Raw genomic sequence first — 71,582 nt, forward strand, 5'->3', positions numbered from 1 at the left:
AGTTGTTCTTAATTGCTTTTAATGTAAGTCACTTTGAGTCACTCTTTGAGAAAAACAACTAACAAATATAATAAACCATAATAATATGAATAACAATAATAGAAGAACCGAGAAGTTGTCTGAGCTCACAGCTGTGCATGCATATTGTTTGTGTATTAGCTGGGTTAAGGCAACATATTCCCAAACTCTTCCCTAAATGAAGACTTGAGACTTTAAGGTAGGAATTGCTTAATGATGATGTATTTTCCTGAGTAGTATATTCTATATCTCACTTTACTACGCAGAACTGCACTGCCATCTACTGAAAAACAACAGCTCTAACCATCCACTCTTTTTGTTAAGCAAGAGGGTGTTCACAAACAAGGGCAACTTCCAATTATTGTGCCAAGTCTGAGTTGCACTAATAAATCAAACACCTGAGGGATCGTCACATGGATGGTGGAGAAAATTTGTTTTCCATTGCTCCAGGACCCAAATTAACAAGATCAAATTACAAGAAACGGAATTTAGTCTAAAAATCAGGAAGAACTTCTCAAGAGTGTGAGCTGTAGAACAAATTGACTCAGAAAGTGGTGGGATTTCTTTTGTTAGATGTTTTGAACCCGAAGCCAGATGCCTACCTATCAGGGGTGCTGAAACAGTGCATTCCCAACATTGGCAGGAAGTTAGACTTGATAACCCTTGATGTTCGTTTATGATTCTGTCTACTCAGAAGAAAATTCATGTGAGGGAGATGGAGAAGCTACAGAGATGAGTGTGCCAGAAGAGGCACTAGTGGGGTTATTTTTTTTTTACTCAGACTGCCACTGACTCCGTGAGGCACCAGCTGTGAATGAGACACCCAGAACCAAAAGAGAGGCATAAACTGTAGAGATAAGATTGCAACAGTAAGGCCTTTTGGGAGGTGAGGTTTGAGCAGAAGCCTCCAACCCAGAGAATATGATAGAACCTGTGCCTAGAGAAAGGTGCAGTAGGGATAAGAAAGCATCAGGAGGTTTTGTTTTTATTAACAAGGAGGCTGTTCAATGTGGGTCACACCCCGGTAAGTGGTAGAGTATTGCAGCCTTAAACTTACTCAAAATTTCACATGCATTATCTTGGTAATCCACATGACAGACTCTGTCACTCTTAGCAATTCTGTTACACGTATATCATTTCTTAAGTAAGCGGCCTAGCCAGAGCAACTTGAACCTCCAAAGCAGACTTCTATTATTAGATCTGATTGATGTAGATTTCACAATATTTTGCATACATAACAAAGAACAGGATGCTTCATGAATTTCCTAGGTAGCTGCAGGCTGCACCAAAGTTAGTCGCTACGCCCTTGATAGTATCAGGTTACTATTTTTCCATTTCCTGCGTTGCATGTTCTTCTAGCTAGCAACGTATGGGCTAAGATGACTTGATAAAAGCCCTGACGTAAAATCAAGGAAAATAACACCAGGGTGCATCTAGATAAAGTGCACAGGAAATTATGAGCTGTACACCTGCCCTGCGGTCCCCCATGCTGTTTCATTGCGTGCTGAGGTCCCCCAAAACACCCTTCCCCAATAACTCACACATCACACATGAATTTTGTTTAAGGTTTTTGGCATAATTTTGGCCACAACTTTATTAACATACAAATTGTGAGTGGTTGCTTAGGCATTGGTTAAGACTATCTGTCCCGTCCCCCCCGCCTTGGGGACAGCACTGACTCCCGGATTCCAGCAAAAGCCAGTGTGGAGGAACAAGATCAGGGATAGCTGGAGCTGCGGCACAGACCCTCAGCTTCTCCCCGCATGCTCCTAGGGGCTTACACGGCCCAAACCTGATTCCAGGGGTTTGGACGAAAGGATGATAAGCCCCTGAATTCCTTTAACGGAATTCCCATGCAGCAGCAGCATTGGAGGGGCAGGCACAGCCAATCCATACCCCTCCACCAACCAATTTAAACCAATGCCTAACCGCCAACCTTACAAGTTGTGACGATTTGCTACGCAGTAGGCAAAAACCAAAAGGCACACACTAATCAGCCAAATGGAAAAATTCCTACTAGGCCCCCGCACCAATGCGGACGACCCCATGATAGGCATACCAAGGTCAAAGCGCAAGCCCCAACAAGGGAGGGCGGGCGGGTGATCTGATGTCCACAGCAAAAGAGAAAGTAGCTTGCTGTGGACCCTGCTTAAATATCCTCTGATCCCACCCCTAAATTGCCAACATCAAATTTGCCCCAGCAACACCAACCACCAACCAACGCCAGGCCCCTTAATTCCAACCTGCCTGTTTACCACAGGGTGCTTTGGCCGGCCCCATCTGCAACACGTGCTCTTTAGTGAGAACACGCTGAAGTAGCACAAGACAGTTTGTTTGGGAGACAAAGGGCTTATCCACATAATGTGGATTTGAAGCTGCTTGTGCCTCAATGTGTCTGGCATTGTCTTTATGACATCTTTCCCATTGACCTGGCAGCCAGGAATTTGGCCATGCCAAGCCATCAACGGTGGTTTCTTTCTCTTGTGCACTAATAGGGAAGAGCGCTGGTGTGTTGAAATCAGTGGTTGAGAGTGGTGTGTACATGGTAAATCATTAACTATGGTTTACTGCATCAGGTGAATGATACCATTATTTCTAGCCCCTCTCAACATCTTGGCCTATGAGCAGCAGAGTTCAGTTTAAGCTTCTATTTTCCCTAATTTATCCTCCCTTAAGGTTTCCTTTCCCACTTATGGTTCTCTTTTCTGGGCCCATGATGTTTTGACCATACAGTCATACCTCAGGTTACAGATGCTTCAGGTTGCATTTTTGGGGGGTTACAGACCCACAGAAACAGGAAGTACCGGAATGGGTTACTTCCGGGTTTCGGTAGTTGCACTAAATCAAAGGCCTGGAAACGATGCCTTATGAGGAATGGCTAAGGGAGCTGGGCATGTTTAGCCTGGAGAAGAAGAGGTTAAGGGGTGATATGATAGCCATGTTCAAATATATAAAAGGATGTCACATAGAGGAGGGAGAAAGGTTGTTTTCTGCTGCTCCAGAGAAGCGGAAACGGAGCAATGGATCCAAACTACAAGAAAGAAGATTCCACCCAAACATTAGGAAGAACTTCCTGACAGTAAGAGCTGTTCGACAGTGGAATTTGCTGCCAAAGAGTGTGGTGGAGTCTCCTTCTTTGGAGGTCTTTAAGCAGAGGCTTGACAACCATATGTCAGGAGTGCTCTGATGGTGTTTCCTGCTTGGCAGGGGGTTGGACTCGATGGCCCTTGTGGTCTCTTCCAACTCTATGAGTCTATGATTCTAAATTGCACTTTGCGCATGAGCAGAAACGCTGAATCGCAACCTGCGCGTGCACAGACGCATTCGCTGCTGTGGGTTGCGAATGTGCATCCCACACGGATCACGTTCGCAACCCGAGCATCCACTGTACAACGAAGAGTAGTTTCTAACTTAAAACAGAAAGCAATAGAATGATCTAGAACAGCCTTCCTGTGCACAGAATACAATTTATTTTATAATAAATTAAACTTTCACCCAGACTTTTTAAAAAAACAATCATGCCAATGTGGAAATATGGCAAACTGAATTTGATGATGAAGGGGGTGGGGAGAGAAGCCAAACTTTACAGCTTCATTCATTTCAAACTCCCACTCCAAGTATCTTTTGCCAGGGAAGCGTAAAGCAGCTGCCTTAGATACTGGGGGGATGGGGAGTGGGACCAAGATATTGGAGAACAGAGTTGTGCATACCCCTGTCCTTAGGTGTGGGGTAAGACAGTGACCCAATGCCAGTGATGAAGCAAGATTCAGCTGAGAGTCCAGTCAGCTTCTGGTTTGGGATGAGGACACCACCTTGTTCTTTTCTTCAGGCACAAAAAAGCTGGTCCTTTTCATTCACACAGCCAGAGGCCGATGAGATTTGAAGTCCAACAACTTACAGAGGGCCACAGCGCCCCCCCCCCGCATTCCTGTATCTCTGCTCTATAGCACAGTTTCTGATTTCAGAACCATCATGGCTTTCTCCTGTGAACTACTGGAAATGGCAACCTTTTGTGAAAGTTGTGCATCTCTTTGGCTCTCAGAAGAGCCGCACTTGAGCATGTTCCAAATATCCATTCTTCCAGTTTCACTCACGAAGCAGTAGAGAATTGGGTCAGCTATACAGTTCAGACTCGTCAGTGCAGTTGTAATCCTGTAAGGTATAAACATCCTCTCGGCAGCGTCACAGCCACAGCCACAGTCACACTCACATGGCTCAACGATACTGCGAATGAACAGAACGACATGATATGGAGTGAAGCACAAAAAGAAAGTGACGACGATGCTCAGCAATAAGTGGTTGATTTTCCTCTTGTCCCTGTTTCGGGTTGCTTGATTGTTCTTCACGGCTCGGTATATTTTCTGGTAGCAGAAGACCATGATGGCCAGTGGGATTGCATACCCCACAACCACACGGTAAAAGTTCAGGTGGGCCTGCCAGTTTACTAGAGGGTATGTATCATAACAAAATGTATGGTTTGTGGATACAAAAGTTTCATTAAATATGTCTTCGTTCTTTAAAACCTGATAGTTTGACATGATTTCGAAGGCCCAGACAAAGATAGAGGCAAGCAAGGCAAATCTTCTTGTACGCAAATAATGGAACCTCAGTGGGTAGACTACAGCTAAGTATCTATCAATGGAAATGCAGGTGAGAAATGCTGAGCTGGTGTAATAATTCAAGTACTTAAGGAAAACAGAAAAAGTGCAAAGTTGCTGGGAAAGCTCCCAGTTATCCTCATTCTGAGCATAATAAATCCATAGAGGCAGGGTCAAAGTGTACAGCAGGTCAGCTAAAGCTAAACTTAAAAGATAGATGCCCAACTCATTTTTTTGCTTTATTTGGCTGTAGGATATATAAAGGGATGCAGAGTTGGCAGGAATACTGATAATAATCAAAATGCTGTAGAGAACAGGAAACAAATGTTGATCTAGTTCATAAGTTATAAGACAGGTTGTTGCATTGCATAATGATTTATTACAGGCCATTCTTTCCATTAAGACCAGTTCACTCCAGATGGAAGGGATATGATGCCAAAAATTACTAGTTGTCCCAATCCAATTTTGGGTCACAGAAGAGCAGATAATAGGTTCTTATGGTCCAGATTGTCAACCTTCACCAAAATGCAATTCACTGCGTTTTGTTTTTGTTTCTTTGCTGCAAAGGAGAGAAAGAAAAGATGGAATTAGATGGAATTAGTTACTCTGATCGAGGCAATTGTCAATGACGCTCAAAGCAAAAAACAGTAGTACTGTAAAAGGATGTAGATGATTAAAGGTACTGCTGTACATCTGTCATTTTGGGTGGCTTTAGGGTCTCTTTCCCTCTTTTAAAATTCTGAAAGGAAGGAAAACTGAGCAATGAAGGACCATCTAGAAGGAATAGCTACAAAGAAATATAAAAAGGTAGCCAATGTAGTTAAATTGCAGGATCACTTGCTGAAAGAAGAAAAATAAAAAGACCACAAACTGTAGTGAACTCTGATAAGGTAAGCAAAGGAAGAATGTGTGAAGCAAATTCCGAAAAGCAAACATTTATTTAAATGCACCATTAGCAAGAATCCACCCAATGAGACAGAAGGCCGGTGGCCACCAGCCTTCACCTTTTATTCTCGCTTTTTTTCCTTGCTACTGCCTCAACAACTTCAATCCTTAAAAAAGGTCAACAACTTTGGTTGGCCCTCATGCATGTTCACTTCATCAAATCTGGCCCTCTTTGAAAAAAGTTTGGTCACCCCTGGTCTAGACAAAGAAAAAAATGTGGGGGGATTAAAATACTTGAGGGAGGACAGAGAGGTCACAGTGAAGGTAGATAAATTCTTTGCATTGGTCTTTACTGTGGAATCATAGAATTGTAGAGTTGTAGAGTTGGAAGGGACCCAAGTCCAACCCCTGCAATGCAGGAATCTCAAGTGAAACATCCATGACAGATGGCCATCTAACCTCTGCTAAAAACCTCCAAGGAAGGAGAGTCCGTAACCTCCTGAGGGAGATTGTTTCCATGTCGAACAGCTCTTGCTGTCAGAAAGTTTTCCCTGATGTTTATTTGGAATCTCCTTTCTTGTAACTTGAAGCCGTTGGTTTAAGTCCTACCCTTCAGAGCAGGAGAAAACAAGCTTGTTTCCTCTACCATGTGGCGGCTCTTCAGATATTTGAAGATGAACATCATATCTCCTCTTTTCCAGGCTAAACATACCCAGCTCCTTCAACCATAAAGCTTGATTTCCAGACCCTTGATCATCTTGGTTGCCCTCCTTGGCACACATTCTAGCTTGTCAACATCCTTCCTAAATTGTGGTGCCCAGACTTGGACACAATATTCCAGGTGTGGTCTGACCAAGGCAGAATAGAGTGGGACTATTATTTCCCTTGATATGGACACGATGGTTCAGTGTAAGGCAAGTTTCTGTCTTCCTATATAACACAACGTTTGGTTCAGATGACATTCATTCAAGAGTTCACCAAAAATACACTAAAAAGAAGTCTGGAATATGAAACAACATGGCTTAGTATTGTGAGGAGAATCAGAACTTACAGGGTTAAACAGTTCTGTGTGACGTCTCACATTCTGAGGCGTGGTTTGGTTCACATACGGGAATCTTTCTTTGTGTGTGAGTTTTCCTTTCGTTTTTGGCTGAGAGACGAAAGGATGTCCGCTCTCTCGCCGGGCTGATTTATGATGTTTTTCTTCTCATTAAAGGCTGTTGGAGATTAGCAAGAAGCCTGCATTCAGTCTGATTTATTATCCACACACAGGGCAACACTTTCTACCGCTGCAGAACTCTGCTAAGGACTCTGCTAAGAGAGCTCAAGTTTTTCTATCGGCACAGGCGTCCATCGGCACAGGGGAAGTGTGCCGGGCGCCATCTTATCTCAGCAAGTATGAATGAGTGAGTGAGGGCACTCTACTCCTCTCTAAACATTCTGCAGCTGTGTTGCACTGAGGTAAAGCCATAGTTTGGCCCAGCATATTGTCCAAACCCAAGTTCATATGTGGTTTGCCCAGATAAGCTCATACCTTAGATCTGGGCAAACCACGAGCCACTGATTGTTTGGAATTGGGCTGGGGGAGAAATTTGCACTTGCTGGTGAACCAAGCTAATTCATGCTTCCGAAATAGGCACATGGGCAAAACACAACCATCCTTCAAAATTCACACTTCTCTGTATTTTACAGTGTAGTTTTCCAGCCAAGTAATGTTTACTAAATGAAATGCATTTCAGTAAGGTGTGCATAAACATGCATATATGCCTGAAAACAGCATACAGAAATGAATTATAGAACAGGAAACGCTTTGCAGAAATGTGTTTATTAGGCAAAATTGCAAGCAAAAATTTGTATTAGGAGAAATTCTTACTAAAATGCTGCTAAATTTTCATGAGGATAGAAATACACTAAATGCACTAAATTTAAGAGGGGGTGGTGGAATGAGGAACTGAGAGACACTTAAGTTGACAGATTTGCCCATCTCTAGACTGGAGAGTGCTAAACCACAATCTAAGGTTTGCACGACATGCTAAGCCAAAGAAGCCTGTGTGTGAGAAATGCAGGGCTGGAGCAATGGTGCACACTATACACTAGTAATGGGAGTGGATATATGTCATTTGATCAGCGTTGTAGACCCTAGCCGATAAGTGCTTCGACCTTCAAGAATCCACACTGCACACTTGCTAAAATAAATGTAGTAGCAGGAGGGTGGGTGGGGGAGGAAGGTCACTTTCCAAGCTAATCTGTATGGATTTGTGTTTGGGGAAAAATAACTGTAGGAAGAGAATTATGACTATTATATTTATTTATATCCTGCCTTTTCTGCAGCCTGAGACTCAAGGCGACTTACACAGATGAAACAGAACAAGCTAAAAACATAGAAAAGACTATCATTAAAATGTAGTTGAACACTAATAGAATTAAAATAATATACAAAGATCCATTAAAAACAAAGACAATAACAATAAAACCCCCACAGCACCAACCTTTTCCTTTAAAACAATCAGATCACAAAGGCCTTTTGAAATAGAAAAGGACAGAAGGACAGAAAGGAGGGAGCCGGTCTAACTTTTTTAGGAAGAGAGTTCCAAAGTCTGGGAGCAGCCAGCAAGAAGAATTTGTCTGGGTTCCTGCTGATACCTTTGCAACAATTGCACTCTCCAAGTGCAGAAATACTTTTGTTGGAAGCAGCTCTGAAATTGCTAGTCCTACTAAGAGTAGACCTATGGAAAGGCATGAACCTTAATTATTCAGGTCCATTAACTTCAGTGGGTCTGTTCTGAGCAGGACTAGCACAGGATAGAACCCTGGAGGTTTTTTTAGAGTTATAAACTGGTTCATAATAATTGCACTTGATAAGTTGTTTTCCAGGACACACACACACACACACACACACACACACACATTATTGTAGGCTTCTGAAGCAGGGGGTATTAGTTAACTGGCCATTAGAGAGAGCAACTCTAACAGTGGTGTAACGTGGGTTCTCAGTGCCCAGGACCGCGTGGAGGGGTGGGAGGGAAGCAGATCAAGTACTCGTGCACATTCAACTGCCTAACGGCGTCCGCATCACCCAGGAGATCACAGCCACAGAAATAAGAAAAGAAGAGTCATTCTGTTGTCTGGAAAGGTCACTTCCTGGTTCGCATGGAGAAGCCATTTTCAATGGAGCCCAGCAACGGAAACCCACAGCTGTATTGAGGTGGCACCAGGTGTTGAAATTTTTGTGCCCCTAACAATTTTGCACCTGGGGCAACCACCCCCGTGCTATGCCACTGGATTCTAAACAGGTGTACTTAGAAGAAAATCCCACTAAGTGTGTTTAAGACTTTGAACACTTTTAAAAATTGAGCTTAGAATAGGGGTACGTTTGCCGAAGTACACAAGGAGAGCCTCCTTGTTCAGGCCAATGGCCCATTGAGTTCAACATACTTTTCTCCCAGTGGCAAATCCGATGCTTATGGGAGCCCTGAAAGCAGGGCCTGAGTGCAACAAGACTTTACTCACTTGTGATTCCCATCAGCTGGTATTCGAAGGAGGACGAATATGCCCATCAATGATAGCCTTATCCTCCATGAATTTGTCAAATCCATAAACTCATATACTCAGAATTGTAGAGTTGGAAAGGACCATAAGGGTCATCTAGTCCAACCCCCTGCAATGCAGGAATTTTTTGCCCAACATAGGGCTTGAACCCATGACTCAAGATTAAGGGTCTCTTTTTATAACAATTTTTAATTGAATTTTCAAACAATTAACATATATACTTCAATAAATAACAATTTTGTCTTTGCTTGACTTCCCACCCCATTTCCCATGGTGTTTTAATTTATCCCCCTCTACTGCACATTGCATGAGATTAAGAGTCTCATGCTCTACTGACTGAGCTATCTTCTTTGAAAGCTGTCCGTGTTGATGGCCATCAGTCTATTGCAGAATACTTGGAACTCAGAGAACATTCAGCAACATTTCCTGTCTATAGAAGCGCTCTCTCTCTCTCTGCCAATACAGTGGTATTTGCATGCACTCAGAGATAAGGGGGATGATGGAGACCTGATGAACTCTTGTTGCACTTGTGTGTGAATGCATGCTTGCATGCACACACTAAGGACAAAGGAGTTTTCTGAAAGAGAGGACAGAGATTTACCAGGGACAGATTCCAGAAAGAGGGGAGAAAGAAAAAGAAAGAAAAGAAAGAAAGAAAGAAAGAAAAAGAAGAGTTTGTATTTGATATCCCGCTTTATCACTACCCTAGGGAGTCTCAAAGCGGCTAACATTCTCCTTTCCCTTCCTCCCCCCTGTGAGGTGAGTGGGGCTGAGAGACTTCAGAGAAGTGTGACTAGCCCAAGGTCACCCAGCACCTGCATGTGGAGGAGCAGAGATGCGAACCCGGTTCCCCAGATTACGAGTCCACCGCTCTTAACCACTATACCACACTGGCATTCGGACAATTGGATCACATGGCCACAACCTTTTACAAATCTGTTCTTTATTAATCACCCCCTTAGATGCTGGCTGCCCTCCACTGGCTTCCGAAACAGTTTAGTGGAGGGATCCAACAATTTATTTATTTATTATTTCATAAAAATTATATACTTCTTGACTGTAAAAAGGACCGTGGAGCAGGTGTTCACCCACCCACATCAACACAGGGCACAGGGAGGGGGGGTGGAGAAAAGAAAGCCAAGGGTGCGCCATTCACTGCTGGCCGCCGGCCAATCTATCCATACAATGCTCCAAAGCCTTGGCCAGAAAAACATTACTGATCTGTTTCTTTGTTTGTATATAGTTTTTAGAAGTTACAGGTCAATGTATTTTGAAACAGTTTATGTCATTGTCTGTCAAGAGGGAACCTCTTGTGTCACCCTTTGTTTGATGACATAGATGCCAAATCCCTGGGGTGCTGGGTGAACAAATACCCGCAAAATTCCCCATGAAAGTGCCGGGCACCCATAAATTTCAGTGCCAGGGCCATGCACGCTGTATGGCACCCACAGTCCCAGGCCCAAGCTGGCACTGCTGTTTGATGATCTCGAACTGATCTCGTGGTTTCAGCCTTTATACCTAGCCTGAAACCTGTATTTCTAATTAAAACCACTCAGCAGACCATATTTCGTACCAATATAAGAGAGTCTGTTAGTATTTTATAAGAATTAGGACTTACCTTACTTCAATTGTGACCCTGCTCTGCTGCTTTGTTTTTGTTACTTTAGACACTTCACCCTCAGAAGACAATGTGCTCTGATGAGAACCATTTCTCATGCAGAGACAGGAAATTGCTACAGTCTGCTTTGAGAGGTTAGGAAAAAGAGGAAACAACTTTGCAGTTGCTGGTGGTGATGGGAGGAAACCATGGTTTCTTTTCTGCCCACATGATCTGGAGCTTAAATCTTTTCACACTAATGCTATTTGTACAGGGAAAGGGGCCATAAGATTCACCAAGTCTTTACCTTACCAAAGAGGGAACACTAAAAGGATTACTATAGGGTTGGAGAGTCAGTCTGGATGATATTTGTGGGGGTCTCTTCAAGGTCTGTGATGTTCTCTGTGAGAGGTTAAAATCTGTAAGAGAAAATCTGCTGAACCAGCCAGAGCAGTCTCTCTCTTAGGTGCTCTCACCAACATCTCAAAGAGTGAGTTACGTTGCCATAGTGACAACTAAGTGATGGTCCTGTCCAGGAAGAGGACACATATTTCTTCACCTCTGTCATCTTAGGAAAACCATAACAGACCAAGGGGATATCTCTGTGTGAGAGAGTTTGGACTGATGTTGTAATCTGGAGAGATAGAGACATAAGTTTGTGCTTCCTTGGAAGCCTAATGGGGAAGTAAAGACATCACAGTTTCCACTGATCATCATTCCAAGGAAACCAAACCTTGGGAAAGCACAGGTACTCCTGGAGTCACTCCTTGAAGACTGGGATGTGTAATATAATAATAAGAATCATTTATTATTTGTACTCCGCCCATCTGGTGGAGTTTCCCCAGCCAAGCTAGGTGGCTTCCAACAAAGATTAAAAATACATTAAAATGTCACACATTAAAAACTTGCCTGAACAGGGCTGCCTTCAGATGTCTTCTAAATGTCAGGTAGTTGTTTATCTCTTTGACATCTGATGGGAGGGCGTTTCACAGGGCGGGCACCACTACTGAGAAGGCCTGGTTCCCTGTAGCTTTGCTTCTCGCAGTGAGGGAACCGCCAAAAGGCCCTCGGCACTGGACCTCCGTGTCCGGGCAGAACGATGGGGGCGGGGTGGAGACGCTCCTTCAGATATACTGGGCCAAGGCCATTTAGGGCTTTAAAGGTCAACACCAACAGTTAGAATTGTGCTTGGAAACGTACTGGGAGCCAATGTAGGTCTTTCAAGACCAGTGTTATGTGGTATTGGCAGCCGTCCCCAGTCACCAGTCTAGCTGCCACATTCTGGATTAGTTGTAGTTTCCAGGTCACCTTCAAAGGTAGCCCCACATAGAGCACATTGCAGTAGTCCAAGTGGGAGATACGTAACTAGAGCATGCACCACTCAGGCGAGACAGTCTGCGGGCGGGTACGCTCTCAGCGTACCATATGGAGCTGGTAGACAGCTGCCCTGGATACAGAATTGACCTGTGCCTCTATGGACAGCTGTGAGTCCAAAATGACACCTCAACAATATTCTAGGTTTCACTTACTTAGGGGGGAAACATTGCACAGCTTAGGCTCTGCAATGAGGTTTATCATAGATTTATATACATATATGAAGCCCCTTTATTGCCACTGATTTTCACTTGACAATAAGTTTACTCTCAATTTTTTAACAAATCTGTTTCTCAGAAGAGATTATTTCATAGCTGGCTGACAAATGAACATATCCTCCTTGACCACAATCCAAGACAGACTTGGGTGTGTTTAATACCATTAGAATCAATAGGTGGCATTCACCTACATTTTTTGTGCCAGTGCAAAGGAATTTCCCTCCTCTCCTCTGCCCCACACCATCTCCAAATGTGCTCTGGAGGGCAAATTTAGGGGGTGCATAGGAAGAAAGAGAGAGGGAGATAGTTTCTTTGCACAAGGAAAAACCTTTGAGTTGACAATCTAATTAAGATAATTGCATCTTCTGCCTCTTTAACAGCGTCTTGGTTTGTGGATTTGGGCAGAAGTGTCTCATTTCTGCTTAACAGAAGCTTAACAAAATTCCTCCCAAAATTTCATGTTGCATGAAAGCAGAAGCTGCTATTTACCACATTTTCCATTACATCTGGCTTTGGAAATGAGAAATGAAACTCTGAATCAAAAAGGTCTTTCAGTGGCACATGATATTGCAGGGGAGGGTTTCTGTTCCATTTGCTGCACCCCTCCCAATTTTTCCTTTATTGGAGGTTTTAAAGCAGAGGTTGGATGGTCATGTGATACGAATGCTTTAGTTGAGATTCCTGCATTGCAGCGGGTTGTACTAGATTACCCTTGGAGTTCCACCCAACTCATTCCATGATTCTGCTACTTAGGCTTGCCTGACTCATCCTTGATTTGCAAGATACAAGGCATAAACAATTTGCTGTAGTAGATTAGAAGCAATTATCTACCCAGTTTTGACACATTGTCAATGTATGACTTCAGGTCAACTCATCGATCCATTTGCCTTGGTAAAAGCGGAAGCTTGATTTGTACATTAGTCAACACCTTTGTCTGTCTAATCAATGAATCTGTCTAATGAGGATAAGGAAAAGCATTGAAAAGCGAGCACAGCCTCTGGGCAAAAGTATTGATACTGGGATGGAGACCAAAAAGGATTACCAATCTTACAAAGACAGGCTTGGAGACAGAACCTAAGAGGGGCAAAAGAACAGAACAAAGTGCAGGGCAGGGAGAAGGCCAAAGCTCTCAATTTTGGTTTCTCTCTATTTCTCATTTTTCTCCTCTTAAGCTTAGCTCTCCACAACCGATTCAGGGTCTTTCTCTCTCTCCTAATTTACACATTTTCTATGTGGGTTGGCCTAATTCACATGTTTTCGCAAAGCATATTTTCTCTGATGTTTATATTTTTCTTAATTGAATGCATTTTTCTATGTTACTTTCATAGGGAGATAGGAAGCTGCCGTATACAGACTCAGACCCATTGATCCATCTAGCTCACTATTGTCTACACTGACTGCCAACTGATCTCCAGGGTTACTTGAATGGATCTCTTCCAGCCCTACCTGGAGAAGCCAGGGATTGAACCTGGGATTTTCTACATGAAAGGCAGATGCTCTGCCACTGAGCTATGGCCCTTCCCAAGAGCTATTCCACTGCCCTTGCCAATTTTCAGAAATATATGCATTTTTATGCACTCTTTACATTTGCTTATTCATTTTTGTGCATATTACTTGGCTGGAAAACTGCACTGCAAAATTCAGAGAAGTGTGAATCTTGAAGGATGGCTGGGTTTCAGTTTGCACATTTTGGAAAGTACAAATTAGGTAGATTCACATTAAAATGCAAATTGAATCAAATTTCCGATCTTCTGGCGAACACCATGTTGGCTATCCCAGACTTGTGCAAAATTCACAGAGTAATGCATACCGATAAATTGATCACCCTGCGATGATTCAAACACAATAGTTCCCAGTCTCACTTTCCCAAGAGATACTCAACTTTTGATTGGAATATATGTTGCAAGCCACGTATGATTCATGACTCCATGATTCATGACTGTGTGCAATCCTAAGTATTTATACTATATATTTAGCATCACAATGACACTTAGCTGACTCTACACATCTGTAATTAAAAATAATGAGCTTAGGCTTCAACATTCAACAGCTGGAATGTACATCAATTAGCAGAAGCATTGCATAAAAACAAAACAAAAACAAACCATCAAGCCTTGATCTGTTATGTTTTAATTGATTTTTGCCTGAATACAAAACAATGAATGAATCAACAAACACTGTAGTGGTGAACTCAGAGCAGAGTCAATACATTTATACCATAACAAATAAATAATGTGAATATAGTACATTAAGATTACCCACGCCATGGAGAAACCTGGTTGGCTTATGGAGTACGTATTTGTGTACTCACATAGCTAATGAACAGAAACCAGGTTGCATCAGATTAACCAAATCTTGATGTTTAAGCTCACAATGAATATGGTTCTACTTTTCTGTGCTGGCTCCATGTTTTGGGGATCTCTAGTGCAAGATGCTTGGTGGGTGTGTTGAATTTTTCAATTCTCAAATTCTGAACATGTGGGGTACTAAAAGGTTGTAACATGACTTGAGAATTCAAAATATATTTGGGTTAAATTCATATGATTTGGTTTGCATGGTAAATAAAATGTGTGTAACATTGCAAAGAAATCATTAAAAATGATTGCCACGTACTTGCAGTTATATTACAGTATATATATTTATTTCATCTATATAGTATACTTATTTTATATTTCCTGACACTTTCTGAAGGTAAAACTAAAATTCTTTGGTTTTCCCAGTTTATAGACCAGTGGGAGGGGTTGAGACCTTTAGAACAGTAGTATACACTTGTTCACACTAATATTTTTTGAGAGGGGGGTTCCCATCATCTCCCTAAAAGAGAAAACAGGCTTACTTCCAAGTAAATGTGCACAGGAACAAGCTATAATCCTATGCACACTTCCTTAGAGAGCAAGCTCCACTGAACTCAAGCCTTCTTTTAACGTTACCAGGACTAGGGCTAGGGAGACCTGACCTGAAATCACACAGGCCACGAAGCTCAAGTCCTTTCTCAGGCTAGTTAGCTTAATCCCACCCCACAGAATTGTTGGGAGAAGACTGGAGGGCAGTGGTGGTAGGTGTGTGTGCGCGTGCCGAAAAGAAAAGAACCCAGAGCTGCTTATTTGCATTTCAGTCATTCATTTTATTGCCATTTATACGGATGTAGTTTCAAACGGGATGAAGGGCGTCACGTGTTGAGATTCCGGCATTGCAGGGAGTAGGGCCCCTTGCAACTCCACAATTTTAGAATTCACTGCCCCAACTCCCCATCTCGTCCTCACAACAACCCTGCGAGGTAGGTGGAAGCTGACAGCTTCTTTGAGGAAGGGCGAAGACTACACGAGGGTAAGCAAAGGTAAATCTCCGTGGGCTGCTAGGCAGCCAAAAAAGAGCCTACAGCGCTCAAGCCTCCTCCTTGCAGCAACCCCCCCCCCCAAAAAAAAACTTCAGAAGCCACCCAGCATCGACGAGACAGTCCCCGTCACGTGACTGCAATGACGCGGCGGGAACGTCATCGGAGGTGACCGGGGGCAGCCGCGGCGGCGGCCGAGCATGGGATTCCGCGGTACGCGCGAAAAACCTCCCTTCTCTTTTCGCAGAATCACAACAACGGCGACGCAGCTGAAGTCAGGTGACCTCGCGCCACGTGACCGTGCTCGGGTGTGGGGGCGTGGAGGTCTCGCGCCGTGGCTGACAGGATTTATGAGAGGAGCCGGGAGGCGGCAGAGCAGCGCTGAGGCGACGCGGCTGCTCCTTCGTGCCGAGGCTGGAAGCGCGGCAGCCCCGCCGGCCGGCCGTTCATTCATTCATTCGTTCGTTCAACCGGCGAGGCTCGTCCCGTCCCGTCCCGCCCTGTCCCCGGCTCAGCGCAGCGGGCGAGGATGACCTGGCGGCTGTGGGGCTTCGCGCTGCTGGGCTGCAGCCTGGCCTCGGCCAGCGGCGTTTACCGGCTGGACGACGCGGTGGGGCTCGCCTCGGAGTTCGACGGCATCGGCGCCCTCAGCGGAGGCGGGGTAGGTTGAGCGGCCGCTACCCCCGGGGGCAGGTGGGGAGGTGTCTGTAGGCGCCTCACCCCGGTCCATGAGGGAAATGCTTGTTTGTGTGTGTTGAGGGATCCTATAGAACTGCAGAGTTGGAAGGGACCCCCAAGGGTCATCCAGCACAATATAATAGTAATAATAATAATAATAATAATAATAATAATAATAATAATAATTTAGTTATACCCCGCCCAGCTGGCTGGGTTTTCCCAGCCACTCTGGACGGCTTCCAACAGAATACTGTGGTACCTCAAGTTACATACGCTTCAGGTTACAGACTCTGCTAACCCAGAAATAGTGCTTCAGGTTAAGAACTTTGCTTCAGGATAAGAACAGAAATCGTGCTCCGGCGGCGCGGCGGCAGCAGGAGGCCCCATTAGCCAAAGTGGTGCTTCAGGTTAAGAACAGTTTCAGGTTAAGTACGGACCTCCGGAATGAATTAAGTTCTTAACCCGAGGTACCACTGTATTAAAATACAATAATCTATTAAACCTTAAAAGCTTCCCTAAACAGGGCTGCCCCTTGCAGTGCAGGAATCTCAGCCATAAAGCATCCAGGGCAGCTGGCCCACCCAACCTCTGCTTAAAACCGTTCCCTGTCTATCTGTTTGCTTTGTAACACAACCCCAACCTCGAATAAAAACTAATTCAAACAAAAACAGCCTCTGTGCAAGGAGGGAGATGGTTACGCAGTCGAACAGCTCTTCTGGTCAGGAAGTTCTTCCTGATGTTTAGTCGGGAAGGTTATTGTTCCAGTCCGTTGCTACATTACACATTTTTGGTTTTTGGTTTTATATTATGAACCGCTTTGTGATCCTCGGGTGATGGGCGGTATATAAATTTAATAATAACTAATTAACAGAGGTGTACTTAGGGGGTTGGTGAAACTGGCCTCTGGTTCGGGGTGCAAGCCCAGGTGTGTGTGTGTGTGTGTGTGTGTGTGTGTGTGTATGTGCAACAAACACCTATCAGATTATGGAGTGTATGATTTTTACATTTTACAGTATAGAGATATAAACAGTAACTCCAGAATTTTCCTTTTTTTCTCTTCTAGGCTACTTCCCGGCTTTTGGTGAATTACCCAGAACCTTATCGCTCTCAGATTTTGGATTATCTTTTTAAGGTAAGTGCGACATTGCTGTTCTTGTAGACTTTGACCTAGGGCAGTCATTGAATCAACCTCTTTTTGACCTTTTTTATTTCTTTTAAGAAATGTTTTAGCCGTCCAGCCTTGTTAGCTATCCTAGGGTGTGTTGCGTTATAAAACATCACATAAAAATAGTCGAACCAGAGCACATAAAATGCATCATCAAAATTCCATATAGGTGTTGCTATCCTGGGTGTCAACTGACTTGCTCGACCTCTCCAAGTCGTTGGAACAAATATGTCTTTAGTTGGCACTAAAAAGAAAGTAAGGCGGATCTCAGCCATACTTGTGAGGAAGGGTGCACTTAGTGCTCTGGCAGCTACATTCTGGACTGCCTTTAGGAGCTGCTCCATCTGTTAATGTGCTGACAGGTATTCTTTACTGTACTTATATTTTTATAAAACCTGTATGCAGTGCTTGATATCATGACCCAAACATTATCAGTTCATTAATATCAACTTGCATTTTTTTTGCCATGGTGTATGCTTGATGTTTGCTTTATACATCTGGCAAATAAGATGTAAGAATTTGAGCTAGGATGTTTTTCTTATTCTCACTCCCCCCCCCCCCGCCGCTTACTGTTGTGTTTATTGGTATTGATAATACTAGTCAAATAGCTTGTGAAAGCTTAGTGGCTGTTTAACTGTGACAAAGTGCTGTAAATTCATGTTGCAGTTGGGCTTGTAAATATTCTCAAGACAGGACCATCAGCGAAGCCTCAAACTCTCACTCCGTGAAACTAAGATGTACTGCTTTTCATTTCAACATTAAGAATGTTGACAAAAGACTGTAGTTCAGAATAGAATGTGAGAAATGTACTTACAGAAACATCCTGGGTATTTGGGCAATGCTGAAGTGGTGAAGGAATATGGTGAGCATCACAGTGCTGGGGCTTTTTCAGAGCAAGAATAATGTCTTCTTCTGGAGTGCTTAGGAAATTTATGGTCTTTCCTGGTAAATGATAACGAGGCTTTCAAGATTATTTGTGCTGCTTGTGACAAAATGGTGTTGAGGAATATGATAAGCTTTTTATTTCTTTTCAGGCAAAATTCTTATTAGTTCAATTTATTGCTTGCCTTTCATCAACAGGTTCCAGGGTGCGCTTCAACAACTTAAAATATTATATTAAAAATAGTTTAACACCAATTGCAGTCAAAAGAACAGAGTGAATCCTAAAGATGTACGTCAAAGGCCATGGTGAAGATGTGCATCTTCAGCATGCATGAGAAACTGTATAATAAAGGTGCCAAATGCACCTTTATGGGGAGGGAATTCCACAAATTAGGGACTACTACAAATAATGTCTTCTCCTAGGTTGCCCTCGCACAACCTTCTGAGGGCGGTGGAACTACCAAGAAGTGGCATACAAATGGAAATGATGGAGAAACTGAAACCCTTTATTGGAAGATGTGGAATAAATATACATATCCTCCATGATCATATTTTTTTTTAGTTTCAAAGTTTATTGATCGGAGCAGAAAATAACAAGAATAGTTAAATCAAACAGTTTAGGGGAAAAACCTTAGTTCAAACTATTCCCAATAATGGTACAATCTAATCGAAGTACAAGAAAAAAGTTAGTAAGATAATATTTTAAAATTCAACTAAGTGTTTCAATATATGTATTTTGCTACAAAGCCATAGTACTTCGCACAAAACAGTCTATGGTCTCAATGTTATTGTTGATGACTTGGAGTGAAATTCAAATTTCTGCATCCTGTGTACCCCCCCCCCCCCCCGCTCCTGCCCTGTAGAGTTCCCCCATCAGGTCAGGCTAGCCCTGTTGTTGATGCTGGAGGTTTACAAAAAACCAAGTTCTTTAACATTTTCTCAATCAAATTGGCACGGCAGAATTGTCATTTAATAATAATAATAATAATAATAATAATAATAATAATTTTTATTTATACCCTGCCCTCCCCAGCCAAGGCCGGGCTCAGAGCAGCTTACAAGCAATAATAAAAACAAGTTAAATGATTACAACTTAAAAACAAAATTAAAAATACAACATTAAAATATTGAAACATTAAAATATTAAAATGTAGCCTCATTGCAGGAGGAGAAGGAAAAGAAAAAAGAAAGAGAGGGAGGAAATCAAATTGGCTCCAAGTCAAAGGCCAGGCGGAACAACTCTGTCTTACAGGCCCTGCGGAAAGAAATCAGATCCTGCAGGGCCCTGGTCTCATGAGGCAGAGTGTTCCACCAGACCGGAGCCAGAGTTGAAAAGGCCCTGGCTCTGGTTGAAGCCAATCTAACTTCCTTAGGGCCCGGGACAACTAGGGTGTTGCTATTTATGGACCTTGAGGCTCTCCGTGGGGCATACCAGGAGAGGCGGTCCCGTAGGTACGAGGGTCCTAGGCCGTGAAGGGCTTTAAAGGTCAAAAGCAGCACCTTAAATCTGATCCTGTACTCCACCGGGAGCCAGTGCAGCTTGAAAAGCACTGGGTGAATATGCTCCCATGGCAGAGACCCCGTGAGGAGCCTCGCTGCAGCATTCTGCACCCGCTGGAGTTTCTGGGACAGCTTCAAGGGCAGCCCCGCGTAGAGCGAATTACAGTAGTCAAGCCTGGAGATGACCGTCGCATGGATCACTGTGGCCAGGTCAGGGTGGGAAAGGTAAGGGACCAACTGCTTGATGCGGCGAAGGTGGAAAAATGTCGCCTTGGCTGTTGCTGTAACTTGCGCCTCAATGGAAAGGGAGGCGTCAAGGATTACACCCAAACTCTTAACGGAAGGCAATGGCACTAATTGGGCCCCCGCAAGAGAAAGGAGTTGGTCCCTCATCCCCATGCCATCCCAACCCAGCCATAGGACCTCTGTCTTCGAAGGATTTAGTTTCAATCGGCTCCCACGAAACCATCCAGCCACAGCTTCCAAGCATCTGGTCAGTGTGTTCGGTGTGACCATCCATCAGCAGATGGAGCTGAGTGTCATCAGCATATTGGTGACAACCCAGCCCAAAGCTCCGTATAATCTGGGCAAGGGGGCGCATAAAGATGTTAAAAAGCATTGGGGAAAGGATTGCGCCCTGCGGCACTCCACACACCAAGGAGTGGCGCGATGACATTTCCCTCCCTAGTGCCACCCTCTGTCCCCGACCAGAGATAAAAGAGCACAGCCAGTTACGGGCTATGCCCTGTATCCCCACGTCTGTGAGGCGGTGGTCCAGAAGATCATGATCGACCATGTCAAAGGTTGCTGACAAATCTAAAAGGATCACCAGTCCTGACCCGCCTCGATCCAGCTGTCTATGGAGATCGTCTGTTAGGGCAACCAGAGCCGTCTCGGTCCCAAAACCAGGACGGAAACCGGACTGAAATGGATCTAAAGCCGATGTTTCCTCCAGAAACCTACCAAGCTGTTCAGCAACCGCTCTCTCAATTACCTTACCCACATATGGAAGATTTGAAAGTGAGCGGTAATTGGATAGGTCTAAGGGATCTAATGAAGTTTTCTTTAAGAGTGGACATACCACTGCTTCCTTCAGTTCCCCTGGGAATGTCCCCGTGTCAAGGGACAAATTGATAATTTCAACCAGGGGGGTCCGCACAACATCTGGACACTCCCTAATCAGCCAAGACGGGCACGGACGGATCAAGGAGGCAGGTGGTGGGCCTACCAACTTGGAGGAATCTATCCACATCAGCAGGGAGTATTCGATCGGAATGGTCCAACACTGGACCTGAAGTCAGTCGAGGGGCCTCCAGCTCAGTCACTGTATCTAAATTGGCAGGGAGGTCACGGCAGAGCAACAGGACTTTCTCCGCAAAAAAGCTCGCGAATGCCTCACAGCTGTGGGTCGAACTTGTGCTTAAATTTGGTTGTCCTCCTAAGGACATTATTGATCTAATTATTCTAAAAAGTTGTGCCGGGCGAGAGCTAATGGATGCAATGGAAGCTGCAAAGTAAGATTTCTTAGCAGCTTTCATAGCCATCTCATAGGCTTTCATAAGCGTCCTATAAGATGTTCTTGAGGCTCCGTCATGAGTCCGTCGCCATACTCGCTCTAGCCATCTGAGATCCCGCTTCATTTTCCGGAGCTCCTCAGTAAACCAAGGGGCCCGGTTTCGACAGGGTCGCAGAGGGCGCTTAGGCACGATCTCATCAATGGCTGCCGAGAGCCGGTTATTCCAGTCCTCAACAAGGTCATCTGATGAGTTGCCAGGAGGAGCAGGGTCCCGCAAGGCTTGTCGGAATCTATCAGGATCCATCAGTTTTCGCGGACGAGCCCAAATAGGTTCGCCACCCGAGCAGGGGAGGAGCGGGAAGTCAATCTTGGCTTTCAGAGCGTAGTGATCAGACTATGGCATTTGAATCTCTTCCAAGAGGTTAAGACCTTTTTGGAGTTACTACGTGACACTGTTTACTATGTGAAGACAGCCGGCAAGTTTCAAATCCATGGGATATGGGTATTATTATTTTTTGCTTATTGATCCATTACTGGTGCTGGCTGGCTTCTTTGAGGGCTAACAGGATTTAACTGGAGCCAGGTCTCAGCCCTGCAAAGCATGAAGCAGCGTTGCAGGGGATTGGACTACAGGACCCTTGAGATTCCTTTCAACTCTACCATATGTTTGTGCTTCTGTGAATATTTTTTTTAACATATTGAAGGCAATTATTTTTTGTAATTGGGATTACTGTTCTTTGAGGGAATCTAATAAGCTGCAAAATAATTGACCTTGCAGAAGAAACTTCCTTGCAATATGCAAAATTTTGCATAACAATAGAAAATATATACATAAATATAAAGAAAGAAAGATGGAATGAGATAAAATGAGCAACCAAAGTATTCTGCTTTTATTAATAAGCAATGCAATGATCCTGGCAAGGGCTCAGGGTAGTGTTGTGGGGTTCCTTTCAGCCTGGAGAAAGTACTGTGTGTTTCATAGCCTGTTTCCCGTTCCACTTAATTGTAGGAAGGTACAGTACATACAGCCAATATCACTGCCATGTTCTTTTCTCTTACTGGGATACAACTAAAACAAAACAAATTCCTTCCAGTAGCACCTTAAAGACCAACTAAGTCAGTTCTTGGTATGAGCTTTCGTGTGCATGCACACTTCTTCAGATACACGAAAGCTCATACCAAGAACTGACTTAGTTGGTCTTTAAGGTGCTACTGGAAGGAATTTGTTTTGTTTTGACTATGGCAGACCAACACGGCTACCTATCTGTAACTGGGATACAACTGTATGTGTCCCTGTAAAACAATTGCAGAAGAGCCACAGGGCTCATTTTTGCAGCACACAGACAGGGGAAAGGCTGATGAAAGGTGAAGGCGTAATAGGCTTCTGTACCAAGCTGCTTTGTAAAGATGTATTGAAATCCCTTTCCCTAGTGCTGGTGTTGCTGGGCGACTAGTTCCATTAGCACTGCAGAACTGGTTCTCTGTGGGATATTGACTGCCAGCGTCTCAAAGGCTCTGAAGCCTGACATGTGCAGTGTATGCTTGCACAGCCGCTGTTTTGGCATATCATGTGCAAACACAATCTCTGTTTTCAATCAAAGAGGTAATGATTGTTGAGCATCATAGTAGGTGATAAGTCAGTACCGCAGTCTTGACTGCAAATTATTTCCTATTTACATGATGCACTGTGATCCATGAGTAGCATGAATGTTAACACTGCTTCCTCTTCTTTTTCCCCTGAAGCCAAATTTTGCTGCTGCTTTACAAATCCTCAAAGTAGAGATTGGCGGAGATGCACAGTCCACAGGTATGAGCTGTTGAGGAAGGAGATTTAACCACAAAGCATTGTAATAATGCTGTAATTATGGGTTAGTTAGTTCTAAACATTGTCACCACGAGCTTTGCATGATATACTGATTGTGCCTCTTTACTAGGTTCTGGAAAACTGATTCTGTTATGGTTGGAACAAAATACTCAATAGTGGAGATTTTTCTCAAGCCCCTTGATGGGGATATAATTGCCCTTCCCCAGAGTTATGTTGATAATTTGATAAGCAAGGTGGGTGTAGTACCCCCCACAGCTGATCTGTGTACCTGTGTGTTTGGGGTGTGTGAGAGTGTGTGGATTCACATGAACAAGCAGGCAGAGGGCCCTCTTGGTAGTGGCACCCACCCTGTGGAACACCCTCCCATCAGATGTCAAACAGATAAATAACTATTTGACTTTTAGAAGACATCTGAAGGCAGGGAAATTTTTAATGGTTGATGCTTTATTGCATTTTTAATATTTTGTTAGGAGCCACCCCTAGTGGCTGGGGCGACCCAGTCAGATGGGTGGCACATTATTATTATTATCATTAATATTATTAAGATTGTTGTGTGTATGGCTTTTTGTTTTTGCAGGGTAGAGGGAACTGTTGTCTAGTGGGTTCCATATTAAGTTTGCGAATATCTCCTGAAAATGGGATGTCCTCTTGCTATATGCATCTTTACTTTGCCGTAAATCCATTGATTTCATTAGCACTTATTTCCACGTAAGCTTATCAAGGTGCTGTTAAATGGGTTGTTGAACCACAATGCCTATCAGCCCCTGGAAGCATGGCCAATGGCCAGGGATGGTGGGAATTGTAGTTCAGCAGCATCTAGAGGGCCAAAGGTGACCCACACCTACAATGAGAGACAAGGGTGAGATCAGCACGTTCAGGGGACCTTCATTGTGGTGGGAGATGCTGAGCTGACCTGTGAGTTTGTTTATTTGTTTGTTCCTAGAGAAGAGGTGGGAAGCTGAGAGGTGTTGTGTGGGGAGGTGTGTTAAGAGAAAGGGATACCTTCACCTCCCAGTTACTGTACTGGTATCAACAAAGATCAGTGTTTTATTGAGTTGTATTTATGGTTTTATTGCATATTTTGGTTTTTTTATTTGCTGTATACTGCTTAGAGGTATTTTATATATTAGGTGGCATAGATACAGTGGTGCCCCGCAAGACGAATGCCTCGCAAGACGAAAAACTCGCTAGATGAAAGAGTTTTCCGTTTTTTGAGGTGCTTCGCAAGACGAATTTCCCTATGGGCTTGCTTCACAAGATGAAACGTCTTGCGAGTTCTTGCGAGTTTGTTTCCTTTTTCGCTAAGCCGCTAAGCCGTTAATTGCCGCTAAGCCGCTAAGCCGTTAATAGCCGCTAAGCCGCCAATAGCCGCTAAGCCGCTAATAGCCGTGCTTCGCAAGACAAAAAAAACGCAAGACAAAGAGACTCGCGGAACGGATTAATTTCGTCTTGCGAGGCACCACTGTATGGTCTTAATAATATTATTATTGCTATATATATAGCTGGAGGATGTTGAGGTTGACAGATGTAGCTATTAAGAATAGTTGCTGTTTTTGTCCATGGAGTTTTCTTGGCAGGAATACTGGATAGTTAGAATGGTGTTATTATTGTTCCATATTACATGAAGTTCTCAATCTAATGCAACTGGACATAGATCATAAACAGATAACAGTTTGCCTTGTAAATGAGGTATGCATATCCTGGGCTGGCAAAGCACTGCATAAGCTGGATGGTACAGATGATTTATATTTAGAACATTTAATTAGCATTGTTTTTCATTAGCATTATTTCAATGCAGAGTCATGAGTGGGTGAATGCCAAACGTCAGCTTATTATATCTTTGGACTTTATCAAAAATGGTTTCTATGATTTATGAAGAACCCCGCAACATAACATGGCGCCATCTGGGCACCACATTTCATCTACATTTCAGATTTTAGTATTTTTTGCCATCCTGTTTCATGTGCTTGTGATTCTCCAGCAGATAGGCCCCAGAATAACCTGACTTAAAGTATAGCTTTCCACTCAGTAAGTTCTTACAACCTGTGATTACAGGATAGGCATTGGAATGTCTATAGAAGATCAGGTTTCTTAATGTAGGTGTATAAGTACAGAGAACTGCATTTGTTGTTAATCTCCTTCTTCCCTTGATGCTATCCAGGGTGCTAAAATTGGTGTAAGAATAACATTGCATGTCCAGTTTCATGATATACATATAGTTTACACGTGTTGAGAAATGTATTAGATTGATGTAGCAAAGGATGTGTAACACATTGCTGAGCTACAATTTTGTTTTCCTTCTGTAGATGGAACTGAACCATCCCACATGCACTATGAAGATGATGAAAATTATTTCCGGGGCTATGAATGGTGGCTGATGAAAGAAGCTAAAAAGAGAAACCCTAATATTAAATTGATTGGTAAGACCTGCAGACCTGTAAGGTGTGACGTTTTGTCCTTCTTACCCTGTAATTTGAGAGTACCTTTGTGATTCATTTTAAACCATTCTGTTCCAATGTAACGTGCAGCATGCTTTAAATAATATTGATTTACTCAGCTTGTGCGTGTGAGAGAGGCTGGGTTTGCACAACTTTGCAAGCCCAAACTGTGGCTTACCAGGACCATATGAATTTGCAAGCTCTCAGAGGGGAGCTGGTGCTTTTCAGGCCTATACTGTCCTGAAGTTAGCCAGTGTTTGGCTTTGCATGTCATTCAAACCCAGGCTGGTGGTTATTCTCTTTACTCACTAGCTATGAGCTGCTACCAAGAAAAAAACCATAGGTGGTGGCAGGGGGTGGGGGTGGAGAGAAAAGAAGGCATCTTCTGCTGTTGTTACTGCTTATATAGGAATGAGTTGGTGGGCAGATGGAGCGATTTTGACCTGTCAGGCTTTATTTATTAATTCCTTTAAAAAAGAAAGAAGCCTTTTACATAATGATTAAACTGTAAACATTTTGCTTCTCCCCAAATACCCCCCTTCACTAAAAATTTGGTTTCGGTCAGCACCCCATGATTAACATACACTTAAGGGATTTTGTAGTTTGAATCCCCGCACCATTTCCAGATCATTTCTGTTATATAAACGTATAATAAAATGCTCTTAAATTTGAAACGGAAGATTTGGGGATGTATTGTGATGGGAGCATAGGGTTAAGAGAACATTATGATTTTCATATAAAAACTCCAATATACCACATGCTTTGATACCAAAATTACCATTGCAATTGATAAGGAAACCTTATTGAATAAATTCAGCCTGTTTGTGAAAATACAATATGCAGGAACCTGTAACACTTCTGGAAAATTAAATTGTGATGTTGGTTGGAGACTGAGGTGAAGCCACAGGAACTAGCAGTGCATTGTATAGTCTCTTGTAGGGTGTCCCAAAGAAAATCAGCATAACCTGGAAGGGCTGACAACAAATGAGGAAGACTAGATGCCTGGAGCTGTTGTTTGCCTCTTTTGATAGCCTTCTACTCATAATGTCACAAATGCCTTCCCATGACAGAGTTAGGCAACACATATTTCCCATGCATTGTAGTATCTTCCTCTTTTAGGAATGCCCGTTGCAACGGCATGCTGCCTCACCTTCCTGTTTTGGCATTTCTTTGCCCACACAATCAACATGTCATTTCCTGAGTGCTTGATTTGTGTTTCCCACTCTGTAGATGTTTCATGGAAAATACATTGGTTCTGAGAATGTGCACACTCAGAATATGAAGGAAGCCCAGGACCAGCCCGAAGCAGTGCTGGTCACCTGACTGTAATTGTTCCTTCTGATAACTCCATGAGGTGTACCACTGGGTGAAAAGCACTGTTCTGTGGCATACAGCAAAGGAGGGCCTGATAGCAAAAAGAGTGCAGTTTGGACTGGCTGAGTGTTTGTTGGTTGCACCGTTTCTCCGCAGGCACTTAAGCCCACAGCTTTGCCGGAGGAAGAGAGGGAAGGTCCAGTAGCAGGGGGTATTGTTTGTCGGCACACATTTCTGGAGAGAATGAAAAGAGAATTTATAGTTATATTTGTGGGGTACCTTGGAAATACTGAATCAAAACGAACCAACGAAAGAAATTTGATGTTTAGTGCTGCCTGATCGCCAAACCATGGTTTGGTTAGTTACCTGGGCATGTGTGCTTCTCTTCTCCCCTCTACCTCATCTCTCATGTGGACATGCCCTAAGAGCCATTAGTTATTAACAATAGTGCAGATACAGTGGTACCTCTGGATGCAAACGGGATCCGTACCGGAGCCCCGTTTGCATCTAGAAGCGAACGCAACCCGTGTCTGCGCGTCTGCACGTGCGCGGGTTGTGATTTGCTGCTTCCGCGCATGCGCATGACGTCATTTTGACCGTCTGTGCATGTGCGAGTGGTGAAACCCGGAAGTAACTCACTCCGTTAGTTCCGGGTCGCCGCAAATACTTATCCCGAAGCTACTTCAACCCGAGGTATGACTGTATTCTAGTTAGCCCAAACTAGTTTCTCTACCTGCTTCTAGCCATGATTGTTAGACTGGGCTTGGCATTAGCATCCCCATAAATGTAACTTGCTTTTTAATCTCCTTGGTTGCCAGCCAGACAGCAGGCTAAACTCAGGGGGCTGGTACTGGTGTACAAAGCCTTACACAGATTGGGACACGGATACCTAGCCGATAATTTCACCCCTTTACACCCAGTTGAGCACTGTACTCTGCAGGAGAGGGCCTCCCTCAGACATCATCTCATCAGGAGGTCCATTTTGTGCTGTTGTTTGCATCCGTGGGCTTTGTGAGACAATGGAGGAGTGCGCCTTTTGGGGGTGAGATCAAGCTGTTGGACTGTTGCAGCGCCTGCTGTACAATGCTGGACTAATGCCTTTTGTTTGGAGGCATCTACCCTTTGGAACTCCCACCAGCTATATATCAAGCAGATGCTGCTGTCTTTTTGGCACCTGTTGAAGACCTCCCTTTTCCTGTAAGCATTCTAAGTGAAGATGATGATGATGATAATAATAACAACAAAAATTATTATTATTATTATTAATTTCTACCCCACGCATCTGGCTGGGTTTCCCCAGCCACTCTGGGCAGCTTTCAACAGAACATTAAAAACAGAATAAAACTTCAAACATTAAAAACTTCCCTGAACAGGGCTGCCTTTGAAAAGTCGGATAGTTGCTTATTTCCTTGACATCTTCTGGGAGGGCATTCCACAGAGCGGGTGCCACTACTGAGAAGACCCTCTGCCTGGTTCCCTGTAACATCACTTCTTGAATGAGGGAACTGCCAGAAGGCCCTCGGTCTGGGCTGAACGTTGGGCGTGGAGATGCTCCTTCGGAGACCTTTGTCCCAATCTTTCTCTGTTTTGAATGTTTTTATTAAGGCAGTCATTGATCGTTAATTGCTTGGGGGTGGTTCATGGGGAGCTATTCATAAAGGAAATACAGTGGTACCTCAGGTTACAGACGCTTCAGATTACATACGCTTCAGGTTACAGACACCGCTAACCCAGAAATAGTACCTCGAGTTAAGAACTTTGCTTCAGGATGAGAACAGAAATTGTGCTCTGGCGGCACAGCAGCAGCAGGAGGCCCCATTAGCTAAAGTGGTGCTTTAGGTTAAGAACAGTTTCAGGTTAAGAACGGACCTCTGCAACGAATTAAGTACTTAACACGAGGTACCACTGTAAAATAATAAATAATGACAGCAAGCTCTGAAATTGAAAATTTGGGGGGGGGGGGGAAGTGCCTCTTCAAGATGGTAGGTGTTATACTCCCATGGCCAAAGAAGTAGGAAGCTTTCTGTATAATTTCTAAAAACCAGAACTGAGTGGTGCCTCACTGGTTTCAAGAGCAAAGGAATGTGTGGATTGTTCTGTAGTGTGAGCACACCCACAATGCCTCTCCTGCAGGGTAGGTTGAAGTTTGAACTGTCCTATTTTGAGAATAGGGGCTGTGTGCTAAGCTTTTCCGTTGTATTAATTTTATGCTTGTTTTTTTCCTTCTCTTTACAGGGTTGCCCTGGGCTTTTCCAGGATGGGTTGGGAGGGGTGAGAACTGGCCCTATGATTATCCGGATGTCACTGCTTATTATATTGTGTCCTGGATTATAGGGGCTAAAAGATTTCATGATTTGGACATTGACTACATCGGGGTTAGTAAAGGAATTCCTCTTTAAATACTTTTGAACATGATTCATGTTAGAGATTCCAAAGTCATCTAATACAAGTCTGCTTCGACCATTTTCCTGAAAAAAATCCACTGGGTTACTTCACACCCCTCCCCTCAATTATTAAAATACTGTAATGATTAGGAAACATTGGTGCGCACACTTTAGGCTTATGGGATTTGCCTTGTTTTTTTGTCCTAGAACCTCAAGATCCACCAGTCAGAGCCTGGTACAAAAGACATACGTTTCCTTTGTGTACACATTTATACACAAACACACCCATCCTTTTTCCTACCTGTAACACTTGGAGAAGGTGCTGCAATTAAACAATTCTGAGCCCAGGCATTTGTTTTTACTACCAGAACTGCATTGAACTTATGTTCCTTCCCTCCACCCCACCCCAATTTTCAGTCCTCCTTCTCCTGCTTTCCTCATTTCTGTTGTTGTTGTTGTTGAACAGTTGGTAGTCAGAATTTGTTGCTCATCTACTTTTAATCACCCAGAGATTTACTAGTAGAGATTGCAGATCTTCCTTTAGGCCATCCACCACTGCCTGCCTTTCGTATCTGTGTGCATTATTACCACACGTTGGTCCAGGACAGAGAGTGTGTCTTCCAGTACAGATCCTTAAGTCTGGACAGTTTCTTCTGCAGTATATCATACCTAGAGAAACCAGAGGCTTCATAAGTACTAGGAGCAAAACCTTAACCTGGTTCATGTGTAGCGCCTTTTGCCCTTCACGCTTAAGGTCAGCAAGCTCAGGCAGGGCATGCCAGGAATTGGATTTGAGTGTGTCTTCTCTTACCTTTGTATCACTTCTTTTATTTTATTTTATTTTTTTGGTATTTTTAGATCTGGAATGAACGGTCTTTTAGCAGCAAATATATCAAGGTAGGTCAACTAATCAATTGACATCCATTTTTTAAATAATGCATTCTTAGCATGTATAACATCGAACTTCTAGCAGAATTCATCTAAGTTGTTGTACTAGTGCAACAGGATCTCTCCCTATGCATCTTCTCCCAATTTTGCTTGGACACATCAGAACAGCACAGCTGGTGTGTCTGTGTGTGCGTCTATGTGCGGAGAAGAGGGCAGAATGTCTGCACTGAAGCTTACCTTTATCAGCTTACCTACAGTTCTAGCCTTTTTTGTTTTTGTTCTGTTGCTAACGAGTGGCAAAGCTTCCTAAGGCAGTTTTAATGGATAAAGATGCATAGAAAATGGCTGCAATCCAAACATGCCCAGCTGATGCCTCTCAAATGCTTTGGACTACAATTCCCATAATCCCTGGCTGCTGGCCATGTTGATTGGAGCTGATGGGAATTGTACTCCAATACATCGAGAGGATGTCCTCTTGGGGAACACTGGGCTAGAGGGTCTCTAGATTCTCAGTGTTGGTTTTATTTTTTCTTCAGTGTCTGGCTGATACTATTGTTAACCATAGTCTTCAGTTAACCATAGTCTCCCATTCCCCCTGAACTGGGAAACAAGCACGGTTTTGTGGAAACAAGCCATGAAACCATGGTTTAAACCTTCTACTTGCTCAGCCGTTGCATACAATGCATAGTGTTTATTGACTAAGAGTGTCTTGCTATGCACGACAAATTTAAATGAACCCCATTTTTGAAGACATGAAATGCTACTACTGTTATAATGTAGAAGGGATATGTTAAAAGTGTATATTTTGTGTGGATATCTGGTAGAAAGGGACTGCAGTGAAAGCTGTAAGTGACTGAATGCACACATGCCCGACCTGAACTGCGCTAGGAAAACTAGCATGGTTTAATTTGTCATTTACAGATGTGTCTCTTAAGCTAACTTGTCTCACTGCTACAGATGTATCTTTTGGTGAATATTCCTCCATTTCTGTGAAGTAAGGTTTGTCAGCAGCACTAATAGGCCAAGAACTGAAAGATGGGAGGAACCACTTACTCTCCAGACATTGTGGACTATAAATCCCATCAGTTCTGACCATGACCCAATGCCTGTGCTAGCTGGGGCTGATGGGAGCTGGAGTCCAAGAGTATCTGGAGGGCCACTGGCTGCCCATCCTTGTTTTATATCCGACATAGTGCCCTCCAAGACAACCCCATGTTTACTCAAAAATAAGTTCCATTGACTTCAGTGGAGCTTATTCCCTGGGAAGTATATAGGATGACAGTCTCATAGCAATGAAAAATGTTTTCTCTTTCTGATGTTATCAACTTACCCTCTTTTTAAAAACATTCATGGGATGCACTTTAGTTAAAGTTCAATTACAGTCAGTTACTAAGATGTGGCGGTATTATTAGTCCGCTTTATTAAATGTAGGATAATGGACATAATTCATGGGAAGTCTTATCTGTATGAGACAGAAATATTTCTTGAAGATTATCATCTTTTCTGTATGTGTAGAGTGGTTTATGTTGTATGAATGATTTCTGCATTGCATAAAAAGGGGGAGATTGCAAGATTAACAATGAAGGAAATAATAGGAGTTTAAAAATGGAATTTTTTTACTGATTCAGGCCAGATCATCTTCTCCCTCCCCTCCCCTTGTGAAGACCAAATTTGGCAGGTGGGGGGGGGGGCTGCTCACCTCTCAGTCACCTGACATCACAATGATGTCAGTTACCCCTTCCACTCTGCACCATTTGGAATCATACAGTGCAGGCAAATTCACAGTCCACGAAGTACCTTTCAAAGCACTACTCAAGACCTGACAATTGACTGATTGTCCGGTCTTGTGAAGTCTAATGCAAACCATTCTGCAAGACCCCATGACGGAGCGCTTTGTAGATGGTTTTGCAGACACCACATATTGGTAGCCCCTGCAAACCTATTTCAGCTGAGCCAGGTGTTTCCTTTCATCTGTGGGGCAGGTAGATGTGGCCAATTGGGGAGACCTGGTGGGCCTAATCAGGTCTGTGGGTTGGAGGTTTTGCACCCCTGTTTTAAAACATGGTATTAGAAGCTGGCTGCTAAGTGAATGTAGGATGGAGTTCTCAAACACTTAATTGACTTCTGAGTTCAGCGTGTCATGCCTGTTTAATGATAAGAATGGAGAGCTGCCAAGGATTTTCAAATCTCCAGTGTTTCTGCTTTCTCAGTCATTAACAATTCAGTTATTTTATTTTAGAATTCTTACATTATTTAAATTGGATGATGAGGTGCCTTAATGGGTAAGATTCAACAAATGAGTCCCATCTATTTGTTCAATGGGGTTTCCCTGCTCTCTGTGTATGTCCTGAAATTGGCTTGGGAGAACATCCAGAACAGTGTGGGGGGGGGTGGCAGGTGTATCACCAGATGTACGGGAGTTAGCTGTGCCTGATAGGTGGCTAAAAAAGTGAATCTGTACACCTGCCAAGGCACTCCCTTCAAGTTGCAGCCCTGGAAGTCTTTGTTTTAATAACAGGTTCCAGGATTAAGAACTGGTAATACATGAATAACTTGGGGAACTGGGAGCTTTGGAGCACAATTTAAAGCAGTAGTTATCCAAATGTTGAAAGTTCATTTCATGTACATATCAGAAAGGGGGAGAAAGCTCTCAGGTATGGGTGTTCAGGATTCCATTTGAGAGCTGTGACACTCAGGCAGATTAACTGTGTGTGTAGAAGCCCAGCTCTTCCATCATTTCACAGCCCTCGCACTTTAATTTGATCTGTTAAGATAATGTCACACTCTCTCCATTGATGAAAGCTGTGTTATCTGTCAAGTAATGCTATCTGTTATCAAGGTACTCCGCAAAACCATGGACAGAGTGGGTTTAAGGAAGGTTGGCATCATTGCTGCGGATGGTGAATGGGACATTGCAAATGAAATGCTAGTCGATCCCTATCTTAATGACTCGGTTGAGATAGTAGGGTAAGTGTGGAAGCCTTGGGTAAAAATAATAATAATTTTATTATTTATACCCCACCTATCTGGTGATGGTGATTCCTTTGTGCCTTTGATCACAGTTCCATATGAACTGAAGAAAGTTTGGATCCACGTTTGACCATTAACTGAAGGAAATTTGGATCCAAGCTTGGCCATTTCTGCATCTCATACTTGAGCATAAAGTCCTTACTGCATGGGGCTATGCTGCCCCTTTTGCCACTTCTGCTCCTGTGCTTGACGTTGTGCATTTAGTGCAACCTGTCTAGTGTCTCTCTTCTGCTGCTTATTTTGGTGTCTGCATCCTTTTTTATATATCTTCTACAGTCTTTTCAGTAGTGGTAGTGTGGTTTTGGAATACTCTCATTGTAGAAATCCTTCAGGCTCCCTCTCTGACCTTTCTTTTCTCTGAGCTGAAAACTTCACTTTCAACATGGTTTTAATATTTAAAGCAGCAATATTTTACTGCTTTACTGTATTGTTGCTGTATTGTTACTCTTTTTTCAGATTTCCTGATTTTTAATTTCATTTGTAGATGTCCTTTTAATGTGTGACTTTCCCTTGTTACATATGTATTCCCTTGTTACATATGCATTACATATTTCTTAGCTGTGAAATTCTTCCAGATGCTCTATGGGAGGAGGAGCAGGGTATCCATTTCCTACATTTATTTATTAATCAAATTTGTACCCAGCCCTTCCTCCTGAAGAAACCTAGGAACCTAGCAAACAACATGCCGTGAAACACTTTAAAAACACCTTTAAAGAACTCCCATTCAAAGCTGAACTCAAAGGCATTTTGAAAGAGGAAGGTCTTCAGTAGGTGCTGAAAAAGACAACACCTGTTTAATATTCAAATTCATGTCATATACAGAAAATTTATGGCCATTTGGACATTACTAGTGACAGTCTACGCTTAAGATGCCTTTCCAACATGGAAATCCTCGTTTTAAAAAAGGATCGCCCAATATATCGACACATGTTCAGACACTGTCGCCCTTGGGTTTGTGATATTTGCTACGTTTGTAAAATAAGCTTATGGAAGTGCCATCACTCCCTCTGTTTCTGATATTCGGGTATGAACACAATTGTTAGGTAGCCTAAACAACCCAACCCACGCATAAGAGGGAGGTATCAGCAGGTTTGTGGAGGAACACTATAATCTGCCGAAGTAGTAAGCAAGAACCTTAAGGAATACGCGGAGGATAACCCCACAAAGCAGCACAGTGGCAGTGGCGGAGCTAGCTGCTCGGGCACCCAGAGCAGCGCACATGCTGTGCACCTGGGGGTAGGGCGATTGTGCCCAGGGCATTGCGGCCCGGCTGGGGGGTGTGTGTGATTGGCACAGCCGCGATCGCCCCTGCCTCCCTGCCCCCCCCCACGCCCCTGCACAGTGACCACTGAGCATGCTCTGTACCCATGGAATACTGGCTGGAATACACAACAATATTTTGCGGCAGCTCTTACTTTTGCATTTTTAAAAGCCATGTATATCTCTTGGGAGGAAATTAGAGAAATAAAAGTTCCTCTTCTGATGTACCCCTTAAGTAGGGGGCAATCACTATTCTGAACGCGCTCACTAGGGGGCAAGCATCATTGAACTAAGTGAGGCTACATAGGGCTGGATCATAAATCTGTTTTGTGAAGGCTAATTAACCAGTAAGCAAAAGCTACCCCTTTTTAGCCAAACAAAAGAGTTATTTTAATTAGGGGATATTTATAGTAGTTCGGAAGAGGCTGGCTCCTCCTAATGGTGTCTTCATGCACCTGAATTTTGAAGGTGATGAGGATAATAATAATAATAATAATAATAATAATAGTAAATATACCATCCTTCATCTGTAGATCTCAGGGAGGTTCACAACAAATTTGGGGCACTAATCAGGGCCATTCGTTTTCATATTACCTGTTCTGCAGAGTTGTCTAATGTTACTAAATTGCCACAGCAACAATTAACTCTCTGCTGACTAATTTAAAAGCAATTTAGCTGGTAGTCACATTTGACCCAATTGTGGATTCATTCAACAGGATTAATAATCTAGTTAGGTACACACACACAGTCAGAACTTAAGGATTTTCAAAATGATAACTTGCCATGGAATAAATTTTCTGCTTGAAAAATGGTAGTCAGGCATCATAGGCAAGAGCACCTCAAGGCTTATACTAGGATGTGATTAGTGGCAGGCACTGTGTGTGGAATGATGCTGCTCACCTGACTTTGTTCTAGCTGAGTCACAGCTGCCTAAAGGGACAAGAAGGGGTGTTGTGGTGTTGAGGTTGGTGTGGTGCAAATGTGGTGGCGGAACCAGGCTAGTGCTCTTGCTCACATGTTTGCAATGCACTGATCTTTCCTCTGCCTCTCCATTCCAGTATGCAACAGCAACTCAGCTGGAGGGAGGTCAGGTGAGCAGCGCAGCTTCAACCCACAGCCTGCTACTGGGTGGTGGAAAAGATTGCCATGGATCATGTCTTGCTTTTCTGAAAATGCTCACTTAGGCCTCAGAGTAACCTCGTATCTATGCAGATAGGCTTCCAAAAACTAGTCTCATGCAAAGTCCTCCAAACCTTGTTATTGAACAGGTTGCATATTGAAGCTTGTTCACGATAGGTAAACTGATACTATAACCATTTTTAAAAGTGACATGCCTACTCCTAGGACCTTTGCTGTTAATTGTGTCTTGCCTGTAGTTTCACGGTCTGGCTCAGTAAACTCCACCTGCGTTTTGTTTTACATTGAGACAAACTCTGAAAACTCCCAGTATGTTTCCTTTACAAAAGGCGTCAGTGGGGAGCCGTGATCTGGATTGTGATGAGGAGCAAGGGGCGGGGGGTGGTGGTGGTGGTTAAGCCGTTACATAAGTACATGACAGTGGGCAAGCTGGTTGAAAAAATACACTCTTGACTTCCCTGTTATTTACATAGTGTAGGAAGCTGCCTTATAATGAGTCAGACCATTGGTCCATCTAGCTGAGTGTTGTCTATGCTGAGTGACAGCAGCTCTGCACAGTTTCAGGCATCTTCCCTCCTAGCCTTACCTGGAGATGCTGAGGATTCATCCTGGGACCATCTGCATGCAAATCGGGTGCTCTAGCCACTGAGCTTTCCCCCCTCCCTTCAGATTCTTCTGTTGCTGTTCAGAGAGACAACCTAGTGGAACGTTAGTGGTGTTTGAAAATAGAAATGTCCTCTATTTGCCACCGCAGTGATGTTGCCTTGGGAGCCAAGTCTGTGTCTTGCCGCAAGTTCACCATGGAGTGAATGAATGAGTTGTAAATGAATGAGTTGTGAATGAATGAATGAGAATTGAAAATGGGTTTGGGCTTTAGTCGGGAGAGAATTTGCTTTTGTCCCCAAAGCCATTGCAGTAACTGGCTTAAGCATAGAGGGCTCTGGTTGGGCTCCATAGAGTTTGTTCAGGAGGTTAGCAACTTGAATTGTACATATTCTGCTTGTGATAGTCACTTCTAGCATAAACGTTTGTGTGTGCAGTAGGTGTTGAATTGGCCCTGTGTGTCCAGGAGACATCCCTATTGATATTTTCTCTACTCCATAACTTTACTTGCTTGCAAGAAATAAAAATAGTTTCTTCTCAATTTGGAAGGAAGAGATGGAGGTGTCCTGGCTTGCCCAGCCTCTGCACCCATTGGTAGTTGCTTGGTTAGAGTACCAGCGAGGTGCAAAGGAAGAGCAATACTTTGCATAACCCCAGCTCTAAACTTTTGGAGGTGGAACTTGTTTTCATGTTCCCACTTCTCCCCCTTACTCCAAACAAAAAAGTTCAGAGGAGCAGATTTTCTTCTGACTTCTGACCATGTGCCGCATTTCAGAGAAGCTGTTGGACCCTGTCCTTTGGAGGAGTGGGGTCCTGCCAACAACAAATGCTTAGCTCCGCTGGTAAGGCCAGCCAAAATGTATTGACCTCTGACAAAGTTAAGTATGAATTTGAATTCTTTGTCTTGGTCCAACTGGAGGTTGGTTCCATTTACAATATTGGGAGTAATCTAATATTTAGGAACTTCTATGAGGTGCCATCCAAATATGTACTAATCCTACTTTTGCAGAAAACTAGTTGTATTTGTGGAAGGAAGTAGATAACGATGAATGCTCTTAAGATGGTTGGAAGGTGCCTTGTATGCCTCCTTCCCTCAACTCTGCTTTCCTTTGGACCATATCAGTGAGACCGAGAAGGGGATATTTGTCATCTGGGTAGCCCAGGTGCACTGCATGCACACTGCCCAGGCTTGCATCCCAGGAGGTCACTTTGGTTCTGCTAATGCAGCGGTTGACTTCACCCCTGGAGGTGCACTCCATTGTCTTTCAAGACAGACAGATGCCAGCAACCATAGTAGCTCTTTTGTATAACAGCTAAGTTATTTTGAAGACCTTTTGTTTCAATGAGGTTTATGGGTCTATTGCAGGTGGTGTTGTTGTTTTAAGCTGCAAATCTTTTGAAAGAGGTATCAGTGTCTTTGCTGCAGCAGAATAACATCGCCACTTTGTTTCCCCTTGCATGTGTTCACGGGATGTCGTAGTTAGTCACTGAGCCTCATGGGCTTGCTGATCAGCGGTTCAAATCCCCGCAATGGGGTGAGCTCCCATTGCTCTGTCACAGCTTCTGCCAATCTAGCAGTTCAAAAGCACACTAGTAGCTGCGGCTACTAGTAGGTACCGCTGCAGCGGGAAGGTAAACAGCGTTTCCATGCACTCTGGCTTCCATCACTGTTCCGTTGCGCCAGAAGCAGTTTAGTCATGCTGGCCACATGACTCTGAAAGCTGTCTGTGAACAAACGCCGGCTCCCTTGGCCTGAAGGGGAATACCCCATAGCCACCTCATAGTCACCTTTGACTGGACTTAACCATCCAGGGGTCCTTTACCTTTACCATGTTATCTGGGCTGTACATAAAGGTCTCCCGTGAGCTTTGTTTAATAGTGATATCTTATAGTCTGTTTATACCAATTCAATCCATCTTTGGTGAAGTTCTTGTCTGCAGTTTTTGAAACTCTACCATTTGTGCAAATGTCTCTCAGTGAGGTGAGGTACAGGTGATAAAATCTTGGCGCAGAATAATAAAGCTGCAATTTGTGCCTTCTCCCACTGATTGCTGATTCTTCTTAAAACCCAGCTTAAAGTAACATTGGCACACACATTCAGGCTTACACTTTAGAAGCTGCTCATATCATGTGTCAGGGCTATTGCACAGAGAGACGGTTGACTTTGTTGATTATGTCTATCAATGGATGTGAATGAGAGCAGGGTCCTTTCTCTTGCTTCCCAAGATCAAATCTGAGAGCAGACTTTCAATTCCTATTTAATAGCTAGCCTTCACCAGAGTGAAGCACATAATATGCCTGCTGTGTACCAAAAGAAGTACGGCAGCCTTGATTTTTGGAAAACGCTGTGTGTGGGAATACTACCTTTTCATCTCTTTATTTTTCCAAGCTTTTAAGATACACTTTGGATAAACAAGAGCTGCAGCGGGTGAGGATCATAGCCAGCGATAACCTCTGGGAGCCAATTTCCTTTTTCATGCTGGTTGACTCTGAGCTACGTGAAGCAGTCGATATCATTGGGTAGGACATCTCTTCAAAGCTGATTTTTTCCACCCATAATCCCTTCTGAAAAATTCTGGCAAATGATGGGAAACAACAACTTTGGAAAAACTTTCTGGAATATCAGCATAGCAGTTACAAAATTTTGGCCACATGCCTCTTTAGCAGCAATCCTGTACCAAGGGGAGCATGCGTTGTGCCCATCAGATGTTGGAATGCAACTCCCACCAGCCTCAGCCAACTTGGCGGTGGTCATGGCTCATGGGAGCTGTAGTCCCAATAGCATCTGCAGGGCAGCATATTGGCTACCCCTGCCATACACATGGATCTGGGAGGATGACCCATTGTTGCAAAGATGGACTGACCTCTGATTAGACATCCATAGGATACTTTCAGGGATACTGAACTATACACACACATTGATGTAATTGGAACATGACAACCCTCTTCTTTTTCCTTTGCTCTGGGAAAAGGGGAGAGGAGAATTTGAGCAGAGAAGTGCCTCATTTCTTCAAATCATGCCACCCACTTCCCCAAGCTGTTCCCCCTCCTTCCAAGATTCCAAATATGCTTGTAAGTCTAGATAGACATTTGGTACTCTGGTGAAGAAAGTCTTTGCTCAAAATCACATCCTCCCAAAGCTGTTTTCTTTGGACAGTAGGGAGACCTGTCAGGCTTTACTTTCATGCAATTGACTGTAATTCATAGCAGTAGGTCTCCTTAGTTCTGATTGTTCCCTTTTGGTAGAGTGAATGGTTGCCATGTAGATCTGATTTGATCAGCCTGACCAATCCATGTGGTGACATTAGCTCTTCAGTGAGTAAAATTTGCCTTGTGTATCTTTTTGAAACTGGTGATTGTGGAGATGGACTATATTCATATAAGATCTGAATCATTTGTGTGTGTTGTGGGAGGTAAATTGGTGTGATTTAGGTTAAAACGATAAGATAACTCTAGTTCAAGATTTCAGAAGATAGAAAGTTCTTAGGGGTAGCTGCATGTTTCAGTACTTCCATGTTTCAAAATCAACTTGGCATGCCCAGAGTGAGGCAGGGTTCCTGTTTTGAGAAACAAGAACCCCAATCCCTGCTATGTGGCACTATAGTCCTTAAGGTCTTTGACTTTGGGTCAAGAATGGCGGCTGAGAGTTAGTAAACCCATGCAGTTTAAATTCTGCCTCTGCTGTGAGCCCACCAGAGGCCGAGAGAGAGAGAATGGAGACAGTGATAATGACTTATTTTGCAGGGTTTTTGCAAAGATGGATGAGAAAGTATACAAAGCTCTTTTGAGTGTCCAGAGTGCTATGTAGATGCTAAGTATTTATTTTTTTCCCTTCCAAGTTTTGAGATGTAAATTATTATTATTCAGTCTATTAGCCACCCTTCACCAGCAGGTCCCAGAGCTGGTTACAGCAGTTTAAAATTCAGTATTCAGAATAGTTAAATGGCAGTCTTTGGCAGAAATTAATAAATCCCTGACACTTTCAGGTTCAAGTATTTTGTTCTTCCGGGTCATGGACTTAACTGTGTATTGCATCCAAATGGATGATGCAGCCTGGCCTTCACCAACCCTGTGCCTTACAGACATCATGGACTGCAGTTTCCATCACCCCTGGCTGTTGGGCATTCTAAATGGCACAGATAGGAGCTGGATTTCACAATGGCACAGATAGGAGCTGGATTTCACAAGGCAGCAGGTTAAGAGATGGCAGATGCAAACACACAGGAAAAAGACACCCAATTTCACAGGGTGATCAGTGATTTGTTAAATGTATTCTAGAGGTGTTTGGATCCTAATCTCTCCTCCATGGAGGAAAGGACTGATAAGAAGAACTACTGCAAAAGAAAGAAAGAAAAGAAACTACAGTTTTCTAGAGTTTAAACTTACTGCAATCAAGTGTATTTAGAGTCCTTGCTTTGAGTTAAAATGCACTTTGTCCTTGCTTTTTGTTTTTCAATATCCAGGGCTCATTACCCAGGAACGAAAACGGTGCCTAGTGCGTTGCACACAAAGAAGAAACTCTGGGCTTCAGAAGACTATAGCACTTTCAATGATGAAGTGGGGGCAGGTTGCTGGGCTCGAATCCTGAACCAAAATTTTGTGAATGGGAAAATGACATCGTACGTCTTGACTTTCAAAGAATTATAGATGTGTGTGTGTGTGTGTGTGTGCCTGTCTGTCTGTCTCTATCTATCTATCTATCTATCTATCTAGCAAGGTAGAATAAAACCTTGTCTAATTACCAGTAATTGGAAATGCTGGTTGCCAGGTTTGCATTTTTCAGCTAATGAAATCCCCGTGGACTTGAAACTTGTATTTCTTGACAGTCTGGTTCACTTTTATCCACAACAGAAGAAGTAGGCTCAAACACTTGATACTGTGGGCCAGATAAGTCTTAATTCCCCTCTTCACATGTTACCTCCAGTTGTTGATGATGATCTGTATGATGACCTCTTGTTGGGAGAAAGACGGAGGGGAAATATGCCCCTGTTAATTCTCCTCAGTCTCTCAGCGGCTTTCAGTACCATCAACCATAGTATCCTTCTGGAGCGGCTGTCTGAGTTGGGGGTGGGTGGCACCCACTTTGCAGTTGGTTGGGTCCTGCTTGGATGGTCATTTCCAGAGGGTGATGCTTGGGGAGTGCTGTTCGGCCTTGTAAAGTCTTCACTGTGGGGATTCAATTTGATCCTCCTTGCTGTAATCTTTAACAAGTTGTCAGCAATATACTGATGACATACATTGAGCTACAGCCCTTTCTCATAGACAAATATATTCCCGGTATATTTATTGGTCTAACCATAGCATGCTAGACCAATTCTTTACATGATTCTCTTTATTAATTCCTGTCTTCTTTATCTCTATATCACACAGCACTATTGCTTGGAATTTGGTGGCTAGTTACTATGAAGATTTACCTTTCGGTCGGTGTGGTTTAATGACAGCGCAGGAACCATGGAGCGGGCATTACACTGTGAACCCCCCCATATGGATAACAGGTATTTTTTTTTAGACAGAGCTTTTTGAAATGAGATGTATGTTTTTCAATTGTGGCTTTTCTAAGTTATTAAGGCCGTAGCACACTTCATTGGGCATACAAACTATTTAACCCAGCAGGGCTAACTTCTGCATAGATATGCATGGGATTGCACCGCAAATGTATTTTGATTTGCTGCTCTGTGATGCAATTTTTCAAATTTATTGGACAGCCTTTATAGTAGTGATGTTCTTGGCAAGTTAACTAAGAGCTGGAAGGGAAAGGTTGTGGCGTATTTGGAAATTAACTTGTTTGGGCGCAATAAGGGCCAGCTCAAGGCACGATCAGCATGATAAAAAATGCCACGTATTCATGCTATACACACATACATGCACATGTATTTACAGAGTAGCCCTAACTGTGGCTCAGAAGCCCTATTTAATTTAACAAGGTTTACTCCCAGGTAAGTGGAGTTAGGATTGCAAATTTTAGTAAGATTCCATGTTTCCCCCAGGGGGGGCAGAACTAAGCAAATTCTCTCTGTGTGTGTTTGTGTATGTATATATATGTACATAGGGCCAGCTCTAGACATTTTGCTTTCTGTGGTGCAGCAGCAAATGATGCATTTTCTATCCCTAAAGTACATAGTACCCAAGGCCAACAAAGTTATTTTGGTATCTGGGGCAGAAAATACTGCAAGTTCCTCTCCTGTCTTGTAAAAAAATCAACAATAAATACACAAATATTTCCTGCAATGATTTCATGTCACCCCAAATTGGCTGCCAGAGATGGCTGCATCACTCTGCCTAATGTTAGGGCCAGTCCCCACCTCTCTGCATCAACCTGTGTGTGTAGAGCTGGAGTCCCCAACATGGTGTCCATGAGCACCACAGTGCCCTCAGATACATCTATGGCACCTTCCTTGGGCCTCTGACCCTCCTGATTTTTATCTTAGTTTTGGAATTGGGGGATGTTTTGAGGGGGCGGGGGACTGTCTACTTTTTTCATTGTTTTCTTTTTTTCCGCTGATGTCAGTTCTGTAAAAGCAAAAACCCTCAATGCAGTTTACAAAAAAGATAAAACTGTAGTAAAGTTATCAATAGAAAGAAAAAAAAACCAACAACTTTCTTTTCTCCTTTTTCTGTTTTGACACAGCACACACTACCCATTTCACACAACCAGGCTGGTACTACCTGCAAGCCGATGGGCATCTAGAAAAAGGTGGCAGCTACGTGGCTCTGACTGATAGGCAAGGCAATCTCACGATCATCATTGAAACCATGGTAATGCTCTCTTAACGCACTCTGCCAATGTCTACCTAGCTCAGAACTGTATTCCAGCTATTTAAAACAATGGTGTTTTAAAGGTACCTGTGCTGTATGCTGGTCTGCCATGGTCCGTTAGATGGAACTGTGATTGCGAAGGGCCATCTATAAATCTCACCTCCTCTATGAATTCAGAAGCTGGCCTTAAATAACCTTCTGTCTCATAATCTCTGCCCCCACGCCTGCATTACAGAAGCCGTTTGTAGTGACCTATTTTATAGAATTGTGGAAAGGCAAGGTAAAATTGGTGAACCTGCAGCCCTCCAGATGTTGTTGAACCACAACTCCCATCATCCCTGGCCATCATCCATGATGGTGGGGGTGCTGATGGGAGTTGTGGTTCAACCGCACTGGGAGGGCCTACTTCTTTCTCCCATCCCTGTTGTAAGGGTTCCTGGAATGACATACACTGGAATGTACCTGGAATGAACACTGGTGACACAGTCATTCAAAGTATGACAGTCATAGCACTATTGAGGTTCATGGCACTTAACAAGGAATGTGAGGACCACAAAACAAGGTGCTTACAAAAGTTTATTTTTCTGCAGCTGCTGCTGGCTTGTTATTGCATGATCTTGAATGGAGTTTGTTCAGTGTGATCTATGACCTGCTTCAGTTGCTAGCAATGCAAAGTTAGGTCATGTTTGTGCCAAGGTTTGAGACTTCTCAATGGAAGTTGCATGCAAGGAGCTTCCCGAATGACTTAGGGCATTGATGAATGTTAGCCTAATTCCTAGGATCACCCCCCACTCCAAAAAAAGAAAGAAACACAACTTAGCACTTGGTTGCTGTGGGCAACAAACTGTGCACAGTTCCCAGTCTGGTCCTTCAGTGCAGTCCTGTTCTGATCCAGGGTTGATTTGATGTGGATTCAGGTCCTGGACTGAATTGGGGTTCTTGCACAGTCTTTAATTGGGGTTTAAAATCTTAATTAAGCTTGGGGTTGGAATGTGGGATGGGGTGGGGGAAGAAGACACATGCCGGCAACTGACTGTCCCCTTTTGACCTTCCTATTGCTCCCCTCTTAACAGCCCCAAAGTGATCCAGGGTTGCCTTAACCCATTTTGGCTCAATTTTGGGTAAACCCAAATTGGCCCCGTTCAGGACCTGGAATTCAGCCAGAGTCAGCACATAGCTCCTAAGCAACACATGGAGTTCTAGTTGTATTGTTAATACAGTGGTACCTCTGGATGCGAATGGGATCCGTTCCGGAGCCCCGTTCGCATCCAGAGCAGAATGCAACCCGCGTCCGCGTGTGCGCGTGTGCGTGGGTCGCAATTCGCTGCTTCTGCGCATGCGCGTGACGTCATTTTGAGCATATGCGCGAGTGGCGAAACCCGGAAGGAACGCATTCTGTTACTTCTGGGTCGCCGCGGAGCGTAACCTGAAAACGCTCAACCTGAAGCAACTTTAACCCAAGGTATGACTGTGATTCTTTGGAGTATTAGTTTCAGATAATATATTGTCTTGAGTTGAGATGGTGGTTGATGTGAGTTCCTTGCTGTTCATTTTCAGACTCACGACCACTCCAAGTGCATCAGGCCACCACTATTTCCCTACTTTGTGTCACCACAGAAAGCAACTTTCCATCTCAAAGGATCCTTTGTAAGTAAATGTCATACACTTAATTTGCTGCCTCTCACTTCTGTGTTCTGCCACTAATGTGTGCAATATACGTGCAGTAGGACATATGAAGAAAGCAGAATCTTGGAATAATAGTGTGTGTGATACGTATTTGCTATTTTGAAGTGTCTGTGTAGCTAGACACCACATATAAATAATCCTACTTGTTTTATACTCAGCCGATCACAGCTTTGGATCACTCATTAGTAGGTCTGTTCTGTATGATGCATTTTTTTTGTGTGTGTGTTATGGCACCTACCCTTCCACTGAATGTCAGACAGCTGCTGTCTCTATTGTCTTTTTGGCAGCAGCTGAAGACCTTTCTTTTTCAGCAGAGATTTGACTCGTACCAGATTTGAAATTGTTTTTAATATATGATGTTGTTTGTATATATTTTATTGTTAAATTGCTCTGAGATGTTTAATAAAAAATGGCTTTAAAAAGGGTGGACTTTGCCGCCACAGACTTACAATTTATACATTCTTATTGAGTTGCCCACACAGCAGTTGTATATGAATGAATTAATATTAAAACAGTAGGCAGCTAGGTATTCTAGATCCATGGTGTTTGGTTATTGACACCAGCCCATGATCTTTATGCGGGCTGTACATCTGCCAGGAGGAAGACTTCTACTTTGCTCTGGCATTGGGAACCTCTTTGACTGTAGCTTCCATAAGCCTAATCCAGCATGGCCAATGATTTGTAGTTCAACAAAATCTGGAGGGCCACATTTGCTCCATTCCTGATTAAGCTGGAATCTACACACGTATAAAATCCATTGTGAAAATGCTTTTTAAAAAAATGTTTTGAAAAATACATTGAATTTGGTATAGCTCACTGTTGCCATCCAGTGTCACCTCTGTATATTGCACTTTACAAAACATTCAGAAACCTACAGGGTTTTATAAGAAGACTCATGAAAGTTTTCTCCCCCTTCCTCAGAGCAAGCTGAAATCTCTTCACATGTGGTATTCTAAACTTGAATTTAATTCTCCCAACTCTACATTGTTCCAGTCTCTTGGACCCATAAATGTAAGTGTGCCTTAATTTATTTACGTGATCACCTTACCCCATAAATGTCAGTTCGATTGCTTTGATCTGCTGAACTGGCACTGATTCTTGCCTATCCAGACATGTAGAATGTTGATATGTCTTTTATCATTGACTGTAATTTTTTTTTAATGTTTTAAATGGTTGTTTTGTAAACCGCTTTGAGGTTTTATTGCCATCAAGTGGTATTATAAATCTTATAAAATTAATTGATTAATTTATAGCAAAATACTGCAGTCTTCAAGAAGAAAAAAAAATCCATGTTGCTTGTGATCTTTTCTCCAGGCCTATAAATAAAGGCCTGATGAGTCCTCAACATGCTAAATATTGATTCTGTTTACTGCATAAACTCACTACTGTCCCAGGCCTGAAATGTAATGCATCACCATACTTACCTATAATGCCTTGTATTGTTGCAGTAAAATGTCACATCCAGAGGTTGTGGCTAGAGCTTAGTCAACCTGGTAGTGATAATCTGAAGCAGGACCATTTTGCCGGTCCTAGGCTTGTACCCAAGATGAAAGATTTCACCTGTATTTCCTGCCTCTAGTCAGCCACTTGTGCATCATCTCTCTCTCTCATTTTTATTAAATTTTCATCTAATGACTTCCCTTCTTCTCTTTCCATGATTCATTTTGCCTATCTTACAACCCTGCATATTTTACAATAACCATTCCAATCGGTTTTCTACTATTACGTCCATCAATATTATGTTGCCAGCGTTTTGAGCTGTACACAGTTATTTTCCATATACTCAATAAACATTTTCCAATCTTCTTTTAATGTATGTTCTTCTTGCTCTCTTATTCTATATGCCAAATCTGCAAGCTGTGCATATTCTGTCAACTTAAGTTGCCAATCCCCTTTAGATGGGACCTCGCTCACTTTCCATTTTGGAGCTAACAAAACATGGGCCGCAGTTGTTGCATACATAAATAACCTTTTCTGATACCTGAGGATTTCAGTCTGGGTTATCCCCAGCAGAAAGGACTCTTTTTTTTGGGGGGGGGGGAGTAATTTTAAACATTTTTTTCAGTTCATTATAAATATTTTCCCAAAATTCTTTTACCTTTTTACATGTCCACCACATGTGAAAGAATGTTCCCTTCACCTCTTTACACTTCCAGTACCTATCTGATTCTGTCTTGTAAATCTTGGCCAGCCTAGGTAAAGGTAAAGGGAGCCCTGACCAGTTGTGACCAACTCTGGGGTTGTGGTGCTCATCTCGTTTTATTGGCCGAGGGAGCCGGTGTACAGCTTCCGGGTCATGTGGCCAGCATGACTAAGCCGCTTCTGGTGAACCAGAGCAGCATGGAAACGCCATTTACCTTCCTGCCGGAGCGGTACCTATTTATCTACATGCACTTTGACGTGCTTTCGAACTGCTAGGTTGGCAGGAGCTGGGACCAAGCAACGGGAGCTCACACCGTCGCGGGGATGCGAACCGCCGACCTTCTGATCAGCAAGCCCTAGGCTCTGTCATTTAACCCACTGCGTCCCATCTTGGCCAGCCTACTTGGAGTTAAATGCCATCTATGAATCATTTTCAAATAGTTCTCTTTCAAAGAATAACATGCTATAAATTTCAAGTCGCTTTTCCAAAGTTTCTTGTGCATCCTTTCTCCACGCAGGTTTCTGAAGGCGTGTTGACACTAAATCTGGGTCTGGATGAGGTATATACTTTGACAACCTTGACAGCAGGCTTTGAGAAGCCTTTCCCGGATCCTCCTGCATCCCAGCCATTTCCTTCCGATTACAAAGATGATTTCAATATCCGTAAGTAACACTTGGAAGTCATTTTTTGGGTTTGGGAGGTGGGATAGGATATTATCTGGTGGCCCCAGGCTAGCACAGGATCCTTATCAATAGTATTAATTCTCAAGCATATGTGATTAGAAGCCTGCATTAACACAAATGTTTGACCTGGGGAGCATCCTGTATACTCAGTGGACATTCAGGTTTCTTTTTGAGGAGCTTCAGGTTCAGGAAAGACTTCTGATCCCCAAAGGCATGGGTGTTAGAACCTCAGGTCTGGGGGCCAATTGCAACCCACAGCCCTGGCTCCTCTGTCTGGCCCTCTCGATTCTCCACAGACACACACCTCCCTGGCTCTGTTCGGACCCTGAGCATTTCTGCCTGGCTGTGATGTGTCTGATAAAGCCTCTTGCTTGACAGGGTTGAGGATGGAGGGGAAAGTGTGAGTGTGTGTAGCAGGTAGCCTACTTTGCAAAGGTAACGTTTCCATGTGTGGCCCTGCATGCCGCTGCCACGTGGTCCTTGGAAGGTAGACCAGAAAAAGGATGTGGCTCCCAAGTTGTAGAAGTTTCCCTAGCTGCAAGGTCAAAAACAGCCATCTGTGTTGAGATTTGCATCCAGTGCCGGAACTGCTTGCAGGTTAGGATTGAGGATCCTCCATGGGCTTCAATTCCTGAGAGGCTTTCAGATGTCCTCTTAAACTTGGATGACCCTAATGAAACACTCAGTTTGTTACCAAATTGGGGGGATGTCAGCTCTGTGCCAGGTTCTGCCTGCTGCCTCCCAGTGGTGCTGAGAGAAGCTGTCACATCTTCTTTCGTAGTGCAGGCGGGTGAAATAACGAGCTTTCTGTTCTCCCAACAGGCAACCCGCCTTTCAGTGAGGCCCCAAACTTTGCCGATCAAACTGGGGTGTTTGAGTACTTTGTAAACGTTTCTGATCCTGGGGAGCATGTCTTCACCCTCCGACAGGTGGTGACGCAGAGGCCTATAACCTGGGTTATTGAATCAGAGCATCCCATCAGCATTATTGGCAACTATAAATGGTATGTAATTAAACGCAGTGCAACCCACTGAATTTCCAGCTTGGTGCAAAGTTGCAGTGGAAGCCAGTAATTGCACTGATTTTGTTAGCTGCGGTATGCAGATTTGAACATTAGTGAATGCAAAAGGGCATCCCTCACCCATGAATGGCAAAATGTCTTTCTTTGCTGGGTTTTTGTGGTCGCATAAACCAGGTGCTGCATGGCGACGTACAGTATTTAATGTGAAAACAAAACAAATTCCTTCCAGTAGCACCTTAAAGACCAACTAAGTCAGTATTTAATGTGATTCAAGGCTGCCACCTGCTGTTGTCCTAGCATAACTACGTGAAAAGAAGCTGATGGAAATCAAGGTGTTGCAGAAAGTGATTGTATGAGCATGCATGGTTGAACGTAAAAAGAAAACTGCCTTAGATTGAGTGTTTGGAAATCGGAGTGTTACAGGATTGTGAATGAACTATGGTTCTGAGTATTACTTAGTACTCATTTTATCTCTTAAGTACTGGAGCTCTGTGCTTATAAACGTGCTGCAGTCCCTGCAGTTTAGTTTTTCTTATCAATTTGGTTTTTTGCTCTATAATAAAGATGCTGGGTTGTATTCAGTGACGTCACTGCACGATTGGAACAACTACCGCTCACACAACAGAACTTACCGTTCTCTTTCCTCCCCATTTGCCCCCCACCCTAAAAAAAAATTGCTCTTGGGTTTCCCTAACCCTCTGGAATAGATTTCGTAGGTGAGGAGGAGGAGGAGAGGAAGTGGGTGTTCAATTTTACAAGTGAAAATCATTTTGATCGCATAATAATGTAATTGGCTACAACAGGTCTTTTTTCAGGGGGTACTCAGGGGTATGCAGTACTGGCACCCCCCTTGGTAAAAAGTGTGGCACTTATTGTAACAGCTTCGTGGTGAGTACCAGCACCTATTTTTCCACGGGGGGAAAAGCACTGGCTACAACTCCATTTGAGGGTGGCTTACATATAAAAACAAAAAGCAGATGGCTAGGTGCCTCTATTCCTTTCCTATCTTCTTCCTCCACTCCCTGGGATTCTGTTATTTGCCCTGCACAGTCGTTTTGCTGCTCCTGCTCCCATGGAGTTATGCCAGGCTAGCAAAGAAACACAGTGGTGCATATCACTTCTGGCAGGGATGGCACAGCTGGGATAGCAGAGGAATGGACAGTTGTACTGGGTTCCTCCTTGGGTGTGGTTGCTGTTCACCTTAAGCAGTTGCATCTATGCAGCTCTTGGAAAATGATGTGTGGGGGGGGGGGTAGTCAACCTCTGTTGTGCCAGAGTACTGATCCAGATTCCACCTCTCCCACCAGCTGCAGTGTATAAATGCAAAACAAGTTCAGGAAGAACTGTATTATAATTATTACAATATGTTTATTTATTGATACTCTGCCTTTTTCCCTGACACTTAGAAGTGGTTGGAATTTTTCTTGTTGTTGGAAGACTAATGCCAAAACTGACACTTTTCCAGCGCTGAGAACTGCATTTGTCTTTTTGCAGGGTAAACCTAACGATAACTTGCGACATTTACATAGAATCAAATTATGGAGGTGCATTCATTGCGGGAAGAGTGAACAAAGGTGGGATATACACCAAAGCAGCTAAAGGCATTTTCTTCTGGGTATTTCCTGACGGTACATACCGAGTTACAGGTGATCTCGGTGAGTATCCTTTAAAATGGATTTTGCATGCTTAATTAAATAGTTGCAGCTTATCCTGCAGTAGGTAATGCAGAATGGCATTTCTAAGGGTTTGAGGCTTGCACAGCAAATTCATTATGCAATAGTTCCCTTCCTTGTAATTGCTGTTTTCTGTTGGGTGTCTTCCTCCACCCCTCATTTGATTTTGATTTCAAACCAAGGTGCCTTGCTAGCTTATCAGATAATAATGATAACTGGCACAGAGCAATCAAAGCGAAACTTTTTCAACCAAAAACTGTTCTGAATGGTTCTTATTCGCAGCGTTAAATGCTCAAGTGTAGAAGGAGGGCCAGCTGCTTTAGAATATTGAAAGTGTTTCTAACTGGTTTAATATTTTTTGAAAAAATCCCTAAGTAGCATACAAAACAGACAAAAATAATAATAACACACTATCAAAAAAACCCCAGGAACTTGGTAAGAACAGGGTCCAATCTGGTCAGGAAGGCATCTGCCTCCCAATTTTTTCTTAAGAACTCAGGTGTGAAATTGCTGATCTTTGAACAAATATTATTATTATTGCTTTAAAACATTTATAAACCTGCTTACTCTCTCAAACAGTATACAAAAATACCAACCTTCAAACAGTAAAAACACATGCAAAAATAAAAAGCAGTAGAATAGTAGTATAAAAGTGGATAAAAAACAGAAATTCAGTAATAAATAAGGTGTAGCCTTAGGGGTCAGGGAGCACCTGGGCAAAAATATGTCCTTAGAAGATACCTGAAGCAACTGATGGCTGATGCTTCATGCATGGCAGAGGAAAGGGCACAGTGTAGGCGCAAATTTCAGGCCACCACGCTGTGATAGTCTGTTGGGTGCGCTGCTGTGAGTAAAATATCAAGTCACCTTTTGCTTGATCAAATGGATGACTTTAGAGTCCATGTCCTACAAGGCCTTTGTACAAAGGTGTTGGTTTTTTCAAAACAAACAAGCAAACACCACAATCGTAGATCTAGGCTCTTTGAAAGCTTGAAGGCATGTGCATAGGCTCTCAAATAGTGTGTGTGTTCGGAATGGCAAATAATGTAGCTGCTCTAAAGAAGAGCCATTTTTGTGTAATGGCCAGGAGTTCTTGTGATTGTAAACGCTGTGGCAGTATGCTAAAAACAATGAATTCTGTTTTCCCACTGCTTACTAAATTAGTCATGGAATCTTAAGAGTTTTAGAGCTGGAAGGGATCCCAACCTCCTGCAATGCAGGAATCTCAGCTGAAGCATCCATGACAGAACCATCTAACTTCTGATTGGAAACCTCCAAGGAAGGGGAGTCCGCAACCTCCCGAAGGTGACAATTCATCAGTTTGTCCCATGTAGTCGATAGCCATTCACTGATGGAAGAAGGAAAATTAATCTCCCCTCCTTCCCATTTAACAGCAATCCAAATGAGCTACTGTTTCGAGTAATGAACAATAATTACTTAATCTTCAGGTAGACTATTATATCTAACATAACAGGACAGAATAAGCACTGGGCCTAAAGGAAAATCATTTGCTGTCATGCTTCCAATTTTATTTGCAATAGAGTTCCAATGCAGTGGTACTTTGATTTACAAACGCCTCAGGTTACAAACGTTTCAGGTTACAAACTCCGCTAACCTGGAAGAGTTACCTCGAGTTGAGAACTTTGCCCCGGGATGAGAACGGAAATCGTGTGCCGGCGGCGCAGCGGCAGCAAGAGGCCCCATTAGCGAAAGTGGTGCTTCAGGTTAAGAACAGTTTCAGGTTAAGAACGGACCTCTGGAACGAATTAAGTTCGTAACTAGAGGTACCACTGTAATGTATAATTTTAGAAAAATAAAGAAAATGTTCTGAAGCAGCTTTTTCTTCTTCTTCTTCTTCATGCAGGTGGGGAAGAGGTCTTGATGAAAGGACTGTCTGGTGTGCGAGCCAAGGCATGGCATACCCTCACTCTGATTCTTACGGTAAGCACCGAACCTGGAGCATAAAATAAGATTCATTTTGACTGATAGCAAGGGGTGGCATTTAAACTGTTTAGAGTTCTAAAATAGCTATAAGCCTAAAATAGCTTATAAGCCTAAAATAGCTATAATTTAATTTGCTATTAATTTAATTTGCTATGAGAAGTATTAACCCTGATAGATATTGATGACCTGCTAATACCACTTGTCTGTCATAACAGGTGGAACCTACAATGAAAATGCTGCAGTGCGGAGTGTTTTAGTTCAGGGTTTCAGCCAGCCAAACCTCTTTTCAGGGTATTCCATTCCATAACCAGGGTATTCCATTCCATAGCAGGCTTTGTCCTCCCTGGACTGTTTTGCTCCACTCCTGCTCCCTCTGCAGAAACCTTAGTGTACCCTGGAGCATCTCTCATCTTGTATGTAGATGATGGTGTTTTGGCTATATAAGGCTCCACACTTGGAAAACCTGCTTTGCTATCAGTATATAGGATTTTCCAGAGGTGCAGCCACGCTAGTCTCTTGCAGCAAAAACAATGAAAGGCAGAACATATCCACCATGGGTAGCAGCCATTGATAGCCATATCCTCCATGAATTTGTCTGGTCCTCTTTCTCAAGCCATCCAAGTTGGTGACCATCACTAGAAGAAGAAGAGGAGTCTGGATTTGATATCCCGCCTTTCACTCCCTTTAAGGAGTCTTAAAGCGGCTAACATTCTCCTTTCCCTTCCTCCCCCACAACAAACACTCTGTGAGGTGAGTGGGCTGAGAGACTTCAAAGAAGTGTGACTAGCCCAAGGTCACCCAGCAGCTGCATGTGGAGGAGCGGAGACGCGAACTCTGTTCACCAGATTACGAGACTACCGCTCTTAACCACTACACCACACTGGCTCACTACTGATTGTGGGAGCAAATTCCTTAGCTTAACTAAAACTGAATGGGCATTGGGAAACACACTTGGATGTCTTTCACTTCAACACACCTTGCAAAGCACTTTCCAGATAGCTTTGCAGCCCTCGTTCTTGACCAGTTTACTGAAATCCACATCAGACCCTGTACATTCATGTTCTCCCCTTACTTTTGACAGGGCACCAATGCGTCTGGCATGTTAAATGGCAATCCTCTCTGGGCGAACGTCACCATAGCAGATCCTGGAAATGGATGGGCAGCTATTGGGACTCACACTTATGAATTTACACAATTCGACAACTTTCATGTTCAGGCCAACTGAGACGCCCGTCATACTTCAACAAGCCAATTCTTGACTCCTTTTAACTTGAGCCAGTTTCAACCCCTTTGCCGTTGTCATTTTGTAATTGACATTGGTACGAAATTTTTGTTTCGTTTCCCCTGCAGCTTTGGGGAACGAATTCAGCTTTCTTCTAAAGTTGAAATGCGTTTGTGTCATCCTAATTAGGGTTTTCTCAGAATTCAGTTTTCTCTCTTGGCAGAAAGAATTAGTTTCAGAAAGTCTCCCTCTGTCCCCTCACCCCCTTGTCTTTTACAAAGTATAAATGGAACTGGAGCAGAGTCCTTGTCGTTTCACTGGTGGGAATTGTGACTGTTTAGCCTCATTTTAAGAAATGTGCAACAGAGACCTCAGAAAACTGCTGTTTTCAACTGTTTCAAAAGCTCTAAAGTCCATTTCTTTTCAGAAGTGCCTGGTTTATGTGGCTGTTATGAAGTGCTGTGAACTGAAAGATGCTTTTGCCTCTTTCGTACTTTATCAGACGTGATGGAATAAGGGACTCAATGGATTTAAATCCCTCTTTCCAGGAAATGAAAGGTTTCACTCCTCCTCTTCTAAAGTCTTAATTCATATATCTGTTTTTAATGAAAAGCCAGCTGCTAGCTGGCTTCCTAATGAAGTGCCTTATTTTAAACTACCTCTGCTAATGGCAGTGTAGCAAATATGTCGATGGTGCCTGTCACTGTTCGAAGGTTTGATAACCCCACAACTTGCATCACCTCTTTGAGCTTCTCTTCTAAGCTTGTCTGCCTCTTTTGGTAAATGGAAGGGGGAAAGAATCTGCAAAAGTAATATGGATGAAAAAATCAAGGGAGAATGTTTATCACCACCCTCACGATCCTAAGAGCCAATTTGCACAAGTCAGTTTGAGAGCACTTGAAGTTGCCAAGCTTTCAGCCATGCACCATTTGTGGGAATCGCAACCTCCATATGGGTCAAGTTAAATATGTGTCCTGCAAGGAGAAAATAGCTCGTACAAACAATACCTTTGCATGAGTCCAGTTGCAACTTTACTGGTGACCAGATAAATCACTGTGAACTGTCCTTGAGACATGTAATGCTTGTACTGACTGCTAATCTATGGTGGGAAATTTCAGGCTTGCAGGATATAGTAGAGTTATGAGGTTCACCAGCTAGACATGGGTGCAAAGTAAGGAAGGTGATTGTGGAGACAGAGACAGGGTTTTTTGTCAGCCGGAACTCAATTCAGACCAAATTCAAAAGTGCAGATAAAGATGTTCATTATAGCATTTCTTGATAGATCCTTCTTGATGGACTTTGACCATAAGCAATGAAGATATAAGGTCATGACTGATTGACTACATTTATTCCAAAGATTTCTCCCCCTTTTTGTGCTAGGGCAGATAATTTCTATTTTTGCATTGTGTACTAAATGTAGCATAATCACAATATTTGTTTCTTGTTAATTTATTAAACGGTAGACTTTAAAGTTGCTGGGTTGTGAATGTTCTCAACAGGTTAATGTTTGCTGAATGTTTGTACTTCTCATGATTCTTAACAATTGCCTTGATGTTACAGCGAAAAGCTGGCATATGGTGTCTGACTACCACAAAGCCTAATGTTTCATACTGGAAAAATAAATGCTGCTTTAAAACCTTTATATGTCTATAGTACTGCTTTAAAAATTGTCGCTTTTTCTGAAGGTTCAGAGGTAAGCTTTCCTCTTTTGTAGAGTCTGATCTCAAACCCAAAAAGGCTTGTATTTTCACAGCCTCCTTCACTAAATAGGAATATACGCTGAAGGGTTTCACCACATGTGTGGTCTGCATTTTACAATGACTGAGCAATAAATCATATATTGGCAACACAATTAAAATAAAAACAAAATCAGTTGGAAATATAGGAACACTTTGAAGAATATCCAGATTCTTGTCCACAAGAGGGAGCACCACCCAAATCTACTGGGTCTTCAGGTCTAGCCTTAGAAATTGCATTATTTGGATAAAGCATACACTGATTAACATTTTGGCAAAATCTCCTAAGCAGTTTACACACACACATACAAAAAATGTGCAAACAAAAATCAAGATAACAACAAACATAGTAGGATATTACAAACAGAAATCAAAATACAAGAGGTACATTAGAAAAATGTCTTAATTTAAAATAACATTCAGCAGCTGCACAGAATAAAAGTGGGAAGTCCGTATCACCTGTTTTTCATCTTGTATTTGTTCAGTGTAGGTGTAGGTAAATCTGTGTAGCAGATAGCATTTTTATGGAACAAAATTTATGTACCACTTGATTATAAGAGAAACTATGAGTGGTTTACAAAAATACAAAATGAAACATTACAATTACCTACAAACACTTAAATCGAGTACGTAGAAGCATTCAAAATATGATTGAAATAAAGAGGAGCTAAAAAGAGATAAAACACATGTAACTTCTCCATGTCTAGGTAAGCTTGCCTAAACAAAAATGCTTTAAGCAGGTACCAAAAAAAGAGTACAGTGAAAGTGCTTCCTGATATCAATACACAGAGAGTTGCAAACCGTAGGTGCTGCCACACTAAAAGATTGATTTATGAGGAACCTGTAGCACTGCCAGTTCTGGAGACTCAGGTGGTTGGCAGGGTATATGTGGTTTAAGGCGATCCCGCATGTCAATGAGTCTTAGGCTGTTAAGGGCTTTATATGCTAATATAACCTTGAACTTGGCAAATGGACAACCAGTGGAAACTCTGAGCAAAGGTGTTACATGCTAACAAGGTCTCACTGCTGTCATCAACAGTGCAGCAGCACTCAGCACTAACCACGTTTTCTAGATCCTGTGCAGGGAAAGCCCCACATACCTTGATTTCAGCAAGGCATTTGACAAGGTGCCCCATGATATTCTTGTAAAGAAGCTGGTAAAATGCGGACTTGACTATGCTACCACTCAGTGGATTTGTAACTGGCTGACTGACCGAACCCAAAGGGTGCTCATCAATGGTTCCTCTTCATCCTGGAGAAGAGTGACTAGTGGGGTGCCACAGGGTTCTGTCTTGGGCCTGGTCTTATTCAACATCTTTATCAACGACTTGGATGATGGACTCAAGGGCATCCTGATCAAATTTACAGATGACACCAAACTGGGAGGGGTGGCTAACACCCCAGAGGACAGGATCACACTTCAAAACGACCTTGACAGATTAGAGAACTGGGCCAAAACAAACAAGATGAATTTTAACAGGGAGAAATGTAAAGTATTGCACTTGGGCAAAAAAAAAAATGAGAGGCACAAATACAAGATGGGTGACACCTGGCTTGAGAGCAGTACATGTGAAAAGGATCTAGGAGTCTTGGTTGACCACAAACTTGACATGAGCCAACAGTGTGACGCAGCAGCTAAAAAAGCCAATGCAATTCTGGGCTGCATCAATAGGAGTATAGCATCTAGATCAAGGGACGTAATAGTGCCACTGTATTCTGCTCTGGTCAGACCTCACCTGGAGTACTGTGTCCAGTTCTGGGCACCACAGTTCAAGAAGGACACTGATAAACTGGAGCGTGTCCAGAGGAGGGCAACCAAAATGGTCAAAGGCCTGGAAATGATGCCTTATGAGGAACGGCTAAGGGAGCTGGGCATGTTTAGCCTGGAGAAGAGGAGGTTAAGGGGTGATATGATAGCCATGTTCAAATATATAAAAGGATGTCACATAGAGAAAGGTTGTTTTCTGCTGCTCCAGAGAAGCAGACACGGAGCAATGGTCCCAAACTACAAGAAAAAAGATTCCACCTAAACATTAGGAAGAACTTCCTGGCAGTAAGAGCTGTTCGACAGTGGAATTTGCTGCCAAGGAGTGTAGTGGAGTCTCCTTCTTTGGAAGTCTTTAAGCAGAGGCTTGACAACCATATGTCAGGAGTGCTCTGATGGTGTTTCCTGCTTGGCAGGGGGTTGGACTCGATGGCCCTTTTGGTCTCTTCCAACTCTATGATTCCATGATTCTATGATTCCATGATTCTATGATTCTATGATTCATACCATGTGTTGCAGTTATCTAGTCTTAAAGTTGCCAGTGCCTGAACTGCGATCAGGCTCTCTTGGTCTAGGAATGGCTGTAGCCGTTGCACCATTTGCAGCAGGTAGAAGGTGCTTCTGGTCTCTGAGGCTTCCTGGGCTTCCAGCGACGGAGCTGGATCAAGAAACACACCCAAACTCTGCATTTGCCTCTGTAGGGGGAATGCAGCCTTTTCCAGGGCACTGCTAGTCCAGTCTTCATAAGGTAATAATCCAACCATGGTAAGGAAACGCCTTGCACCCCCTATCTTCCTTCCATCTTTCATATCACTTGCGGTAAATACAACATCAAGAGTGAGCCCTGATTGATTCCTTGGACCATTAGAGAATTATGGAATTGGTTTGGGTGGCTTCTGTTCAAATTAGAACTGGGCTAACAAATCCAGCCAGCTCTTTTTTGACCACTTGCAAGAGGAAAATAAATCCCCCTGATTTCTTTCTCTTTTTTATTTAAAGCCGTGTGCCACTCAGAACCATGTGGTTGGCAGGAAACAGAGCACCTTGCAATGCTTCCTGGTTGCCACGGGGGCAATGGGATGTGGCACGCTTTTGATGGGGAATACAAAACCCTCAGCCACCACAACACAAAAGTGAAGTATGAGATGTCTCCTTCCCCCAACAAACTGGGAACTTTTTATCTTCCCACAACCCTCACAAGAAAGCAGCAGAAAATCTATTCCTGATTTCACAGGGAGCGGGAGAGCAGCCCAGCTTTAATTGAAATTCCTCTTTGCCCATGAAGCTCACTGGGTGACCATGGGTCATTCAGTTAATCTAACCTACTTTACAGGGTTCTCAAGATAAACTGGACTTTATCCCTACGGATGGCGCACCCTGAGTCTCTTGGAGGAAGGACGAGATGTGCAGTTGTAGTCATTCTTAGAGCCTACAGCCTCACCTTTCATAAGTGCTCAGTCCAACATCGAGTGCCCTTGGGAAGGAAACAGGATGCCAAAATGTTAAATATCCCAAAGATTTGTAATTAGCCGTTGCAATCCCAACAGCCCAGATGGTTCTGCAATACTGGGAGCATATTTCAGTATTGCTTGGTGAAATATGGAGCAAGGTTGTATTACAATGTTTGGGTTTGCCGGAATGGAGGAAGGAAGTGAAAATGATAAATTCCAGGAAACGTTGCTTAACGTCTATTCGGAACAGATGTACACGGAGAACTGCAACGATGTAGCTACTCTGCATTATGCTGGTTGACGGCAATGCATTGTTCACTGTTAAGTATATCAGGAGAATAGAAAAGGCAAGCTCAAGTTAAATTGTGAATGTGGAAAAACAACAACACCTTGATCGTGTGTTAAGTTTTCAATAACTTGAAGCAATGGCTTTAAGGCAGCATGAGTGGGGATTAGCCCTCCCCCCTCCCTGCAACAATGGATAGAAATAAATAATAATAAATGACTAAAGAAATGCAGAACACACCCAATAGTTCCACAGCTGTATTATGCTTTTTGGGTTGGGAGAGAGAGTAAAATAAAGAAAATATTCAAATGCAAAATGAGAAGTTTCTTTAGTTCTGCTTTTGGAGCTGGCTAAATTCTGCTCTGTTATAAGACAGCTGCTACCTTGCTCTTTAACACACGCAAGCACATCACAGGAGGAGAGACTGAGAAGAGAGAGGGGGAGAGAACGAAAACCTTGAAGGGGTATATGAGCGGGGGTGGAGGGGTGGGCAGAGTGAGCAGAGGAAATCGCAGCACCTCAATGTTCGAAACAAGAAGACGAATTTGAGATTTGTGCTCTCCAGCTGCTTCGACTAAGTCTCTCTGTGTTGCACAGTCTGCCACACGTTCTTCCAACAAGAGAAGCTCCCGTTGGCAGTCCCAGCTGCAGGCTCCTCTCAAGTTAAATCCCTCCCAGACTCGCAATTTCAACCACATGAAGCATGCCCTAAGAAACAGGGGAGAAGGAAGAGGGGGAGGAGGGTAGGGGAGAGGGACATTGTCCAGAGCTTCACCATTTTCTTTCAATTTTCATTTCTTTCCCTTCTTCCTTCCTGCCCCAACCTCTCTCCCTTATCACTGTCCTTGTCTGGCCACCCCCTTTATTTTCATCAAATTGGCACCCCTGCTGGTTTCCACAAGTGGGGAGAGTGATGTTGTGCTCAGGTTCTGCTTCTAGGTTTCCTGCGGGTATCTGGCTGGCTGCTGTGAAAACAGAGTGTTGGTTGGGATGAGTCCTTGGCCTGATCCAGCAGGGCTCTGCTTACATACTTAGGAGTTGGAATCTAACAGTACCTGGAGCCTCCCCATGTGCTGGCTCCAGGGGTAACCTGTGAAATGCAGTCCAAGACCGGTCCAGGACCCGAAGGTTCTGCTTGGAGTCAGTCCGACAGGGCCAAGGCAGGACATGAGGCAGGAAACCAGGCAAGGACAGGTACAGGATCTCAGGCACTATCGAACGTACAGCAATGTTGCTCCTGCAACCCGGGGGTGGGGTCCGACAGCCTATTATTTTTGTCGGGGTAGTGGCCGATCCTGATCGCCCAGCGACTCACCTCCCTGTTTTGCCCAAAGGCGAGCACTCCTCCTGCAAGTCCTCAGGTCTCTCCTTCTCTCAGACCTTAGTCTCTGCAAGTCGGGAGGTGTCGGTGGATTACTAGATCCAGGGGCCACCTCAGCCTCCCCTGACCAAACTGGTAGTGGAGCAGCTGTAAGTGATGGCCCACTGAAGGCAACAAGGTAATCCCTGCATCTGGAGCCAGGGCAGGCTCAGGCCCCTGACTCGGCCCAGCTGGTGTTTGTTGCAGGGGAACCTGTGCAGACTGGGACTCTTCAGGATCAGGCCCCAGACTTGGTTCAGATGATGCCTGAGGCAAAGGATCCGGTGCAGACTGAGTCTCCTCTGGTTCCAAGCCTGAGTCCCAGGCCATCAAACCCCAGCCCTATCTTAATGGTGTGTTGCTTTTGTCTCTGTGCTGCATAGCAGGGCACTCTGAATTTTGTTGGAACACCAGAATTGGGCAGCAGGGCTGTGTGAATGTGTGTGCAACTTTTTCTCTACAGGCCATTTTCCTGATCAAAAAGTGGCAGGGGGCATTTATCTCCTGCATCACACATACTTTTGGCCCTTAAATTCCTCTTGGCTTGAGAAATTTCCCTTTTGAGGAAACACTCCTCCCCCAGTCTCATTACCACATCGTGCTTCTGAAGGTTGAGCAGCCCAGATGGCTGACTGATCTTCAAACAATGCCACCAACTGCATTGAGGAATATGTTGCAGGTCTCAACCTCATATTCCACTGGAGGTCAATCTTGGTGATCCCAAGCAGCTGTCCATATGAAACGCTTTTGCATACAAAATAGAAAATAACCATCTTGTGGGTTTCTGGAAATGTTCTACAACATAGCAAATGAGTGGACCTGAGGGGTAGCTCTGGCATTTCCCTGCCCTGAGATATATGTGAACCAATCTTCAGATTCAACTATTAACAGTGCTGTCTTCTCCAAAGAATCAAGTGTGTTGAGGTATCAATCATTGGGTTCTTCGTAAGCCCCTTTCATATCTGGCTTCTGTGTATTATCTCTGCTTTTCTACCATTGCAATCTTTCACGAGCTCCTAGCACAGCATGTTTAACAGAGCTCGGTCCAGAAAGGGTGCTGCATTTCGTTTTTCATTACAAAGATGGATTGCAGCAATTCTCTGCTGTCCAGCCTCCCTGATGAGGCCTTTCAGCATCCACAGATGCTCCTGCTGCAGGCTACTTAGTCTTATTAGGTCGTCTCAAAAGCAAGCTACTTTCGAGAAGTTCTCTGGCGTCATGCGAGGCAAGCCTGTCTTTTGAGCAACGGGTTTCATTTAATGCCACGCATTAACTTGGCATGTCCATTCTGGATAGATTTCCTTTTACCCTTGCTGTTACTGTGGTGAGCAAGCTATCTATTAAAGTGGGTGAGGGTCAAGGTGTGTGGCGGCATTCCATGCCAAGAAAACCCAACATTGGACCATTAATGTGAAAACGTAAAAAGAAGAAGAGCTTGCTGGATCATGCCAATGGTCCATCTCATTCACCACCCTGTTCTTACAACAGCCAACCAGTTGCCTTTGTGAAACCGACACGCAGGACCTGAGCAACAAAGCATTTGTCCCTGCTGTGGTTTCCAGTGACTGGTATTCAGGAGACTACTGTCTCTGACTGTGGATGTAGAGCATAGCTTTCATGGCTAATAGATTTGCGCTCCCCTGTTGATGTTTTATCATTGCTGTGTCTGCTGCCTTGGGCTCCTTCAGGGGGAAGGGTAGAATATAAATCAAATTAATAAATGGCATGGGGTGATGGGAATGGTAGCCCCCAACAACCTCTGGTAGGAGCCAGTTTGGGGGAAAGCTGCAGAATGCTGATGTGGCAAATAAATAAATGAAAAGTAAGTGCCAAGTTGCAAAGTCAAATGCGGCCATCTTCTTTCCGTAAGGTCAAATTATTTCTCTCATTTCTGAGTTTTCATCTGATGTAGGTCAAATTGATGCTCCCTGGGGATGGGGGGGGGAGGAGGAAATTGCTTAAAACTTTCTCATTTGCACTGTCAGAAACAATACGTGAAGCAAAAGAAAGCCATCCTTCTAAATTTCCACTTCTCCAAATTCTGCGTTGCAGTTCTCCAGCCAAGGAATTGTGCACAAAACTGCACGTCCTAGGGCAAAGTGGGGGGAAATTGACATATTAGGGAAGATAACATACAAAATTGCATTCTGTTAGGGAAAACTGCATTGCCAAAATCTGTACGCAAAGGTGTGTGTATATGAGGAGATATGTGCATTCAAATGCTGATCAAATGTGGATAAAATTGCACATGAATGGGGAAATGCGGAGAACTGAACTCAGTATTGGAAAAATGGGAAACTGAGAAACTGAACTGACCATTTCACTCATCTCTATTGCTTCCTGTGTACTGTAATATCAGATTCCGGTGGATTGGATGTGGTTCAGTGATACTGAATGTGGCTGGATCTTGATTCCACCTCACTGATAAATAGAAATAAACACATCAGGATGACAGGTGGAAAGTAACTTAATGGTGGCATTTCCCTGCACAATCTGCACGTACAACCACAATCATCATCATCTTCTTCTTCTTCTTCTTCTTCTTCTTCTTCTTCTTCTTCTTCTTCTTCTTCTTCTTCTTCTTCCTCCTCCTCCTCCTCCTCCTCCTCCTCCTCCTACTACTACTACTACTACTGAATTTATATACTGCCCTATACCAGGAGGCAAATGAACCAGTGTGGTGCAGCAGTAAGTGTGTTCAATAGGCTGAGATGTGGGGAAATGAAGCTCAAATCTTACTCAGCCACAATAAACTGAAATTTACAGATTTAACCATTTCTAGTCATGGACAAGTCCCTCTAGGGATGTTCAGTCATTGGCCCCCCAAATGTATGAATTTCAGATGAGTCCCACTCCCCTTTGTATGTATTTATAACATCAGCATGGATAGCTAACAAGTGACTAGCATCTTCTCTCTCAGTCTAATACCTCACATGACTTCTGGAGAGTTTAAAAGGCGGCCAGGACTCCTTGGAGGAAGAGTGGGATGCTGAGGGTTACTAAACAAAAGGGGAGCTCCAAAACACAGGCCTTTCCCAACACCATGTGAACTCTTTATGCAACAAACCCCTCTTTCCATCAGAGCAAGCTGCTATTTTCATTTGCCTCTTGATATATCATTTCCTCAATGTGAAATAATTCTGAGCTACCCTCCTTCCCTTCCCAGCAGTTGCCCTCTCTGTCTCTCTCCCCCTTCACCTCCCAAGGAAAGCTTAAGTGAGACCTGCCACTTGTCTTCCTCAAAATGGCTGCTCTGTGGTAACAAGTACTTTCTTACAGGAAGACAAGCTTTTCATTCATTTGATTCATTCCTCTCAAAGTTACTTTCAAGGGAGCTATTCTGAATGAAGTCCCAAATAGCCAAAGTGGTGTTTAAGTGACCATGCTTTATTACACCACAAAGTCCTGCGTCATACTAAATTTATGGCTATATCATTTGCGTTCATGAAACTTATCTCACTACTTGGCTGGTCTCTGCAAGTCAGGGCTTGCTGAGAGAAGAAAAATGCTTACCACTGAAGCAACACTGGTGTGTGTGTGTGTGTGTGTGTGTGTGTGTGTGTGTGTGTGGTGTGTGTGGTTACACACAAACACACCTATAGGCACACATAAAGCAGAGGAATAATAATAATAATAATAATAATAATAATAATAATAATAATAATAATATACCCTGCCCAGCTGGGCAGCTCCCAACAGAATATAATAATAAAAAAGCGATAAAACATCAAACATTAAAAACTTCCCTAAATAGGGCAACCTTCAGATGTCTTCTAAAAGTCAGATAATTGTTTATTTCCTTGACATCTGATGGGAGGGTGTGCCTGCCAAACAGGGTGCCCATTTTATAGCTAATTTAAAGAGTAACATAGACACAAATACAAATAGTATTTAACTGCTTAGATTCCATGTCTTAAATCATTTTGCTTCCATGATATGTGGAAAAATGAGCAGGCTCCATTCTCTGAATTTGGGACCTAGTCAATGGTTGGTAGGCATGTGTAGGGGAGTGGATGTGGAAAATGAAGGTTCATGACACTTCTATTTTTTATTTTTTTTATCTGAGAGATGAAGGAGACAATTCCATGAGCCTTTAAACACAGAACCTCTCAGGTATTGTGTGTTCATTTGAGGACAGCCCAACACATTTTGCTGCCTGAGATGAAGCAGCAAATTGCTCTCTCCACCCATCACAGTGCATAATCCCCAAGGCCGATCAGGATATTTGGGCACCTGAGGCAGAAAAGGATGTAGTTCAGTTATGGGGCATCCTCTTTGCAAGCAGATAATCCTAGTTCAATCTCCGGCAATTCCAGGTTGGGTAGGGAAATCTGGAATTCTGTAGTGCTGTTGCACAGTGCTGAGCTAGGCAGACCATTGGTCTGAATTAGTATAAGCAGTGCTATTTTCTTGAAAAAGAGGTGCCAGAACTCACCATGAACACCTCCCCTGAGAGGTGCCAGAACTGAGTTCCAGCAAGTTCCGGCTGAAAAAAAGTTCTTCTAAAATTCCACAGGCAACTTCTCCCTTCTCTGGTATTAAAAACACAGCAATAATAAATTATATGACTAATCATTTGCTACGCTTTCATGGCACCTCAAATCAGCAGCCTCTCTTGTATTTGTGTGTGGCCTTTAGTTAGAGAAAGAAAGAGAATAACACCTTCAAACTTTCTTTGGCTGACGGAGTAGGTAAATAATATCACTTATGCAACAGAAACTGTTAAGCATCTATTATGTAACTGTGTATGAGCAAAGATATCACCAAACCACACAAACACACAGGCCTTCTTTTGACACATTGATTCATGTGGTCTGTTTTTATGGCAGTTAATGAATGCATGTCATATCACAGGTGGTTTATCACGACACCTTGCTAGGAGTCGCCTTCTTCCCTTCTGATAAACTTCTAAGCCTCAGCTGTAAACAGATAAGCAGTTCACTGAGTGAGACTGACCCCGTCTTTGAAAACGATGCCAAGGCTGCTGATGGTGCTAGCTCAGTCTAAAAAAAAACAAACCTAACAAAACAAAAAGCGCCCCCTTCCAAACTTATTACAGCAGGTCTGATCTGTACGTTTAAAGAAAGAAAGAAATATATAGCGCTATCGCAAAGATCAGTCTGCAGAACGGAAAATAGAAGCTTGACATGCATTTTTATGATCTCCTTCTTTCCAAAAACTTTTTGACAAGTCTACACAAGAGCACAACATACCTCTAGATGGCAGTGATACTATGGCTAAGGAAGCTTGTAGCATCTTTTGAGCTTTTTCTGCCTTCCTCTCAGGCATGGGAAAGCAATTTTATTGATGGCTGCTTTGAGACGTCATGTTTTTGTCAGTGGGCTTACTGCCCACCGTAGTCTAGCATTTTTGGAGCTAAATGTCAGTCTGAAATCGTTGACAGGAAGGAGGAGGCCTGGTGGTAACTGTAGACCAGGGGTGGGGAACACTTGGTCCTCAAAATGTTGCTGAACTACATTGCCCATCAGCCCCAGCCAAAGGTTCCCCCCACCTGCATTATGGTCAATACATTATGGGGGTCAAGAGTCTGTCAGGACTCATGCAAAACCAATATCTTAAGTACATGCTGAAGTCTCATTCATTCCTACAATGCTCAACAACATTTTGTGTCTGTATTTTAACCTCTTGAAATATGGCAACTCTACTTATGTGATATAATTTCTGGGGTGAATGAAGTTTGTCTACCTTTTGGAAAAACAAGAATTTTAATAATAATAATAATAATAATAATAATAATAATAATAATAAGGATTAAGATAAAGAGGGCACCCATGGACTGATAGAAAGGTATTTCCGGTCTCTCAATGGTTATCATTTTTTTTCAGTGGCTCTGGCATCAAGAAAACTAGTTGTTACCTGGTCACCAACAGGATAAGGGTTACTAATACTGACTTAGACAGACTACTGGACTGAATCTTGTGCTCCCTTTGCCTTCCACATGTATTTGGAAAGATCCAAGAAAGATAGGAAACATACATTTATATAATTAACGTCTATTATTAGGACAGAGGTAGCGAATGTGGTGCCCTAGAGATGTTGTTGGACTTTCATCAGCCTCAGCCAGTGTAGGCAATAGTTAGGGGTGATGGACTGGTCAGGAAGTTGTAGCTCAACAACTTCTGGAGAGCACTGTCCATGTAAGATACTGAAGTGCAAGTGATGCTAAGGGTTCATAAATGCCAACGTTTTCCAAATAACTTGCAGGGCTGTCAGGTAATTTTCTTGTTGTTGATAAAATTGATTGAGACATTTGCCTATTTCCCAAGCCTGGCATCAGAGATCAGTGTCCTTGGGCAGCTTCTAAGGCTTCAGCAGTGTGGCAAGGCCCCCCTATGACCAACTGCTCTTTCCTGCCATTTTGTTTCCAGTCACTTGTTCAGGACAAATGAGAGGGTAGAGGTGGAGGTGGAAGAAATTCATCAAAACCATCTTGCCTTAACTTGGAGCCAATTTTCATTCTAAATTAGCCTCAATAAAGGTTGCTTTTTAGGTATAAAAGGAAATGTAAGATACATGATTATTTAATTTGAAAAGGCCACCATTCTCTGTTAGAATGAAAGACATACATTTAAAAATATATCTTATTGCCATAACAAAAAGGAGGGAAAGCCTCAAAACCTAAACAAATGTACTCTCAATTCACAGCTCCACTGGTTCCAATCTGCCATCAGTGGCTGAAAACGACTCTTACCGATCAGTCCATGAAAGCTGTAGCTGATGAATCTAAATTAAGCCAATTAAGACCTCCGGTCCTAATTATTCACTCTTTGTCCATTTCTGCTAATACAGGCAATAGCCATGTCAAGCATCGCCTTTGTGTGAGGCCTGTATGGTCTGCCTCAGCTCTGGATCTTTTGAGTTGTATCCAACTAAGTTATATGCAGAGTAGACCTACATACCCTCCAACATCCTGGGAGGCCAAATCGGGACACAACCTCCCCCTGCACCATTCTGCCACCCGCCGCCCTTACAAGTTGCCACTGGCCGCCTCCCCTCAACACCATCTTGCCATTGGCCACCCTCACCTGCCGCCTCTGCTCACTGCCACATGAACCTTCCCCCCCTCCCGATGGTTCTCTCAGTGCAACCAAGACCTGGTGATTCTTCATGACCCCCTCTCCTGGGGATTAAATATAATTTCATTTCATCAACTTGTGGAGTCTGAGAATTTCTTTCAGTACTTTTGAGAAAACTCTGTCGGATGGCTAGAGGAACAAATGCAGGAATTAGGCTTGCTTCTAAAACCATCAGTGCCAGATTTAGCTATAGCTATAGCTTAAGGCCCCACTCTCTTTGGGGCCCCCCCAAAAATTAAATGAAAAAAACCCTGGATGTACATTTCCAAAATATAAGATAAAGAACAAATAAAATAAAACCTACATACAGCAAGAGTGTTTTGTGTTGTGTAGGCTCCTATTTGTTATGTGCAAATGGCTTTAGATACCTATTTGGTCCATAAACCACATAGCATATATTTTTAAAAAAACAAAAACCCAGTGACAATTTGTTGTTGACAAAGGACAGCTGGACATATAAAGGGCCCCATTACCTTCAGTAGCTTAGGGCCTCATCAAACCTAAATCTGGCCCTGAAAACAATCCAGGAAGAAAACAAAGCTAAAGGTAAATTTCATGTGCAAAGATTCACTAGAGCAGTGTTTCCCAACCGGTGTTCCGCGGCACACTAGTGTGCCGCGAGACATTGGCTGGTGTGCCGTGGGAGGGAGGCGGGCGCTTTCTCGTTTGCGCCCTGCAGCGAGAAGGGCGGCGCGGCGCTGCAGAAGAGGCCCAGGAGGCAGCAGGTGCCCAGCGCGCGCCCGAGTCCCGCCCAGCTCGCCATGTCCGCCCGCAGCATTGGCGACCCGAGCCAGGCTCCGCGCGCGACGCCCGTCTTATGGCGCGCGCCTCTGCCGAACGCTCAGCCCCGGCGCGCGGCTTAGCAACGCCGTCCAATCAGGGCGCATCTCGGCTGGGCGGCCGCGGCATTCTGGGAAATGTAGTCCTCGGGCAGCAGCGGCATTCTGAGAAGGCGCGCTTCTTCGCCGCTGCGCCTTTTCTTCCTCATTCCTTCTTTGCTGGCAACGCAAAAAGAGGTGGAGGAGGAAGAGCTGCTGGAAATGCCTGCGTGGGCATCGGTGCACGCAGGAGATTTAGGCCGGGTGGGGTTGTTAGAGTCAAGATTTTATTTTGTTTATGTCCATCTTGCTGTTCGTGATACTAAACTACTCTTTATAGATCTCATTATAACTTGTGTGGGGATTGCTTAATTTCGTTGTGGGCGCTTTGATACGGTTTCTTATGAGTGCATTTGGGTAATTATGTAAATATTGCCATGTCGTAAGCCGCCTCGAGCATGGTTTTTAACTATGGAAACAGCATGCAAATGACGATGATATCTAGGGAGGTTTCAAAGGCTTTGTAAGCAGAGTGAAGGAAAGAAATCCAGATGTGATTGTTACGCATTGTTTTTTGCACCGTGAGGCCCTCGTAGCCAAGACTTTACCAGCAGACCTAGTTCATGTGTTGGATGATGTTGTGCGCATGGTAAACAGGCCCAGGTTGCGCACTGAATAAAGTATTTTATAATTTTTCATATTTCTGTTTACTTACTATTTCATAATAAAGTAATTATAAAATACTATCTTTGTGTTTATTTGATTCCTATTAAAGAGAGTTACTTTATATATAGTCAATATAGGCACAGAGTTAATTTTTTAAACATTTTCTAATGGTGGTGTGCCTCGAGATTTTTTTCATGAAACAAGTGTGCCTTTACCCAAAAAAGGTTGGGAAACACTGCACTAGAGTTTGTGGCAACTTTTGACTAAAGAAATCTCAAGGTTTTCTTTCTCCCCTTGCCACCCCCTGAGTTGTTGTGAGATGTTATGTGTTACATTACAAGGCTGAAGCACAAAGGAATATCAGATCTGGAAACAGACAAAAGAAGATGGGCTGGGCTGAAGAGGAGATGGCATTGTTTAATCACTTCAGAGAGATTCAGATGTTTGAAAAGCCTACTCTGAAAGCTTCAAAACGAATTTTTGCTTAGTCTAAAAGAAGCCAGAATAAACATTTTCTTTTCTCCGTCTTTGTTCAAGATATGTATCCCAACAAAGGCACTATAAATGATGATTATTTGTAGCCTCCAATTTAAAATGTGAATGAATGCACAAACCGCGTTCTCATCTGTACCAGATCTGAATTATCAGAATCAATTCATGTGTTCCTTCCTTAATTTGTTTTGGTGGGTAGATTTATTTTATTTTTGTTTTTTTTAAAAAGCTAAGGCCGCTGTGATGTGAGAAATCCATGAAAAAAACCCCTCATTCTTCCATTCCCCAAGTAGAGAGACGTCAAACAGGCCACTTCTTTATGTTGATGGAGAACCAGATGTCATGTAACCAATCATTAAGAGGATGATGGCAATGGCTGAGTACACATCATATATTTAAAGCACATTCCCCTGTAAAGAAACCTGGGAACTGTAGTTTGTTAAAGCTGCTGGGAATTATGGGTTTGTGAGGGGACGCTGCAGTTTCCAGAATTTGGGGAGAGAGGGGAAATGTACCTGATAGTGCGTACACAGCTGAGGCCTTCCTTTAAAGCTAGAAAGACCAAACTTATGTTTCCAAGATTTTAAAGAGGAGAATTAAATCAGTTTCCGCTGTATACCATCTTGTAAATTATTTTAATGAAGAAATATTCCAACTATTTTATGCCTCTGCTGTGTTGGAAAAATCTGCATGTGACTCTTCTCAACTCTTTTGCCTGATGTTGCATGAGAAAGAAAATACAGTTGTACCTCAGGTTAAGTACTTAATTCGTTCTGAAGGTCTGCACTTAACCTGAAACTGTTCTTAACCTGAAGCACCACTTTAGCAAATGGGGCCTCCTGCTACTGCCGTGCCACCAGAGCACGATTTCTGTTCTCATCCTGAAGCAAAGGTCTTAACCTGAAGCACTATTTCTGGGTTAGCGGAGTCTGTAACCTGAAGCGTATGTAACCTGAAGCGTATGTAACCTGAGGTACCACTGTAATAATAATGGTTCACTTTATCCATAAGAAAGAAAGTCTTCAATGAAGGGAGGTTTGTTTTCACTAACCCAGGAGAAGGTGCTCCCACTGTCAGAAAAGGATGGGGACAAGTCTGGAATAGAGGAGACTGAGAGGAGATAAGATAGCCATCTTCAAAGATCTAAAGGGCTGCCACATGAAAGAAGAAACAAGCTTGTTTTCCCCTGCTCTGGAGAGTAGGACTTCAACCAATGGCTTCAAGCTACAAGAAAGAACATTCCAACTAAACACCAGGGAGAACTTTCTGACAGTAAGAGCTGTATGACAGTGGAGCAGACTCCCTCAGGAGGTGGTGGACTTTCCTTCCTTGGAGGTTTTTAAGCAGCGGTTGCATGGCCGTCTGTCATGGATGCTTTAGCTGAGATTCCTGCATTGCAGGTGGTTGGACTTGATGACCCTTGGGCTCCTTTCCAGCTCTACAATTCTATGACAAGCTGTGGCCTTCCAGATGCTGTTGGATTCCAGCTGCCATCAGCATGGCCAGGAAAGATAGGGGTTGTAATGTTTTCTGGGTTTCCTACAGACATCTGGTTTGCCACTGTGAGACTAGGATGCTGGACTATATGGGCCATTGGCTTGATCTAGCTGGCTCTTCTTATGTAACCCAACAATGTCTGGAGGGCCACAGCTTCCCCACTTCTACTATAAGAGTAGTTCAGTAGATCAATAGGTCACCTAAGATGCCCCTCCTCCCTGTTCATATTTCAGTAGTAAACTGGAAGCAAGAGGAGTGTTCCAAGAAAAGATGGGTGTTTTCATGAATGGGTCAATGTATTCTGCTGGCCGTGGTGGAGGTATCCCTGCATGAGCTAAGTGTGTTGTGAAATCTCTTAACAGATAACAGAGGATCCTGGGGAAACTCTGTTTGTATGGGGAGCAGGCTAATGGAGGCTACCACCAGCTCTGCTGAGATGCCAGGCTACTCCCTGCAGTGACTGTCCCCTGGAAGTATTACAGAACACGGGTTTAACCCTTCCTTCTCACACTGCAGTCCTGAAAAAGATCGCTCCCATGCAGCAAATAGGAATAATAACAAATGATATAGGTTTCTTCTTCTTCTAGTGTTATTTGCTATAGATAGAAGAACATTTTTGTAGGATCACAACAGGGGACGGAATGGTCAAACCTCGCTTCTCTGCATGCTGTGATTGCAATCCTGATTGCTCCCCCCACCATGTCTGCTTTTTGCTTCAAGAGACACGTTTAAGATCTTTAGATCAGAGAGTTTAACACCAGACCCTGAATGTGCACTGGGCAAGCAGTTAACAGATCCATTTTAAAGACAGTGGAGACTGAGACTGATGTTAGTCTTTAAACACTCTTGAAACCCATGATAGAGAACTCAAATCCATGAAGATAACCTGTATCTTATTCCAATAGCAGAATCAAAAGCAAGTGTATCAATGGCAAAAAGCCCTTTCTATTATTATTATTATTATTATTATTATTATTATTATTATTATTAATTTCACAAGCATCGGCGGACCAAGGAAACAACAAATGCAAATAGGCATGTAAAAATGTTGAAGGTATGTGTTTTTGTGAATGTTTTTGAACTCCCTCCCCAC

The 71,582-nt window shown here is 43.3% G+C and overlaps 2 protein-coding genes across 6 annotated transcripts; one reads left to right on the forward strand and one right to left on the reverse strand.

The window, feature by feature from the left end:
* Positions 1-2,495: 2,495 nt before the first annotated feature.
* Positions 2,496-10,788, reverse strand: GPR65 (G protein-coupled receptor 65). 3 transcript variants are annotated; one of them, XR_014157267.1, is made up of 3 exons: positions 10,669-10,778; positions 3,699-5,175; positions 2,496-2,613 (listed from the first exon to the last, which is right to left on the reverse strand). XR_014157267.1 is itself a non-coding variant. In XM_081864907.1 (2 exons), exon 2 carries the CDS (start codon positions 5,013-5,015, stop codon positions 3,960-3,962), a length of 1,056 nt encoding a protein of 351 aa, XP_081721033.1. In that variant the 5' UTR covers positions 5,016-5,175; positions 10,674-10,788; the 3' UTR covers positions 3,451-3,959. The 3 variants fall into 3 exon arrangements, 2 of the variants coding, with proteins under 2 accessions (XP_081721033.1, XP_081721032.1); XM_081864907.1 differs by lacking the exon at positions 2,496-2,613 and having other exon boundaries at positions 3,451-5,175; positions 10,674-10,788; XM_081864906.1 differs by lacking the exon at positions 2,496-2,613 and having other exon boundaries at positions 3,451-5,170; positions 10,665-10,788.
* Positions 10,789-15,744: 4,956 nt separating this feature from the next.
* Positions 15,745-54,961, forward strand: GALC (galactosylceramidase). 3 transcript variants are annotated; one of them, XM_081861281.1, is made up of 17 exons: positions 15,745-16,234; positions 17,315-17,383; positions 23,058-23,121; positions 25,446-25,559; positions 29,127-29,266; positions 30,134-30,172; positions 33,003-33,130; positions 40,657-40,812; positions 41,564-41,688; positions 42,822-42,949; positions 44,507-44,596; positions 45,557-45,646; positions 47,296-47,440; positions 48,284-48,464; positions 49,977-50,137; positions 52,020-52,096; positions 53,181-54,961. In XM_081861281.1, exons 1-17 carry the CDS (start codon positions 16,103-16,105, stop codon positions 53,322-53,324), a joined length of 1,983 nt encoding a protein of 660 aa, XP_081717407.1. In that variant the 5' UTR covers positions 15,745-16,102; the 3' UTR covers positions 53,325-54,961. The 3 variants fall into 3 exon arrangements, with proteins under 3 accessions (XP_081717407.1, XP_081717406.1, XP_081717408.1); XM_081861280.1 differs by lacking the exon at positions 33,003-33,130 and adding an exon at positions 38,583-38,713; XM_081861282.1 differs by lacking the exon at positions 33,003-33,130 and adding an exon at positions 38,583-38,713 and having other exon boundaries at positions 15,746-15,852.
* Positions 54,962-71,582: the final 16,621 nt, after the last annotated feature.

This window comes from Podarcis erhardii (assembly GCF_964252035.2).
Source record: "Podarcis erhardii genome assembly, chromosome: 1".
NCBI lineage: Eukaryota > Metazoa > Chordata > Lepidosauria > Squamata > Lacertidae > Podarcis > Podarcis erhardii.

What these genes read in the sequence shown, in the direction of transcription:
- GALC (XM_081861280.1), top strand. Translation starts at nt 16,103, where the DNA reads ATGACCTGGCGGCTGTGGGGCTTCGCGCTGCTGGGCTGCAGCCTGGCC. An exon ending in GCGCCCTCAGCGGAGGCGGG is followed by an intron (nt 16,235 to 17,314) that starts GTAGGTTGAGCG and finishes TTTCTCTTCTAG; the next exon opens with GCTACTTCCCGGCTTTTGGT. An exon ending in CCCCCCCATATGGATAACAG is followed by an intron (nt 41,689 to 42,821) that starts GTATTTTTTTTT and finishes GTTTTGACACAG; the next exon opens with CACACACTACCCATTTCACA.
- GPR65 (XM_081864907.1), bottom strand. Translation starts at nt 5,015, where the DNA reads ATGGAAAGAATGGCCTGTAATAAATCATTATGCAATGCAACAACCTGT.